The 65,153-nt window shown below is 43.9% G+C and overlaps 1 protein-coding gene across 1 annotated transcript; it reads left to right on the top strand.

The window, feature by feature from the left end:
* Positions 1-13,470: 13,470 nt before the first annotated feature.
* LOC122923109 (cytochrome P450 2G1-like) lies at positions 13,471-35,985 on the top strand (the record flags this gene model as incomplete). The annotated part of the gene is made up of 4 exons (XM_044273834.1): positions 13,471-13,711; positions 32,483-32,645; positions 32,745-32,894; positions 35,825-35,985. Coding segments are annotated over exons 1-4 (651 nt in total), but the record flags the coding sequence as incomplete, so codon positions are not given.
* Positions 35,986-65,153: the final 29,168 nt, after the last annotated feature.

Below are 65,153 nucleotides of genomic sequence, written 5' to 3'. Positions count from 1 at the left end.
CCTCTCCTAGAGCATGGCCCTTTACACCTTCTTCTGCCACTTCCCCTATTGGGCTGATTCGAGGGACAATTCCTATCCTGAGTTTGGTAATGGGCCTCTTTAGATCTTACCATTTCAAAACAACCTGCTGCATCTTTCTCTATTACCTTATTTTGGAATTGATCTTTATTAAGACTAGGCCATTCGGAAATCATTTGTTTAACAGTAAGCTGGAGATGTGTCTGTAGATTGGTACGGAAAGTCTGAATGAGCATAGAATGCATATTATCCTGAATACTCATTCCTGCCTCCAGAGTCCAAACTTCATTAAACCTCTTCCAAAAGTCTATAACAAACTCTCCTGATTTTCGTTTACAGGCTACAGCAGTCGGCAACGAGGACCTAGTCTGAAAACACCTCTCCATTTCACACTTAATTTCTTCCCACATTGTGTCTATGCCTGCCTCAGCATTTAATCTATAATTTCCAGCCAGCGTATTCGGGGGCTCTACAGAGGTTATAGAGGGGACCTTACTCCAATCCCAGGGGGAATTGTGCCCAACTATCCCATCTATTATAAAGTGCATATCCTCCTGAGTCAGACATCTCCCTTTACAAGCTCTCTTCAAATAATGAAATGTCCCAGATGAAGATGATGAGGGTTTAGGGCAGTGTTTAACAATCTTATTAATATCATCTACTTCAATAGGATTTCCCTACAGTCATAAAAGGAAACTGAGTATACAAAGCTATGGTGCCTCACTTTGTTTATAGTTATGGAGTTAATGCTACTAAGCCTAAAATGACTCACCCAGTCATAAAAAGGTAAAATGTAAAAGATAGAAAGGCTGAGCACTCTTCACCTGGGCCAGACAGAGACACGGACCAAAAGATAGGTAGTAGTGACAATATTTATTATACCTAGTGTAGATTCAACAATTTAAAATATGCAATACTGAAACAATAACAGCTAGTTAATTATAAAACAAATGTAAAGAGTGGGTACAACAAACCACCTCTGGGCCAAATCCTTTGAGTCGGATTTGAGGGTGGCAGCCCTCCACCCGATGTTGGCCCAGAGGTGGTTTGTTGTACCCACTCTGGTCCCCTTGGGTAGGGGGCTTCTACTCCTTCCCCTTCTCTCCAATGAAGTTAAGACTGGACAAGAATTCTTATTACCCATTTTTTTTTTTTAAATCTATTTAATATATCTTGTTTTAAATCATATTTTAAGGGTTACATTGTATGTAATTGATATAATTTATATATACAGAGGTAAGGGACAACAAAACGCACCTTCTCTGAAAAAAATTGCATCTGCGATTTAAAAACCACATCAATACCGCACACGAAAATTTATGCATAATAATGATAGAACCCAATGGCAAATGTTAAAAAATGACTATCGCCGAAAACTATTATACAAGTATATGCTCTGAAAGTGCTCTTTTCTCCACATAAGTTACCATTTAGATTATTCCATACCAGATTTTACATCTGATCGGATCCACTCCGCACTTTTGTTCCATCAGACCCTAAAGGAAGGGACAGATTCCCTTTGCGGGTCACCACTGAGGAAGGGGCCAGGAAAAGACCCCGAAACGCGTTTGGTTACTGCAAGACCCGCACATCAGCTGATGAAAACTTATGAGACCTCAACATCTTGGCATTTGGATTTCAACTCTGTCGAATTTTTGACTTTTCAACATAGAGTGAACACCTCGATATAAACAAACCAGGTCCTGACTCTTATACATCTCCCAGATCTGAAAAACTGGTGAAGACTATTTGGTGACCGTTCATATTGGGGACGACAGAACCACCCGAATCGCTCCAACTAATCAACTATAATCAGGTACCGCCGGATCTGACATTGTGAGCCACGTGGTACGCCACTATGAGCTCATGTCAGACGGCAATTGAACTGTATTAAGAGGTGTATTCCATTCAGTAAATATATGCCGAATATGTTCAAATAATCAAATTGAAATTATCGAATATGAACTTTGTCTAGACAATTATCCCCAAAAACATTGAGCACTTTATTGGCGAAGATTCTATCGATTTTTTCACCGATCTTTTATCATTTTTTTATCGATAATATTTATTCCTAAAGGTTTTTCTACCATTGTAGATATTTTAGTACTCATCATCTCTGAAAAGCACAGTTTATATTTATATTGATATTTATTCATATATACTAGATGTATTGATGTACTTTGCGAGTTATATATATATTTTTTACATTTGTTTATAATTAACTAGCTGTTATTGTTTCAGTATTGCATTTTTTAAATTGTTGAATCTACACTAGGTGTAATAAATATTGTCACTACTACCTATCTTTTGGTCCGTGTCTCTGTCTGGCCCAGGTGGAGAGTGCTCAGCCTTTCTATCTTTTACATAAAAGGGAACTGTTCCTCAAGGTCACTGTCCTCATCAGGATGAGGTATATGTTCAGTTTTGGGAAAATACTTTTGTGATCTAAGGCGCCTGGGAGATATGACATCCTCATCACCAACAGCACCAGCCGCTGGATCCTGACCACTCTGATCAGGCATAGGTTGGGGCAACTGCGGAGGTGGCTGCAGAGCTGGGGAGCTGTAGGTGGTTAAATGTTGGTAGCAGTATATCCAGCCAGTAAATCTAAGTCATCTTTTGAAAGAGATGGATATATCTGTGGGATATTTCCTAAATAGGGAGGAGGGGGCTTCTGAAGTGAACCCCTTGTCGATTATTTTTGTAACTCATGTTTCTTTTTAGATCCCTCCTGGTTCTCTGCCTTCTGTTTCTTAACCTTTTTTATTTTGTCTGTCATACCAATATGGTGCATAAGTAAGCAAATTTTCCCCTCCCAACTTCATATACTGCATGTCCCACTGGGGGTCTGGACCATAATATGGGTGAGCTTCAGTGTAACCAAAACATAACCCTTTTACCATGTCATTAGCACCTTCCTGAGGGAACAAATTTATACTCTTCATCCCCTCTGTCCTTCCTGCCATATTATCCACCCAGGGAGTAACTAAATAATAATCAGTCCCACAGACCTGGGCTACATAATCCTTACATGTTTCTCATACATACGGAGGGGGTGGAGAGACCTTTCCTTGCTTTGCACTAGTGATAAGTGGCAGGGGCAATATTCGAATTCGCGATATTTCACGAATATTTGGGCGAATATTCGCCATATATTCGCGAATTCGCGAATTCATGATCTCCAGGCATTATTTTCTTGATTGCGAAAATTCGCATAAATTCGCATGAACTGGTATTTTCACAAAAATCGAATATTCGCAATTACGAATATATTTTGCGATATTCTAAATATTCGCAAATTCTCGAAGTGCCGATATTCGCGATTAAAATTCGCAATTCGAATATTCGTGATCAACACTACTTTGCACCCATTTCTTATAACTTAAGAGACGGAGGCAGAGCAGAACTTTCCCCAGGACTGGCTGTACTGAACCGTAAATGCTCCAAAAATTCCTGTCAACTGGGTAGAGAGGACTTATGTCTATGCTCAACTTCCTTCTCAACTGTCTGTTAGTATTATCCCTTAAAAACGTCACTTGCTTTTACCAGTTTCTGGGTTAGCGGGTTTCCCCTCACTAGAGTGGTGGGGCATCTTACGGTTCTCCAGGACACACACAATAAAGTTAGTACAGTTTTGACAGTATCATTTGCTGCTTACCTTCAGCATAAAATAAAATAATTTCATGCTTCATAACATCATAACATAATAGAGGGCATAAGAAAGTGACAGATAAGAAGCGATAGAAATTGGCTGACAAGAGAAACCAGGGTGCAGACAATATTTGAATTCTTCCCAAAAGAATTCCTCTTTTAATACCTTCCCTAAAGAATTTATCTTTTAGAATTGGCCAGTAGTCTATTTATAGTCTATCTTGCCTAAAGATAGATACTATTCCTTTCAGTGTGTCTGAAGTGGATTCAAGATAGAAACAACAGAGTTTTCGGAAAGCATCGGAATCTCCCCAGTCCTAAAGGCAGGAATTTTCCGTACTTACCGAATTCCTGTGTGTTCTATCCCGGATGGAGCCCCCAGCTGAAAGGGTTCTGCTTCTGTATGCACCCTGATTCCTCCTCCATCCCCAATGACAGGCGCCTGGAGAGCTGTCAATGACACACACACAGGCAGTATGGTCTCTGAAACAGCTCTGATTTTATCTGGACAATTACGGCTTCTTATACATACATCCATATAGGAAACAGATGTGGTTCACATTTCAATGGTGCTGAGTAGAAACAATTCCTTATATGGAAATAAGGCTAATGTAAATACATTCACCCTCTAGTATGATGTCACCCAACATCCTGTCATTCATACAGATCATATAGCTTATTCTATTTAACCCTTCAACCCACTCCAGGAAAACTTCGGGATAATGCATCAGCTTTTCTATATTTTGCCCCCGGACGATAGGTGATAATAAAATTAAACCTGGTAAAAAAAGACCACCTAGCTTGTCTAGGGGTAAGACGTTTAGCAGACTCAAGGTATAACAGGTTTTTATGATCCGTAATCACCGTGACGGGATAAGCTGCCCCCTCCAAAAAGTGACGCCATTCCTCAAACACTAATTTAATAGCTAAAAGTTCCCTGTTGCCTATATCATAATTCTTCTCAGCTGCCGATAATTTCTTAGAAAAGAAAGCACAAGGAGGCCATTTACTTGGAGATGGACCCTGGGACAGTACAGCCCCCACCCCCACCTCTAAAGCATCAACCTCCAGAATAAAAGGTTGAGAAACAACAGGCTGGACCAGCATGGGTGCCGAGGTGAAACTCTCATTCAGAGAGGAAAAAGCCAGTTTAGCAGCGTCAGACCATTTAGAAAAATCAGTCCCCTTCTTTGTCATGTCCATAAGGGGTTTGACAATAGCAGAATCGTTCTGAATGAATTTCCTATAGAAATTGGCAAAACCCAAAAAACTCTCCAGAGCTTTTATGTTCTCAAGAAGATCCCATTCAAGGATTATGTGGACCTTCTCTGGATCCATACGGAACCCTGAAGCTGATAGCAGATACCCCAGGAATTGTACCACCTGTACGGCGAATACACATTTCTCTAATTTAGCATATAACTTATTGTCCGTAAAATCTGCAACACCTGCCTGATATCTACCTTATGTGTCTCCAGACTGGGTAAATAGATCAAAATATTGTCAAGATAGATCACCATAAATCTGCCGACAAGATGACAAAAGATATCATTGACATAGCTTAGTTGAAAGACAGCAGGAGCATTAGTCAGGCCAAATGGCTTGTCTTTCGGGGGCCAGAAAGATTATATAACTTGGTCTTAGGTAACTTTGCTCCAGGGAGCAGGTTAACCAGGCAATCATACGGATGATGGCACCCTCCTCCTGACACCCTTTTTCAGAGAAAACATCTTCAAAGTCGGACACAAATGCTGGTAAGGTTGCAATGGAGGTGGCTGAGCAACTGCTACTTAAGCAAATCCCTACATTGCTCACTCCAATCCAATATCTCCCTGGCCTGCCAATCAACAATAGGATTGTGCGCTACCAACCAGGGAAGACCTAATACCATAGTAGGAAGACCTTCAAAGACATAGCACGAAATAAACTCATTATGGAGGGCCCCCACCTGAAGATGTATGTTATGTAGAATGTGTGTCAGGTTCCCCTGAGTAAGAGGAGCATAGTCGATAGCGAATATGGGGATAGATCTAGGTGAAGGACTAAAAGAAAAACCCAGAGACCGAGTGAATCGTGTTTCCACCAAAATTACCCCACCCCACTATCTAAGAAAACATAAATCGACTCAGTTTTTTTACCTGAGACGTTCGTATGAAGGAGATGTATACAAACAGGTTGTCATCCTCCACACAACCTGGGGTCAGTAGTTCCGACATTTGTTTGTTTTTGGGTATGGATGGACAAGCTCTAATGAAATGACCCCTCCCACCACAGAATAAACAAACCCCAGACTTATGGCGTGCACCAGAAGGATCAACCTGATGAGTGGCTCCCCCTAGTTGCGTAGGTTCGTCTGAGTCAGAACAAACAGACTCCTGCCTGAGAAATGTCTCTGGAGGACAAGAACTTCTCAGTCTATTCCTAAGGTGTCTACCAATTCTTATCGATAGCGACATACGGTAGTGGCCTCAAGGGATATAGGAGTATCATACAGTGCAAGTGCATCTTTTATTTTTTCTGACAACCCCTAACAAAACTGGCTCTTGAGAGTATCCGTGGCCCACCTTCAAAACCCGGAACAATAAACCTCCGCTGACCGATCTCCCTGCTGAAGCCGCCATAATCTAGACTCAGTTAGGGAGATACGGTCAGGGTCATCGTACTGTATATGAATCCCAGGGCCTCAAAAAACAAAAAAACTCATCTACCGACCGGAGGACCTGTGTACCAGCTGGCAATGAAAATGCCCAGGATTGAGGATCCCCTTAAAAAAGGAAGATAACAATCCCCACCCTCTGTTCCTCATTACCAGAGGAATTTGGACGCAGCCTGAAATATAATTTACAGGCTTCTCGAAACACCACAAATTTGTCTCTCCCTCCAGAAAATCAGTCAGGGAGAGCAACTTTAGGTTCTGGATTGACCTGGTTACCCATAGCAACCACTGGGCTCGAGGTCTGCTGCAGCTGCTGCTGCTGAGGGACTGACACCCTCAATTCTGTCACTTCAAGAGACAGACCCTGCAACTGCTTTGCTAAAGCAGCAATAGGATACAAAGTGGATCTTAAAAAGAAATTAAAAAACATATATTTATGTATTTAATTATTAATTTTTTCAAAATAAGGGCCAGATATGATATCACATCTGATATGGCAGGTAACAGCCATACAGCACAGAGGGGAGGGAAGGGGTGTACCTTTTCACTAGGGAAAGGGAGTAGTAGTGACCCCTAGCTCACCTAGCACTGGCACCTGGCTGCCCTGACATTCCTAGATGGGCTGCTAACCCGTATGCCGATCACGTGCCTCGTCCCTGGCTTACCCTAAAATAAGCCCTAGGTAGTGTGTAGGGCGGTGGGAGCACTAGTCCTCACCACTGACACCTAGGGTAACAACATGGAAAGGACAAACAACACAAACACCACAAACAATCCCAGAAGGGAGACAACAAGCAGTAGAGAACCGAAGATCCGACAGCACCAGTTCCAACAGCTCCACAGCAACTCCAACTCCACCAGAGGTCAGAATAGAAGGTCTATTCTGGCAACAAGGAAAGCAGAAAGGGAGAATATATAGTAGCTGGTGGTGGCTGACAGAGAACAGCTGAAAGGAAAAGCTACCAATTCCTAAATGGAACAAAAAGGATCGCAAACCTAAGCAGGAAAACCTGGACCAGAATCCATTCCCACCACTAGGTCATGGAGCAATCTCTTGAAACCGAGAGAGTAGCCACCCGCTGCAACTTTCTGACCCCAGGCAAAACAGGGTCAGCGATAGGTTGTGATACCCTCGTGAAAATATTACTATGATCCTATTGAGCCCTATTGATTCCCTATGGAGCTGCAGCAGCCTCAGATCATTCAGGAGGACCAAGGCTGCCACACACAGCATTCAGCTGTTCACCTGATCCCCACTAGGCAGAGCAATTTCATGGCGGGGGGTACGCGCCTTGCTCACATTTGACCGTGGCCTCTGAGGGGTTAAATGTGAGCGATCAACGTTATCGCCGTTCGCATCTATTTCCCCGGGTGTCTGCTGTTTAAAACAGAAGGCAGTAGGCGACTTTGGCACCTGCTGCACTCGTCAGCGCGCACGTGCAATGTTTAAATAACTGAACCCCCGACTTATATTTACCGTACGTTGGTCAGTAACAAGTTAAAAGATCAATTACAGCAAACAAAGGACCTAGACCCCCCCACCCCCCAGAAATTAATTCTGCTTACAAAAATAATAATAATAAAATATTGGGCAGGTGCAAAATTAGTATATCGTAGAATAGGTAATTGATCACAATGCTCAGCATGCAGAAAAAGAATAATGATAGTAAATTTCCCATTCCATAAAGATTAAATGCATGTGCAAGAAAGGATACGTTTTGGATACCAAGCCTTTATCTGAAGGTAGCAATAATAAGTTATCCAGCCATATTTATAAGCCCACTGATCTAATTGGGGATACCCTGCTCTGTAGTGGCACACTCATCACGAGTCCCTTCCTGTTGGATTTTAGGCACTAGGGATGAGCGAATCCTAATTTTAAGATAAATGTGATTTGCCACTAAGCCGAATTTCCTCGTGCTTTGCGGTAGCGAATCGATTTAAGCTAAAATAGTTTAAAAACAATCAAAACTAAAAAAATACTTACCTGATCCATTTGACTGCTGCCATGTTGCTTGAAGATCTCTGGCGAAAACCAGTGCGCATTGATGTATGAAGTCACCACGCCAGCCGGCTTTTTGATGTTATCTCAGGCCGCGTGATATTTCACGCCAGACCTTCAAGCAAGATGGCGGCACCCGGCCTGCTGTTAGCAAATGAATAAGGAAAGTATTTGATTGTTTTTTTTTTTTTTTTTACTTTAACACTCCTTTTTTTTTACTTTTTTGTATATCAGATAGCATGATCATGTATGAACTTGGCATCTGAAGGGTACAATGAAAGGGGGAGCAGTGCAATCGCCGATTCCTGTCATTGCACCCACTACTTACAAAAAAATGCACTTCGTGACAAAGTAATTCATCACAAAGCAGATTTTTTAGTAAAATTTGGCGAAGCGTCCGAATCAAATTTTTCAAAACCTCACTTATCACTACCCTGCACCTAGAGACATCACAAACACATAGCGCAGTGACACGTGCATGACGCTTTTATAGGGCGGCAGGTCAGAGTTCGAAAACATGCACACAAAAGCAGGACATTTGAATATCATTCCTTCAAACCAATTATACGGTATGCAAATTATCTTTCTAAAGTTGGGTTCACATCAACATTATGGATTGCGATTTTGTTTTCTGTTATAACATGGTTATAATGTAAAAAAAAGGAATCCTTAAGACGGAAGTCAAAAAGGAAGCTTTTAAGAGGAATTCCGTTTTGATCCTTTGACACATCGCGGATCGGGTTTACAGATTACTGGGAGGGGCTGGAGAAGATCCAGCGGTCATGGTCCATATCGGAACCAATGACAAAGTTAGGGGTAGGTGGAGAGTCCTTAAAAATGATTTCAGGGATTTAGGTCAAAAGCTGAGGGCAAGGACCTCAAAGGTAGTATTTTCCGAAATACTACCTGTACCACGGGCCACACAAGAGAGGCAGCGGGAGATTAGGGAAATTAACAAGTGGCTCAAGAACTGGTGTAGGAAGGAGGGGTTTGGGTTCCTGGAGAACTGGGCCGACTTCTCTATCGGCTACAGGCTCTATCGTAGGGACGGGCTGCACCTCAATGGGGAAGGGGCAGCTGTGTTGGGGAAGAAGATGGCTAGAAGGTTGGAGAAGTGTTTAAACTAGGGACTGGGGGGGAGGGTAATTATGTTATAGAATGGGAAGATAGTGCAGATAGAGACCGGGGGCAAGGTAGTGAGACTGGGGGAGGAATGGAAGGAGGGACTAGAATAGTACAGAAGGAAAGGTGTAGAGTAAAAAATATACATAAACCTCTCAAATGTATGTATACTAATGCCAGAAGCCTGACTAATAAAACTGGTGAACTGGAATTAGTGATGTGTGAGGAGGACTATGACATAGTGGGAATAACTGAGACATGGCTGGATGATAGCTATGACTGGGCAGTTAATGTACAGGGTTTCAGTCTGTTTAGAAAGGATCGTCAAAACCGGAGAGGGGGAGGGGTCTGCCTTTATGTAAAATCCTGTCTAAAGCCCGCACTCCGTGAAGATATAAGTGAGGGACATGAACATGTGGAGTCACTGTGGGTAGAGATACATGGCGCTAAAACCAATAATAAATTACTAATAGGAGTTTACTATAAACCACCTAATACACCAGAGTCCACAGAAAATCTACTACTAAACGAGATAGACGAGGCGGCAAATCATAATGAGGTGGTTATTATGGGGGACTTCAACTACCCAGATATAGACTGGGAAACTGAAACTTGTATATCTCATAAAGGAAACAGGTTCTTGGCAATAACCAAGGGCAATTACCTCTCCCAACTGGTTCAGGACCCGACTAGAGGGACGGCCATACTGGACTTAGTATTAACCAATAGGCCTGACAGAACAACAGACGTGCAGGTTGGGGGACACCTGGGAAATAGTGACCACAAAGTAATAACCTTCCAATTATCATTCAAAAGAGCGTTTCTACAGGGAGGAACAAAAATACCAAACTTCAAAAAAGCTAAATTTAGCCAACTAAGAGAGGCCATAGGCCTAACTAAATGGGATAAAGTCCTCACAAATAAAAATACAGCCACAAAATGGGATATCTTTAAAAGCATCCTAAAATCTCATTGTGAGAGGTACATACCGTATGGGAATAAAAGGTTAAGGAACAAAAAGAAACCAATGTGGATAAACAGAACTGTAAAGAAAGCAATAAATGACAAAAAGAAAGCATATAAAACACTAAAACAGGAAGGTAGCACGGAAGCACTGAAAAACTATAAGGAAAAAAATAGAACATGTAAAAAACAAATAAAAGCGGCCAAACTAGAGACTGAGAGATTAATTGCCAAAGAGAGTAAAAATAACCCTAAAATGTTCTTCAATTATATAAATGTTAAAAAGTATAAATCTGAAGGTGTCGGCCCGTTAAAGGGTAATGAGGGGGGAGTCGCAGAGAGCGACGAGGAGAAAGCAAAGCTGTTAAATATTTTTTTTCTCCAATGTATTCACTGAGGAAAATAAACTGCCAGATGACATGCCGAATGTTGAAATAAATTCCCCATTAAAAGTATCCTGTCTGACCCAGGAAGAAGTGCAACAGCGACTTAAAAAGATTAAAATAGACAAATCGCCAGGACCGGATGGCATACACCCCCGTATGCTAAGGGAATTAAGTAATGTCATAACCAGGCCCTTATTTCTGATATGTGCAGATTCTAAATTGACAGAGAATGTCCCACAGGATTGGCGCATGGCAAATGTGGTGCCAATATTCAAAAAGGGTCCAAAAACAGAGCCTGGAAACTATAGGCCGGTAAGTTTAACATCTGTTGTGGGTAAACTGTTTGAAGGTTTTCTGAGAGATGCTATGTTAGAGCATCTTAACGGAAAAAAGCAAATAACGCCATATCAGCATGGCTTTGTGAGGGATCGATCATGTCAAACAAATTTAATCTGTTTCTATGAGGAGGTAAGTTCTAGACTTGACAGCGGCGAATCAATGGATGTCGTGTATCTGGACTTCTCCAAAGCATTTGACACTGTACCACATAAAAGGTTAGTATATAAAATGAGAATGCTCGGACTGGGAGAAAACGTCTGTAAGTGGGTAAGTAACTGGCTCAATGATAGAAAACAGAGGGTGGTTATTAATGGTAAATACTCAGATTGGGTCAGTGTCACTAGTGGAGTACCTCAGGGGTCAGTATTGGGCCCTATTCTCTTCAATATATTTATTAATGATCTTGTAGAAGGCTTGCATAGTAAAATATAAATTTTCGCAGATGACACTAAACTGTGTAAAGTAATTAACACTGAAGAGGACACTATACTACTACAGAGCGATCTGGATAGATTGGAGGCTTGGGCAGATAAGTGGCAGATGAGGTTTAACACTGACAAATGTAAAGTTATGCACATGGGAAGGAATAATGCAAGTCACCCGTACTTATTAAATGGTAAAACACTCGGTAACACTGACTTGGAAAAAGATCTAGGAATTTTAATAAACAGCAAACTAAGCTGCAAAATACAGTGTCAGGCAGCTGCTGCCAAGGCCAATAAGATAATGGGTTGCATCAAAAGGGGCATAGATGCCCGTGATGAGACAAATCATTAGTCAGACCACACATGGAGTACTGTGTACAGTTCTGGCCTCCAGTGAACAAAGCAGACATAGCAGAGCTGGAGAGGGTCCAGAGGAGGGCAACTAAAGTAATAACTGGAATGGGGCAACTACAGTACCCTGAAAGATTATCAAAATTAGGGTTATTCACTTTAGAAAAAAGACGACTGAGAGGAGATCTAATTAATATGTATAAATATATCAGGGGTCAGTACAGAGATCTATCCCATCATCTATTCATTCCCAGGACGGTGATTGTGACGAGGGGACATCCTCTGCGTCTGGAGGAAAGAAGGTTTGTACACAAACATAGAAGAGGATTCTTTACGGTAAGAGCAGTGAGACTATGGAACTCTCTGCCTGAGGAGGTGGTGATGGTGAGTGCAATAAAGGAATTCAAGAGGGGCCTGGATAATATTACAGGCTATAGCTACTAGAGAGAGATCGTTGATCCAGGGAGTTATTCTGATTGCCTGATTGGAGTCGGGAAGGAATTTTTATTCCCCTAAAGTGAGGAAAATTGGCTTCTACCTCACAGTTTTTTTTTTGCCTTCCTCTGGATCAACTTGCAGGATGACAGGCCGAACTGGATGGACAAATGTCTTTTTTCGGCCTTATGTACTATGTTACTATGTTACTATGTTACTATGGGCAGAATTTCAGATCCGTTCTGGTTTCCATTATGTAGGAGTCCAGTCCTGCATAAAGGAAACCAGGATGGATCCGTTGTGCTGCCCATAGACTTGCATTATGACGGAATGCAAAACGGAAGCCTTTAAAAGGCATTCCGTTTTGCTTTCTATCATAATAGAAGTCTATGGGAATCATAACGAAACCATCTGATTCCCGTTGTGCATAAAGCAAAAAAACTGTCCTGTCAACAGGACTTTGTTTTACGTCTTGCATAACAGGAACCAGACAGATCTGTTATGCTGCCCATAGACTTCTATTACAATGGATCAAAATGGAATGCCTCTTAAAGGCTTCCATTTTGACTTCCGTCTTATGGATTTCATTATAATCATGTTATAACAGAAAACAAAAATGGAATCAATAACACTGATGTGAGCCCACCCTAACAGAAGTAAGATAAGCTAATTTGCATTTAAATATTAATTTACATTTTTTTTTCCCCACAAACCCAAAGCAGAGTTGCCTGGCCTACAATACTTCTCATGCGTACTAGGCGCTCTCCATAATGAGAAGAAATACTAATCCCACAATGCACTCTCTCTCCTGTTTGCCTGTCTCTTTCTCTGTGTCTCTCCCTCTCTTTGTCTCTCTCTGTCTCTCTTTCTCCTCAACATTCTCTTTGAACAGTTTCAGTGTAGCTCTCGTCTTTCACCTACTATCCACCAATACAATAATAAAAGCAGCATAGACATAACTAAGTAAACTGCAATGTTTGGATGCGTTTTTTTAAATGAATCCATATTGACTGTTCTGAAAGAAGTGTAAGCACTTGCCAACCAATAGTCAGTTTGGAGAAAATGCTCTATTTTTTTTTTCAAACACAGAGGATGACCTCTGTTAACTATATAACCAGCAATCACTGTCTAACATAACACTGATGATCTAGTGGAGCAAGCATAATATACTTTGCTGCTATCAAAGATGACTCTTACCTTGGTTGAATACCTTCTTCTGACCCTGATTATTTCAGTACTCATCTACTCTACATGGAATTCCCTATACCGAAGACGTAACTTGCCTCCAGGACCAACACCATTACCCATTGTTGGAAATGTCTTCCACATTAAGAGAGGAGAGATGGTCAAATCATTGATGGAGGTTGGTATTGAAGAATAAGATCTAAAAAATAGATGGAATATGTAGTCTGTGACTACACCTAGACATTTTGCAGCACGTCCAATTGATTTTATCTATCGAGTAGCAGCAGCAGTCAAAAGTTATAAATTAATTTGTATGTAGAATCAATCAAATTTTCCATAGCTTTAAATAGTTAGTGGGCTGAAAAAGACCATCAAGTAAAACCTAGTATATTGGCAAACCCCAGTTCACCCATAGGAAGATGAACCTCGCTTAAATGGCATAGATCAATTTGTCAGACAAATATAAACCACCACAGGACTCTCTTATCTGGGGCAAATAATTGTTATTTTGAAAACTATTTTTCATAACTAAGATGTATCATAACTGCTGGTTCAATTGACTTTCATTGAACTTTTCTCCAGTTCTCTGATATCTTTTATGGACTGGATTGAATATTTGAGGAACGCTCACACCAAAGATTTATGAAGAGTTGTAAAATATATATATATTTTTTCTTTACAAGCCACGTACTTTTTAACATCAGCCTGATATTTTGTTAGCTTTTGATGCAGAAGACCGGCATTGGATACTGTAGTTCAGTTTTGTTAACTACAATCTTTTCTTTTTTAAGACTCACCCAATAGAAGTCCAACTTATAACCACAATCATTATTTCTTCTGGCAGTACATATAGTGGCCAGTTTATTCTGAGCTCCCACTTAATACTATGTTGGGGCATCTTTTACCCACGTCCATACATTATGTCCAGCATTTTATAGAACTTTGAGAACCTGGGACAGGACTTGATCCCTGATCTGTTGTGTATATTCTACGCCCGTTTACCTGTACAAGTCTAGAAACTCTATTCTCAGCCGCAGCATTTAATAACAAATTACTAGCACTGTTATTACATTCTGTCCCAGTCCTTGTCCACCTTCTTAAAACTTTAATAAAAGCTGCTCTTGAACAATTCACCAGTGCATCTTTCTAGCTCATAATCTCAAAAGTCATTTCTATGGAGATGGGCATGCTTCAATGTGATATATGTTGCCCATGGGATAGTATTTTTCCATGAAATTCCCCTAGCTGTCCTTCTCAGATAATGGAGAACACAAAATGAAACATAGTCATCATCCTTCTACTTTGCAGGGTCTGCAAGTATTCTTTAGATGTTGTTACCCCGCCAGTAGATTTAATAGACACAAGTCAAAAGTTTGTCTATGCCTTTCAACAGAAAAGTGCCTGCCACAGCTATACAATTAGAAGGGTTTTAACAAAAATGCTATTTATGAGACACCAGAAGACTGTGATGACAACTTTTTTTGATTAATGGAGGGGATGGCAAATATAACTATTTTTACTAGTTCCTCTACTTTTCATATAAGAAACATGGTGGTAAAGAATAGAATGTCCAACTAAAAATGACTCATCTTGACATGAAGTAATGTGCCAATGTTAATAAATCTTTACTCGCACAGAGTCAGAGCCAGATTAAGGGCTCAGGGTACAATAGTAGACAACACCATCTGCAGCAGAGCTATTTTACTGTTGGACTTAATCACTTCTTGCAGCAATAAAACAAATAACCTGTAAGTTCTTATCAGTTTTAGCACAGGATTTACTAAAGGAAAGGGCAAATCTTTATATCTTTAAAACATTGTGTATTTTTTTTTAAGGCAAGTTAAACTTTTAATTGCACAAACAGTATAAGTTAAATATAATTTGCAGTATTGAGCTAATCGAGGGCAACAAAGCAGAATTTTATCAAAATTTCAGGAAAAATTTGATTAGCCACAAAGTATTTCATGGTGCTTCCTGGTAACAAATCTATTTTTCCAGAAATAACGGTAAAAAAACTAACAAAAACATACTCACCTCAACCATTTGTTTGTGGAGAGGCCGTCGCCGCCATCTTCATTGATGAAAGCTAGCCAAATTTAGCATGCGTTGCCGTCAATACTTATCAAATGGATGTGGCGAGTTTGTATTTTTTTTTAACCCCTGTTTAACTCTAAAAGGCTTCAATGTGACTCTCAGATCAATCTGTGTTGAACAAAGTATCTTAGAGGTTCAATGACGGGGGGGGGGGGGGTAGGGGGGGGTGGCGGCACAATCACCATTCCTTATCATTACTCCCGTTACATACAATGAAATGCAATTTGTGACAAAATATTTCATAATAATTTTGAATTTCTTGAAAACTTCGATCATCACTAATAATGTGCAATTCGTTCACCCTAGCTTCAAAAATAAAAAAAAGGAAGGAGAAGTGCACTAGCAATAGTCTCCTAGCAGTACACTCAAGAGTAAAAGGACAGATCGGTATTGAACAAGATAGCTGGCTCCCAAAGCATGTGAAGACAATGTAAACAGAATCACCATGCAGTAGAAAGATACTCATATATAAGATAGAAAGAAATGTAAATAACATGAAAATAAATGCAAAGCAAACTCACAATACAGTAGGTTATGTGCAGGGAACAACACAGAATAAAATCAAATGTTAAAATACGGTAAGAAGGAGATACCATAGGCTGCTGAACCCTGGCCACAAATGCATAGATTCCATATGGTATTGTCCGTTAAGTGTTGTAGGTTTTATTTAGCCCTAAAATTAATTAAATGGACCCAGTTTAAATAACTGACAACCATTTTAGGAATAAAGTAGCTTTGTAATCATAGATGATAGTTCATAAATTGTATTGTATAAGCGATATGTGGCTTTGGAGGTAATCCATAGCTCACCCGCCAAAGTCAATGTCACTTGACAATATAAACTCACTGTTCACTAGAGAAGGCCTTGTGGTTCGCCCGGTAGTCGTTTCGCGGTGAACTTTGCTCATTCGCGGTTCACCAAACATGCAAACATATGGCGATGTCCGCCTGCGCCATATTCTTTTACATTGTGAAGAACTTTGACCCATGACACATCCATCAGGTGGTACAGGACAGCCAATTGAGGCGTTTCAGCACATGGACATACCCCCTACCTTATAAATAAACCCGATAGGGCCACAAAAGTCCTTTTAAGGACTGGTATAGGTGTGCTATCGATAGGTGTGACATACTGAGGGGTGTGATAAACGTATAATATACTTTCTAACATAGAAAGTATATTATAGTGCATTTGTATTGTGCAGCAGTTGTGTTCGTTTCTGCTGTAATACTGCAGCTATACAGAGGGGCAAACGCCCTTGGAACAAATAATTTCAACTGGTGTGATATACCAGTTGCCCCCCAAAAAACTGATTGAGGCAGGGGTGTGATATATCATTAATGTACTTTCTATATAGTGCATTTGGGTAGTGCAGCATTACTTTGCGGTTCTGCTGTGATACTGTAGCTATACAGAGGGGCAAACGCTCTTGGAACAAATAATTTCAACTGATGTGATATACCAGTTGCCCCCAAAAAACTGATTGAGGCAGGGGTGTGATATACCAATAATATACTTTCTTTATAGTGTATTTGGGTAGTGTAGCATTTGTTTGCAGTTCTCCTGCAATACTGCAGCTATACAAATTTATAATATACTTTCTAACATAGAAAGTATATTATAGTGCATTTGTATTGTGCAGCAGTTGTGTTCGCTTCTGCTGCAATACTGCAGCTATACAGAGGGGTAAATGCTCTTGGAACAAATAATTTCAAATGGTGTGATATACCAGTTACCCCCCCCCCCAAAAAAAAGTGATTTAGGCAGGGGTGTGATATACCTTCTTCCACAAATACTGCTCTTCTATAGGGACTTTTGTCACAGGGTCATTTTCAAAATAACAGGCAGAGGCAGGCTATTCCGCAGGCATGGTAGGGGTCGGGCAGGAGCACCAGGCCGGAGCCTAAGTAGCAAGTTGCAGAAGGTGCATGCGATAACGTCAAAGAAAGCACCAGAGTTGGTTGAGTGGCTCACTCAGCCTTCTGTTTCTGCACCCTCCTCATCCTCTCTATCTGCACCCTCTTTACTCTCTGCTGTGTGCACCTCCAAAGACACCACCACCAATACCATATCCCCTCCACTCGAGTCAGAGGAATTATTTTTTCATCCATTCCAAGAACTTACCGATGTGCAGCCATTCTTGGCATTGGATCAGGAAGTGGAGGTATCAATGGTCGCCACCCAGCAGTCTGACAACAGTACCCAGATCAGCCAAAGGAGGGTGGTACCTGCTGTTGCTGCCTACTCCGAGATCTCTAATGTCAGTGGTGGTGAAGGTGACGATGATGACATGTCGATGGACATCACATGGGTGCCCACTAGGGTTGAGCGAACCCGAACTGTTTATACCGAACTTTAGGATTTTTGGACCTCGGACCCGAACCTGAACATTTCAGTAAAAGTTCGGGTTTGGGTTCGGCGCTTTCTTGTCGCTTTTTGAAAGGCTGCAGAGCAGCCAATCAACAAGCGTTTTACTCTGTACCCTTAGAAGCCATCAAAGCCATGCCTACTAATGGCATGGCTGTGATTGGCCAGTGTAGCATGTGACCAAGCCTCTATATAAGCTGGAGTCACGTAGCGCTGCACGTCACTCTGCTGTGCTTAGTGTAGGAAGAGGATAGGAGAGAATCTTTGCTCAAAACGTGAATCTAACTCAGCGATCTACATACATTGTGTTGTGTGGGTGTAGGGCACAATTTTTTTTATCCTGCCCTGAGCCCAGTGACTGAAAAAAACAAAACCTTTATAACTCAGTTAGGTGGGCGGCGGCGGCCTTTTTTTGCAAGCTCACTGCATCAGCACTGCATCTGAGCTTTTGGAACATTGAAATCCAAGCTTTAAAAACAGCACAAATAATCTGTTTGTAAAAAAATCTAAAATTTTTGGGCAATTTACAACATCTGGTGCATTTGCAGGCTTAGTCAGTGTGCAATTTAAACTATAAAAAACAGCAATCATTTTCTGGGTTTTTAAAAACACAATTTTTTGCCAAAAAACACTATTTTCCAGATCTGCAAGTGTTAAATTCAAGTTTCATATATATACAGCTTTCATATTCTGTTACCAAAACCCCCCCACTTTTTTGGCAATATACAACATCTGGATTAGTGAGTGTGCAATTTAAGCTAGAAATACAGCCATTATTTTCAGGGTTTTTAAAAACACACTTTTTTGCCAAAAAAACACTATTTTCCTAATCTGCAAGTGTTAAATTCAAGTTTAATATATACAGCTTTCACATTCTGTTACCAAAAAAAACCCACTTTTTTGGCAATATACAACATCTGGATTAGTAAGTGTCCAATTTAAGCTAGAAATACTGCCATAATTTTCAGGGTTTTTAAAAACACACATTTTTGCCAAAAAACACTATTTTCCAGATCTGCAAGTGTTAAATTCAAGTTTAATATATACAGCTTTCATATTCTGTTACCAAAAAAACACTTTTTTGGCAATATATAACATCTGGATTAGTCAGTGTGCAATTTAAGCTAGAAATAAAGCCATCATTTTCTGGGTTTTTAAAAACAGATTTTTTTTTGCCAGATTCCACTATTTTTCTGGCCTTGCAGCATCAGCAGTTGTGAAATTCCAGGGTTATATACTGCTGTCAAATTCAGTTACTAAACAAACACCCGTTAGGGCGTTTAAAAAAAAGTTTAGTTGGCAGCCTTTGCTGCAGATGTCATTGTGAGATACACCCTTTAAATACAGGGGTTCTATTCAGATATTTGAAATACCGCCATTTGGAGCACAAATCTTTAATTGCGGTCTAGTGTGGGTCAGGCCGTGTGAGAAACACCCTGTATATACAGGGCTTATATGCTTCTATTAACCGCCTCCCGACCACCTAACGCAGGGATGCGTCCTGCGGGCGGTCGAGTTATTCCTCGTTGACGCATCGGCGCGTCATCTAGTGAGACGCGAGATTACGCGCCAAGCCGGACCGCACATGCGCAGTGCGGGCCGGGAAAAGTCGCAGCAGAAGTTCGTCACTAGCCTGCCAGCCAATGATCTGCGCTGGCAGGTTGGTGACTTTTAAAAAATCGAATCACAAGCCATTTATTAATATAATAAAGTTCGTACGAGGAGGTTAAGGTCCCTGATATCACCAGGCGTACCCGGCCCCGTGTTGCTAGACCACAGGTTGCGCAGGATCCGCTTCAACGGCAGCAGAGTGGGGCTGGCGCTGTCGGATTACGTGGTGAGGCATACACCAGCAGCGCAGCCCATCCTGGACCTAGTACCAGCACTGCTGTAGAACATGGTCAAGTGGCGAGCACCAGAAGGGCAGTTGAAGCTGGTATGGTGGCACGTGCAGTAGTTCCCCCGTCGCAGCCACCACACAGACAGGCCCATAGAGCCCCTAGAGTCCCTGAGGTGCTGGCAAACCCTGATTGGCAGCCCCCATCTTCAGCCACACAAGTAGTTCCCCCTTTCACTGCCCAGTCTGGAGTTCGGGTTGAGACAGCTCAGATCGGATTGGCACTGGGTTTTTTTCAGCTGTTCTTTACTGCGGAGCTCTTTGACTTAGTCGTGGCAGAAACAAACCGGTATGCCACTCAATTTATAGCCGCCAACTTAGGAAGCTTTTATGCCCAGTCTTTCCGGTGGAAACCCGTCCAAGTTTCCGAATTTAAAACTTTTCTGGGCCTTCTCCTCAACATGGGCCTGACAAAAAAGCATGAATTGCGGTCATATTGGTCCACAAATTCATCACATGCCCATGTTCTCTGCTGCCATGTCCAGGACACGATTTGAGACCATCCTGCGTTTCCTGCACTTTAGTGACAACAGCACCTCTCATCCCAGAGGCCACCCAGCTTTTGACCGGCTCCACAAAATTCGGCCCCTCATAGACCACTTTAACACCAAACTTGCAGATTTGTATACCCCTGAGCAAAACATCTGCATAGACGAGTCCCTGATACATTTTACTGGGCACCTTGGCTTTAAACAATACATCCCAAGCAAACGCGGTATGGGGTCAAATTGTATAAGCTCTGTAAGCTCTGTGAAAGGGCTACAGGCTAAACGCACAAATTTCATGTCGATGAGGGTAAAGATCAGACCCTGGAGCCGGTCGGTTGCCCTGACTACCTGGGGAGCAGTGGAAAGACAGTCTGGGACTTGGTGTCACCCTTATTTGGCAAGGGGTACTATCTTTATGTGGACAATTTCTACACAAGTGTGCTTCCTCTTCAGGCATATGATTGTATAAAAAAATGGGAAAAGTTGTCTTTACAAAGATATTTATCCCACCCAGCATGGGTATATGTAAAAATACACCCCAAAACACATTGCCCTACTTCTTCTGAGTACGGCAATACCACATGTGTGACACTTTTTGCAGCCTAGGTGCGCAAAGGGGCCTCTCCGAATGGTGAGGCCTGAACAAGTACAGGCGATAGTAAATTGGGTTGCTGACAGTGGCTCCAGTTCCTTCACATTGTGTCCCACCCAGTCTCATGCTGAAAGACCACAGTTGGCACCTGCAGCCGATGTCCATCAGTTTTTCACCTCACCCCCTTGCAAATCAGCCAAGCAGTCTGAGCCCCAAGTCATGCAGCAGTCTCTTCTGCTTTTTGATTAGTCTGTTAGCAGAGTTTCCCAGGGCCATCCACCTAGCCCTTCCCCAGAAGTGGAAGAGATTGAGTGCACCGATGCCCAACCACTTATCTTTAAAGAGGAGTACATGGGAGGACCATCGCAACACGTCTCGGATGATGACGAAACACAGGTGCCAACTGCTGGGGCTTTCGAAAGTGTGCAGACTGACAAGTCTGTTGCCTGTCCCTCAGTCACTGCCTAATCCATTCAACAATATGGGAGTCCAAGCCCAAAGACTGCAATTTATTGATAAGCCTTCTATGTGGGACAGTATCAAAAGCCTTACTAAAGTCTAGATAAGCAATGTCTACTGCTCCTCCTCCATCTATTATTTTAGTCACCCAATCAAAAAAATCAATAAGATTAGTTTGACATGATCTCCCTGAAGTAAACCCATGCTGTTTTTGATCTTTCAATCCATGGGATTTTAGATGTTCCACAATCCTCTCCTTAAGTATGGTTTCCATTAATTTCCCCACTATTGATGTCAGGCTTACTGGCCTATAGTTGCCCAATTCCTCCCTACTACCTTTCTTGTGAATGGGCACAACAATTGCTAATTTCCAATCTTCTGGGACATCTCCTGTTGCCAGTGATTGGTAAATAAATCTGTTAATGGTTTTGCTAGTTCATCGCTGAACTCTTTTATTTGCTTTGGGTGTATCCCATCAGGCCCCTGTGACTTATTTGTATTAATTTTAGACAGCTGACTTAGAACCTCTTCCTCTGTAAAGACACATGCATCAAAAGATTCATTAGTCTCTGGCTCCTCCTGCTTCCTCTTCTACTGCAGTCTCGGCCTCTTCATCCACCTCTGGAGTGACAGTACCACCTGCCACCCCGCAAATAGAGAATCTTCCAGCAACACCACCACCTGGGTCACCAAGCATCTCCACAATGTCCCACGTAAGCGTTCAGCTCTCCATCTCCCAAACGCTAAAGAGGAAGAGGAAGTATCCCCTACCCACCCGCGATCACTTGCCCTGAATGCCAGCATTTCAAAATGACTGGCCTTTGAAATGCTGTCATTCCGTCTGGTGGAGACGGATATTTTTAAAGGCCTTATGGTGGTGGCTGTCCCACAGTACGTCGTGCCCAGCCGCCACTACTTTTCCAGGCGAACCATCCCTTCCCTGCACAACCAAGTAGGGGACAAAATCAGGTGTGCACTGCGCAACGCCATCTGTGGCAAGGTGCAACTCACAATGGATATATGGACAAGTAAGCACGGTCATGGATGTTATATCTCCATAACAGCACACTAGGTAAATGCAGTGGCGGCTGGGCCTGAGGCGGATAGCAGTTTGGCGCATGTCCTACCACCACCGAGGATTGCAGGCGCTTCAGTTTGCCTCCTGTTGTTTCCTCCTCCTACTCTGCTTCCTCATCCTCTATCAGCTCCTTATCCGGTTAGCGTAACACCTTTACCACCAACTTCAGCACAGCCATGGGTAAACAACAGCAGGCAGTTTTAAAACGTATCTGTTTGGGGGAAAAAACCCACACCGCGCAGGAGCTGTGGACGGGCCTTGAACAACAGACCAATAAATGGTTGGTGCCAGTGAGCCTCAAGCCCGGCCTGGTAGTTTGCGATAATGGGCGAAATCTCATAGCAGCTCTGGGACTAGCCGGTTTGACAAACATCCCTTGACTGGCGCATGTGCTAAATTTGGTGGTGCAGAGATTCCTTAAAAATTACCCCGATATGTCAGAGCTGCTGCATAAAGTGCGGGCCGTCTGTGCACACTTTTGGCGTTCTCACCCTGCTGCTGCTCGCCTGTCAGAGCTGCAGCGTAACTTCGGCCTTCCTGCTCACCGCCTCATATGCGACGGGCCCACAAGGTGGAACTCCACCTTGCACATGCTGGCCAGACTGTGCGAGCAGCAGCAGGTGATAGTGGAGTTCAGCTGCAGCACGCACGGGTGAGTCTCTCGGCGGAACAGAACTACTTCACCACCAATGACTGGGCCTCCATGCAAGATCTGTGTTCCTTGTTGCGCTATTTTGAGTACTCCACCAACATGGCCATTGCCGATAATGGCGTTCTCAGCGTAACTATCCCACTTTTATGCCTCCTTGAAAAAACGCTGCTGGTGATGATGGAAGAGGATGTGGCACAGGAGGAGGAGGAGGAGGAGGAGGAAGAGGGATCATTTTGTAGGGTTTCCGGCCAGTCATTCCCAAGTGGCTCCAAGGGTGGGTTCCTGCATCCACAAACGCCAGGTACACAATTATCCAACCAGGGCACAGTTCTGGAGGATGACGAGGTGGAGGATGAGGAAGAGGGGATGGAGGAGGAGGAACCATGTTCACAGCAGGGTGGCACCCAGACCAACTCATGGCCATCACTGGTGCGTGGCTGGGGGGATACAGAGGACACAGACGATACACCCCCCACAGAGGACAGCTTTTCGTTGCCTCTGGGCAGCCTGGCACACATGAGCGATTACATGCTGCAGTGTCTCCGCAACGACCGATTACTGGGTGGCCACGGTACTGGATCCCCGTTACAAGGACAACGTACCATCCTTAATTCCTCACTGGAGCCTGATGGTAAAATGCGCGAGTACAAGCGCACGCTGGTAGACGCGCTGCTGGTGGCATTCCCACCTGACAGCAGGGGCACAATGGAAGCACAAGGCAAAGGCAGAGGACGAGGAAGAGGTCGCCAACGCAGCTGGGGCACCGCAAGCACCTCATAAGGCAGGGTTAGCATGGCCGAAATGTGGAAAAACGTTGTCAGCACGCCACAACAACCAGCACCACCAGCTGATATGGAACGTCTTATCGGGAGGCAGCATTTCACCAACATGGTGGAGCAGTATGTGTGCACACGCCTACACGTGCTGAATGATGGGCATGCCCCCTTCAACTTTTGGGTCTCCAAATTGGGCACATGGCCTGAGCTTGCCCTTTACGCCTTGGAGGTGCTGGCCTGCCCTGCAGCCAGTGTATTATCTGAACGTGTGTTTGGCACGACAGGGGGCATCATCACAGACAAGCGCAGCTGCCTGTCCACAGCCAATGGGGACCAGCTCATGTTCATTAAAATGAACCAGGCATGGATCCCACAGGACTTTTCCGTACCTTGTGCAGAATAGACATGTATACCGGCCTTAACCAGCCATTGTTATACTGCAGCGCAATTTGTAATTCTTGTATTTTGGATATTTCACACTCTTTTGGAGTGTACCCTAATTTAAAAAAAATTAAAAATGTAAAACAAAAACCAGTGTTGGCTACCTCGTCCTCCTCCACCGCTGCTTCCACCTACACCACTACGTCCACCGCCTCCTCAAACTCCTACTCCATATGGAACTCCACCTCATAATTCAAATTATTATTTTTTATTTGTACATATTTTATTTTATGTCATTTCACTACTTTGTCAGTTACATTTTCGGGTGAAATTCACCAATTTTTGGATGTGATGTACCACTGCTATACCTATTAGATCGAAAAAAAGAAAATTGTCAATTACATTTTCGGGTGACAGTAAAAAAAAAAAAAAAATTGTCTGTTACATTTTTTGGTGTAATATACCCCTCATCTACCTAGTTGACAGCTTAATAAATTTCAATAATTTTTCTGTTACATTCTTGGGTTGACATTATATAATTTTAGACGTGAATAAATCCCTGCTCTGAATAGGTGACAGGGAATACAATTTCAGAAATTCTTCTTTAATTGATGCGCGCCACCTCCTTTGATTCAATGCTTAAACTTTAACAAGTTGTACCACATTTGCGCATCAATAATTTGTCCCACATTTCTGCTTTACTCTTTTGGCCAAAATTTGCGCTTCAATACTTTGTCCCACATTTCCACTTTATTCTTTTTGCCCACATTTGGGCTTCTGTAATTTGTACCACATTTGCGCTTCAATACTTTGTCCCACATTTCCGCTTTACTCTTTTGGCCCGCATTTGGGCTTCTGTAATTTGTAAAAAATTTTAATCTCAATAATTTTTCCCATAATTCTGCTTTACACTTCTGGCCCACTTTTGGGCTTCTATAATTTGTCCCTCATTTGCAATTCAACAGCTTTTACCACATTTCCTCTCGATCCCCCCAAAAAATTATAAATTTATTTCCCTTAAATTTGGTCTCTTTTTCTCATTCTCCCTCTCCGGCGTGGAACCTTGATTCTCCGCTAATCGTGATCACCATGGTAGGCGCAGAAAAGCACATCAAAAGTTGATAGAGCAGATATTAAATTGGATCGTGAACATCACGGGGACGTGCGACATGGTGGGGCAGTAAGTTTGCACATGCCTACATGAACTGACTGACAGGGGTCCTCCCCTGCAACTTCTGGGTCGCCAAATTGGGCACATGGCCTGAGCTTGCCTTTTACCTGTTGGAGGTGCTGGCCTGCCCTGCAGCCAGTGTATTATCTGAACGTGTGTTTGGTATGACTGCAGGGGGTTATCACAGGTTGTATTTCCCAATGTTTTGGGGTGTACCCTAATTAAAAAAAATATAAATAAATTTAAAACCAAAAAGCAGTGTAAGCTACCTCCTCCTCCTCCACCGCCGCTTCCACCTACACCGCCACATCCACCGCCTCCTCAACCTCCTACTCCATATGGACCTCGTCCTCCTAGATCAAGGTTATTATTTTGTATTTTTACGTATTTTATGTTATTTAAAGTAATTTCCCTATCCACATTTGTTTGCAGAGCACTTGCCATGCTCTTAACCACATTTTGATGCCATTTGCAGCCATTTTAGGCTGCAAATGGCATGAGCTGGTCCCCATTGGCATGACATTTTTACAGCCATTTTAGTGCTCAAAAGTTCGGGTCCCCATTGACTTCAAGGACTTTGGGTCCCAAACTCAAACTTTTTTCCAAAGTTCGGCCGAACCTGTCGAACCTCAACATCCAGGTGTCCGCTCAACTCTAGTGCCCACAAGAGAGGAAGAGGAGGGGAGTTTAGAGGGAGAGATAGAGCAGTAGATAGGCAGGAGAAGGAGGAGAAGCAGCCAGAACACACAGTGCACAGGAGGCAAAAAGTAGACTGCTGATGTATCTGGAACAAGCCATCCACCATGCACGGTCACATCTTGCGCTCCCAGGTCGCCAGCACATGGCTCCACAGTGTGGTTTTATTTTTTAACGTGTCCGCTGCTGACAATAGTGTTGCCATCTGCAGCCTGTGCTGTCAAAGCACAAGTCACGGTAATCCCAACACTCACCTAGGGATGACCACCTGACCACCTTAAGAAGGCACCTGGCCTGCCATCTCCAAGCCCAGTGGGAGCAGTGCTGTTAGAACTCACAAAGCCACACTCCCGGCGCTCCATGTCCTGCCTTTTCTCCTTCTCCTCTTTCCTCACATGTGTCCTCCATTCCACCATCCACCGTGCCATCGTCACGTTAATCTGGCAAAGGGCAGGCCCAAATGTTCAAGCTTAAAAAGATCATGATGCCGGATAACTCTCTTGCCCTACGGCTGACTGACAGCTTGTCGGAACTGCTAGCCTGCCAACTACCGCCATATACAGTTGCAAGAAAAAGTATGTGAACCCTTTGGAATGATATGGATTTCTGCACAATTTGGTCATAAAATGTGATCTGATTTTCATCTAAGTCACAACAATAGACAATCACAGTCTGCTTAAACTAATAACACACAAAGAATTAAATGTTATGATGTTTTTATTGAACACACCATATAAACATTCACAGTGCAGGTGGAAAAAATATGTGAACCCCAAGACGAATGACATATCCAAGAGCTAATTGGAGTGAGGTGTCAGCCAACTGAAGTCCAATCAATGAGATGAGATTGGAGGTTACAGTTGCCCTGCCCTATAAAAAACACACACCAGTTCTGGGTTTGCTTTTCACAAGAAGCATTGCCTGATGTGAATGATGCCGCGCACTTCGCTCAATGAGGCTGATTCTAAATGTCTGCACGGGCGCATCAGGCACAGGCCTGTGCGCACGCGCGGGATCTTTGAAAAGGAGGAGGGGGCACTGAGCGAGAGCCGGAGGCGGATTTCTTTACATTCAGGCGGCGCTAAAAGGATCAGGGGAGGAGCTGGGCACCAACGGCGGCGGGCGGCAGCTTCAGACCTTCAGAAACGCCCTGGGCACCTTATCCACAAGATTGACAGGTTAGATAAAAGGTATTTTTATCAAAACGAGACGGCGAATTTATGTTATAACAACACCTTTGTAATCACAAGGGCGCCATGGAGAGAACAATAGTTTTAAAAGGGGGGTTTAGAAAGTGGTGACAGAGTCCCTTTAAACAGAAGAAAATACGCCTTCTGGAGTGGCCCAGTCAGAGTCCTGACCTCAACCCGATTAAGATGCTGTGGCATGACCTCAAGAAATCGATTCACACCAGACATCCCAAGAATATTGCTGAACTGAAACAGTTCAGTAAAGAGGAATGGTCAAGAATTACTCCTGACCGTTGTGCACGTCTGATCTGCAACTACAGGAAATGTTTGGTTGAAGTTATTGCTGCCAAAGGAGGTTCAACCAGTTATTAAATCCAAGGGTTCACAAACTTTTTCCACCTGCACTGTGAATGTTTACATTGTGTGTTCAATAAAAACATGGTAACATTTAATTATTTGTGTGTTATTAGTTTAAGCAGACCGTGATTGTCTATTGTTGTGACTTAGATTAAGATCAGATCACATTTTATGACCAATTTGTGCAGAATCCATATAATTCCAAAGGGTTCACATACTTTTCCTTGCAACTGTAAACTGGTGGACTCAGAGGCCTTTTAGAAAATTTGAGGCCATTCACACCACGCAATGGAAGGTCCCCTGAATGAAATATTTCTCCCAGAAGGGCATTTTGGAGCTATATGGCCACGTTCAGTGGCAAGTGAATGTATCTCTGGCACACAATGTCAGTGCCAAGATACACCTGACCACAGACACGTAGTCTAGCAAACACTGGCAGGGAAGGTACATAACTTTTAGTGCCCACTGGGTGAACCTTCTGACGGCTGTCAAGCATGCAACCCGTGGCACCCGTGTGGATTTAATGTTACTGCCATGGATTGCATGCAGGCCTTCCTCTTCTTCCCCTCCTCCGACTCCATCCTCCATCTCCTCCTCTGCTGACTCCTCCTTTTCCACTGCTACCGCCTCTTCCGCTGCACCCCCCAAGCTCCCCAGAACCTATTCGATGTGCCAGGTGAGACGTTGCCATGCTGTGCTGCGGCTATTGTGTCTGGAAGCCAAGAGCCACACCGGTCCTGCACTCCTTTCAGCTTTGCCGTCACGGTGCGATCAGTGGCTAACCCCGCTCAATTTCACAGTTTTTAAAGTGGTGTGCGACAACAGTGCTAATCTTCTGAGCGTGCTGAAACAGGGCAAAATGACACACATGCCATGCATGGCACACATCCTGAACTTAGTTGTGCAGCGATTCATTGCCAAAGTCCAGGACATCTTGCGGCAGGCCAGGAAAATCTCAGGCCATTTTATAAGATCTTACACGGCCATGGCTTGCCTTGCTGACATTCAGCGGCGACACCACCTGCCCGTCAGATGTCTGAATTGTGACTACCCGACGCGCTAAAACTCCACCTTGTATATGCTTAATAGGCTGTTTCAGCAAAAAAAAGTGCAGTTAACGACTACCTGTATGAACTCTGCAGCAGGACAGGTTCTGAGGAGCTTGTTTTTTTTTCACCGCGCCAGTGGCTGCTTATGCGCGACGCATGCAGATTTCTGTGGCTATTTGATGAGATCATCAAACTGGTCAGTCGCAGCCAGGGCGCCATCAGTAACATCGTACCTTACGCATTCATTCTGGAGCGTGCATTGCATCGTGTCATTGATCAAGCTGTCGAGGAGTAGGAGCAGGAAAATGAGGAAGTCGCAATGCTGGATGAATTCCCAGGGGGACACAGAGAACTGTCAGAATGCAGCCCTTCCAGGCCTTGCTTCGAGAAAAGATGCATTCGAGAAACAGTTGTGGGTACCAATCCAACAGCGCATGCAAGAAGAGGGCAGTTTGAAGATGTGCTAGTCACTTCGGATATGAGATCATTCTTGCAGCCAACCCATTGACAGCCACCCTCTGGGAACGCCTCAGGGAACGCCTAGACCGACAGGTGTCTGACTACATTGGGTTAACGGCCGATGTGGACGCTCTGAGAAGCGAGGAACCCCTTGACAACTGGGTGTGCAGGCTTGACCTGTGGCCAAAGCTGGCACGATTTGCCATGGAACTCTTGGCTTGCCCCTAGTCCAGTGTCCTTTCTGAAAGGACGTTCAGCACATCAGGGGGGATCGTGACCATTAAGCGCACTTGCCTAGCTCACGACTACCTCACATTTCTAAAAATAAATGAGGCATGGATCTCGGAGGAATTCAACACATGTGACGACCACGTTTAATTGAATTTCCTCATGACAGCCCACAAATATCCACCACCACCCAGAACAAATAATGTTCCCTGTCTTAGGTAAATACAGCGGCATAAAAGACATTTTCTGTCCGTTGAATGCCTAATGTTTTGGGCCTCAGAGGAATTCAACACCTGTGAAAACCACGTGTTTCAACTATTATCATTAGGTTTTTTTTCAAGAGGGGCGGATTTCGTTAGCCATGTTTTTGATCCAATTTTATATTTTTATAGTTCATTTAAACATATGCATTTGACCTATATTTGTACTTGCCTTCAGTAAAATTGATGTCCATTGACCGTCTAATAGTCCTCCAGCCACATAATCACTTGTAATCTACCTCCAACCACATACTTACTTGTTCTTTTCTGTACGGTAAATGCATAATTTTTGGGGCCTGTAGTCCACTGGCCCGCTGTAAAATTGATATCCAATGACTGTGTAATCTACCTCCAGCCACATACTTACTTGTTCTTTTCTGTATGGTGAATGAATAATTGTTGGGGCCTCGAAGGAATTCAACACCAGTGACGACCACGTGTTATCGAATTTCAACTAATATCATTTGTGGTTTTTGCAAGGGGGGGATTTCGTTAGCCATGTTTTTAATCCAATTTTATATTTTTAGTTCTTTTAAACATATGTATTTGACCTGTATTTGTACTGGCCTGCAGTAAAATTGATATCCATTGACCATGTAATATACCTCCGGCCACATAATCACTTGAACTTTTCTGTCCGGTGAATGCCTAATGTTTGGGGCCTGTAGTCCAGTGGCCTACAATAAAAATTTTATCTATTGACCGCATAATGTACCTCAAGCCACATAATCAGAATTTCTTTTATGTCAGGTGAATACCTAATTTTTAAGGCCCGTACTCCCGTGGCCTAAAATAAAAAATTTCTAGGCTCTGATAGGGCACATTTCAGAAAATTTCCCTTTAAAATGCATAAAAATGTCCCCTGATTAAGATACATATTTTTGGTTGGAATTTTTGTCATTGATCCCCCTCTAGTATGTCACTGTCCATGTTGTGGGACTATTTGTGCACTTCTACTAAGTAATTTGTGGCTGCAAATATGAGCTGAAGATTTTTCAGGTTCACCAGCTATTAAAGTGAATGGGGCCCGCTGCGAACTTGCGGTTCACAAACATTTGATCGCAATCGCTTTCGTGAACCGTCCCGGCCGATGTTCGTCCATCACTACTGTTCACATCAACAGTGTAGACACAGTTATACAGTATGTACTCACTGTTCACAGCAGCAGTGTAGGCACAGGTATATAGCATATACAAACTGTTCACAATGGTGTGGTGTAGAGCAAGCCATTTTGTATACAGGCACCAGTGTAAAACGTGCTCTAATGGTCTGCATGCCAACTAAAAACAATGCTTTGGTGAAAATACCACATGGAATCTACTAATTTACTGCAATGGTCCAGCAGCCCACATACTGTACATCAATTCTACAGATGTTTTGTATAAAAATTATTCCAGCTCCAAGAGGATATAGAATATGGTAATATTCTGTAATAGTTTAAAGACCTGTGGTGCTATGTGCAGCAAATAGTGACTTTTTTTTTTGGGGGGGGGGCACATTGTTTCATCTTCCTTTCACCACGTTATAAAACAACATCACAGATTTAGATACGTTTAACAAACCAAATTGGAAATTTGACACAAATTAAAAATGGAGCAGGCACAACATTTTTTGAGATGGCACCCGCTTGTTAGAGCAATGGGCGCCATAGCCACTAGGTTTCTGCTGTTTCAAACAGCAAAAGCTTGAGACTATTGTCTGCGATTCTCCTGCTCCAGTAACAGACTCCCCCCAGCTGAGACTGGGGAAGCTGTTACATAGCAGCCTGGAGCCTGATTAAGGCTCCAATACCTATCACTGGTATATTCCAATACAGAACAACTTCAAAAGAAACATTTATGGTTATCTCACCTTGGTCTCGTAGTCCCCAAACTAGATACCTGAGGGCAAGGAGACAATCCCGGACTGGAAACGGGCTATCTTTAGTTTTTGCTAACGCCATGACTAAGGAATAAACTTCCTGAGCCTGAAATATTTAGGCTACTGATTGCTATCGTGAAAGGTATTTTTTATCATAACTTAATAAAAAAGATATGTTTTACAGAAGTGCTGGAGAAGGGGATGTATTTTATTGAATAATTCTAATACAGGATAGCAGGTAGCAGCACTGCATTGGAATATACTGAATGCTGCACTCTATAAATATTTCAGAATACAAGTGGTAATCCAATGTTTGCTTGTTATAGTCACCTAGGGTCCCAAAACAAGGAGAACATTTTTTTTACAAAATAAAAAAGTTCAAATTACACCCTTTCCCTAAAATTAAAAGAAATATATATTTTTTTTTTTAAATTGGCATTGCCGCATCTGAAAATGTTCATACTATTAAAATATAAAAATATTTATCCCATACAGCGTTAATGGAAACAAATTCTAAATGGCCTACTCTCACAAAAAATTAATAAAAAGTGATCAAAAAGTCAGCCCAAAGTGGTATCAATGAAAAGTACAGATCTCCCCACAAAAAAGAGCCCTCCCACAGCTCCAGAGATGTAAATATAAAAAAAGTTAAGGGGAATAGCTTGAGAGCAGGCTACCTTTTTTAATACAAAGAAGATCTAATGGGTTGCCCTAGTAGAAAGTGGTTGGCTCCAAATGGGGCTTTCTTTGTTGATACTGTGATAGAATTGTCTGGTGGATGAAGGCAGGACTCTTGGTCTGACAATGGTATTCTAATGGTGAGAGATATCCTTATATAGCAATGTATAATGGATATTATGTTTTAATATTTTCACATTTTATACTTTCCTACAGTTAAAAGAGAAATATGGCTCAATATACACTGTGTATTTTGGACATTATCCTATAGTTGTCTTGTGTGGTTACGACACTGTCAAAGAAGCATTAATTGACCGTGCAGAAGAATTCGGGGGTCGGGGAAGACTTCCCACCATTGATCAATTTGTGAAAGGATATGGTAAAGTTGTCTATATTTTATACTATTACTTGTTTTACACTCAGTAAAATATATACACATTGGTTGTTTTTTTTTGTTTTCTGTTTGTATATTTTTCAGGGGTCGTTTTTAGCAATGGGAGTAGATGGAAGGATTTGCGCAGATTTTCCCTTACAACCCTAAGAAATTTTGGCATGGGAAAGAAATCCATTGAAGAAAGGATCCAAGAAGAAGCCCATTTTCTCATAGCAGAGATCAAATCACAAAAAGGTACTGTCTTTATATACCCACTATCCAACATGACAAAATCATAGTATAGTGCAATCATTATAGACTAGCAATGCTATATAAAAAGGTAAATACATGAAAGAGGTTATCCGACCTTGGAGCTGACAACCCATATGTTATGGACCTGTGCCCCTGAACATAAAAAGGAAGACTCACCTATCCGTGGCCCGGCCGCTGCTCTGTTCCTGGTCGCTTCCGGTCCCAACTGGACCAGGAAGCAGCTGGGTCTCGTGACCACTGCAGCTAATCACAGGCTTCAGTGGTCACAGCAGTAATTGTATTGTAACTATAGGCTTTTGATTAGCTGTATCTGTCTCTGGACTCAGATGCTTGCTTACTGGTCCAGTGGGGACTGTAAGCTGCTGGGAACGGAGCAGCAGCCAAAATGTGGGCAGGCAAGTCTTCTTTTTTATTTTACCTGGCACAAGTCCATAGCATAAGGGGTGTTAGCTCCAAAACTGGACAACCTCTTGAATTTTTTAAATTTTTTACTGAATATTATGTGATTCCAATCTTTTAATCAGTATCAGTCATTGCTTATATTGTGTTACTAGTAGCACTATGCATCAAGTAATGCATTTTGAGATATATCTACAGCGGTGCTTGAAAGTTTGTGAATCCCTCAGAAATCTTGAATTTAATCCAATAGAAAGGACCTGAAGTTTAAACTGTTTTGTACAGAAACGTTTAGTTGCAGTTCTTTCTGCACAAGGGGGTCACACCAGATACTGAAAGTAAAGGTTCACATACTTTTGCCAGTGACAGACATGTGATAATTTTCCTCAATAAGTAAATGACCAGGCTTATATTTTTGACGTATTTGTTTGACATGGTTATCTTTACCTACTTTTAGGACTTGTGTGAATATCTAAGGTCACATTTATGTAGAAATTTCTGAAAATTCTGAAGATTTCAAAAACTTTTAAGCGCCACTGTACATATACACTGACAAACCATAGCAAAAATCAAAATTGTTACTAATTATTGCCATGACTATTAGACTTATTTGAAGTATTTGGGGCTGTGTTTTAGCCTTTTGATGCTGTACAGTGTCATAGAAGATAAAAATACAGCATTTCATAATGTGCTAGTTCAAAGGTATGCTAATCTCAGTAGACTGGCACACTCATACACTGGCAGAATAAATATTGAAATATGGTGGATGATGAGACTGGAATTTACAATTAGAAAAATTGAACAATACATGTTATTTATTGATTACAGTAAATAAACCACCTAAAGAATATACAAAGCCATGATTAAAGAGGTTTTCAGGCTCTTAATATTGATGATGATGACCTATCATTAGGATAGGTCATCAATATCAGATCAGCTGGGGTCCAACACCCGGCACACCCGCCGATCAGCTGTATGAAGAGAAAACACATGATGTGCGGGCGTCCTGTCTCCTGTCTCTCCTGTCCTGAACCCTCAAGGTAAAAACACAAAATAAAAAAATATATAAAAAAATCCACATCCAGAAAAGAAGCTACAAACCAACAATAGGTGCAGCAATAGGGAGAGGCATGGTCAGCAGCCAGAGTTAGGTATAAAAGTGGGATTAGAAAGAAACATAGATAATGCTTAGCCAAGTTCAGTACACAGGCATCAGCAATGATTTTAGCACAGGATGAAAGCAGACCTAGACTAAGATAATTGTACAACAATCTAACAAGGAGAAAGTGTTATGGTCAAACTTTAATTAGAAGTCCAAGAAAACAAGGCCTAGAAACTCAAGGGGCAAGAAGTGTCCTAGACAATAGATTCAGTGAAAGAGAATAACCAGTAGTTTAGTGAGAAGAGTTATTTCCTAAGAGACAGGAGTCTTTGAGTTTGAATTCTGACTCAGGACCGCTTATCGTGCAGTTGCATGCTCACTTGCTTTGCATCCAAGTTTGTTTTTTTCGGTGTATGGCTCTCGTGTATGGACCTCTGTCCAAGGACACAAAGGTATACTTGTGCAGTACCCCAGACCTGGGGGTAACTACAAATATTTTGTTTATAGTTGTGAATTATAATTTTATGCATTTTATGTATTGGCTGAGCATCCCAGCAGGGAAGACATGGATGGCAAAGGTTGTCAGGAATAGGGCTAACCACCCTGTTCCTCCCCTCTTGGTCGGAGTGGGCTAGTCCTATTTCCTTCCAGGCGGGGGGAGTTCCTGAGTAGCCTTAGAAGGGAGAGGAAGCACACTGCGGAGCTCCTGCTCCTTGGAACAAGGCCCCAGGGAGACCAACTAATACTACCTCAAGAAAACACAGAGATAAAGCAGAAAAACCCTGAATTACAGGCACTGCTGCAAAGTGAAGAATCACAGCTCAGATACCCACCACCCAAAACTGCCACTAGGCCAGGTAAAGCTCAAGTCTGAACTTTACAGTGGACACTTATACCCGCAAATGCTAATTTGCAGCCATCAAACCTGCCTCCATATCTCCTAAATTGCAATTGGTGCCATAAACTGCACATTTTCTGCTGTTGGATATACCATAAGTTATATTTTGCACTTAGTAAAAAGAGACAGTTAATCGTTCACTTCTGGCCTCATTCTTCAAATTCCCTTTCCACTGCACCGATCCCCAAGGAACAGCCTTAGGGAGTACACCGTGCCACAACATCTCATCAGGGCTATTACCACTCCTACTGTATCTTCTACACTGGCTCCTCAGCGGCTGCTTTACTTGTAAGACTGTTAGCCCACTACCCACACTGGTATTAGTTTCATAGAAAGAAATTTGCTTTAAATTAAAGTGGAGGTTAACCTGAGGATGCATTAGAACTACCATTCCTCCCTCTCTCAATCTCCTCCTTCCTACCTTCATCCATTCCTTCTTTTCTTGTCTGCTTTATTATTATGTGGATAAAACAAACAACCCACTATTGTTATTATTTTTTTATGTTGTTTATACAGAACAATTTGTTGACCCGACCAGATTTCTAGGCCAGTGTGTCTCAAATGTAATTTGCTCCATTGTGTTTGGAAACCGCTTTGAATACAACAATTATAGCTTCCAGAAGCTCCTGGGCATGTTTAATGCTGTATTTCAGGATATGAGCGGTGTGTATGGACAGGTAAGTGCAACACTTTCAACATTATACACTAGACAACCACATGGTATTTAATCAGAAGCAAATCTACTCTTTGGACAAATATTTTTCTCTCGGCAACTGATTTAGTACCCTCTTATTAAGAGAAATGTACATGTAACTGTAGGGGGAAAAGAGCTTTCAGTAACACCTCAAAAAACATCTAAAAGGCACCAATAAACCCTTTGCTAAAATAGAGAACACTAATACTTTAAATAGCATGTGATATTTGGGTACTTTTGACAAATATAGATTTTTCATTAGGACCCAGAAGTAAAGATGAGCAAATTTCTTGAAATTAGTTTGGGTCCAATTCTAAAAAAATGGGTCAATTGGAAATTGGTGTATGACACACTGAGTTCTTGTAGCACTCATATTTTTCTCTTATATTTATGTCTTTCTTTTCCTTCCCCTTTCAAACTATTTAACGGAAAGACAGCAGAAGTAAATTATGTCGAAATGATGCTGACATATATGGCTATGGGTAAACAAAGTGTTTGAGAATATACTGCTTTGTTGGATTTGTCATGCATTTGATACACACGTGGTAGTACCTTAAAAAGCAACATCTTGTTCTGAACGAGTAATCCAAAAAATATGATTTAATGGGAGCAAATGCATTATCCCAGACCTAGGGTTATCTGCAATTGTTTTAAATGATGTAATGTTATTTATCTTTTATTAGTGTTGATCGAGCACCAAAGTGCTCGGGTGCTCGAGTAGAACACTTTGGGATGCTCAGGTGATCTACAGAGCACCAGAGCACAATGGAAGTCAATGGGAGAACCCGAGCATTAAACCAGGCACCCCCTGCTCTGAAGAGGGGAGGGTGTCTGGTTCACAGGAAAAGGTCAGAAATTGATAGAAACACCACTGAAATGGTTCGGGAACAGCATGGGGAGTATGTCTGGATGCATCTTGGACTCCCAGGTCGCTGCTGGGAGCGATGTTGTCCGAGTAGTACGCCAATTTTACAGACTGACAATAATACGCACAAAACCGAAGATAAAATCGATTTTAGAGGAAAAATTGTTAGGAAACATTGTTTCCTGTATATTTACTTGGATATAAAGTGCAAGTGCTACCAAAAATTACAAGTGTTTTTTTTTTTTACCTGTCTACTAGGTATAGCAGTGGTACATCATACCCACAAATTGGTGAATTTCACCCAAAAATGTAAGACAATTTATTTATTTTTTTAACCTGTCTACTAAGTATAGCAGTGGTACATCACACCCAAAAATTGGTGAATTTCACCCGAAAATATAATAGACAATTTCTTTTTTTAAACCTGTCTACTAGGTATAGCAGTGGTACATCACACCCAAAAATAGATAAATTTCACCAGAAAATGTAACAGACAATTTTTTTTTTTACCTGTCTACTAGGTATAACAGTGGTACATTACACCCAAAAATAGGTTAATTTCACCCGGAAATGTAATAGACAATTTTTTTTTTTTTTTACCTGACTACTAGGTATAGCAGTGGTACATCACACCCAAAAATTTGTGAATTTCACCCAAAAATGTAACAGACACATTTTTTATTTTTTTTAGCCTGTCTACTAGGTATAGCAGTGGTACATCACACCCAAAAATTGGTGAATTTCACCCGAGAATGTAACAGACAATTTTTTTTTTTAACCTGTCTACTAGGTATAGCAGTGGTACATCAGACCCAAAAGTTAGTGAATTTCAACCGAAAATATAATAGACAATTTTTTTTTTTTAAACCTGTCTACTAGGTATAGCAGTGGTACATCACACCCAAAAATTTGTGAATCTCACCCGAAAATGTTACAAAGTATTCAAATGACATAAAATAAAATACGTACAAAAAAAAAAAAAATTGATTTATGAGGTGGAGTTCCATATGGAGTAGGAGTTTGAGGAGGAGGTGAACGTAGCGGTGTAGGTGGAAGTTTTAATGAACGTGAGCTTGTCCACATTGGCTGTGGACAGGCGGCTGTGTTTGTCTGTGATGACGCCTCCTGCCGTGCTAAACACACGTTCAGATAATACACTGGCTGCAGGGCAGGCCAGCACCTCCAAGGCATAAAAGGCAAGCTCAGGCCATGTGCCCAATTTGGAGACCCAGAAGTTGAAGTGGGCAGACCCGTCATTCAGTTCATGTAGGCGTGTGCACACATACTGCTCCACCATGTTGGTGAAATGCTGCCTCCCGCTAAGACGTTCCATATCAGCTGGTGGTGCTGGTTGTTGTGGCGTACTGACAAAGCTTTTCCACATTTCGGCCATGCTAACCCTGCCTTCTGAGGTGCTGGCGGTGCCCCAGCTGCATTGGCGATCTCTTCCTCTGCCTTCGCCTTGTGCATCCACTGTGCCCCCGCTGTCAGGTGGGAATGCCACCAGCAGCGCGTTTAACAGCATTCGCTTGTACTCGCGCATCTTACGATCACGCTCCAGTGAGGGATTTAAGGACGGTACGTTGTCCTTGTAATGGGGATCCAGAAGCGTGGCCACCCAGTAATCAGCACAAGTTAGAATGTGGGCAACTCGGAGGTCGTTCGGGGACACTGCAGCATGTAATCGCTCAGGCTGCCCAGAGGCAACGAAAAGCTGTCCTCTGTGGGAGGTGTATCGTCTGTGTCCTCTGTATCCCCCCAGCCATGCACCAGTGATGGCCATGAGCTGGTCTGGGTGCCACCCTGCTGTGAACAAGGTTCCTCCTCCTCCTCCATCTCATCCTCCACCTCGTCATCCTCCAGAACTGTGCCCTGGCTGGACAATTGTGTACCTGCCGTTTGTGGTGCAGGAACCCACCCTCAGAGCCACTTGTGAATGACTGGCCGGAAACCCTACAAAATGATCCCTCTTCCTCCTCCTCCTCCTCCTGTGCCACATCCTCTTCCATCATCGCCACCAGCGTTTTTTCAAGGAGGCATAGAGGTGGGATAGTAACGCTGAGAACGGCATTATCGGCATTGGCCATGTTGGTGGAGTACTCGAAACAGCGCAACAAGGAACACAGTTCTCGCATGGAGGCCCAGTCATTGGTGGTGAAGTGGTGCTGTTCCGCAGAGCGACTCACCCGTGCATGCTGCAGCTGAAACTCCACTGTCGCCTCCTGTTGCTCGCACAGTCTGGCCAGCATGTGCAAGGTGGAGTTCCATCTTGTGGCCACATCGCACATGAGGCGGTGAGCGGAAAGGCCGAATTTACGCTGCAGCGCTGACAGGCTACCGATGTAACATGGTTAGCACTCCTTTTTTCTGAGATTTCTGAGTTTGGTTATCTAATCTAAGCAAACACCTTCAATTGCTTTTCAATGGCTTTTGTCTCAAGATAATGAAATGAGTTAAGAAATTTGAGTTAACAGCGGGAGTGCTAACCATGGTACATCTGTAGCAGCAGCAGGGTGAGAACGCTGAAAGCACGCGCAGACGACCCGCACTTTATGCAGCAGCTCTGACATATCGGGGTAATTTTTAAGGAATCTCTGCACCACCAAATTCAGCACATGCGCCAGGCAAGGGATGTGCATCAAACCGGCTAGTCCCAGAGCTGCTACGTGATTTCGCCCATTATCGCACACTACCAGGCCGGGCTTGAGGCTCACTGGCAACAACCACTCATCGGTCTGTTGTTCAAGGCCCGTCCACAGCTCCTGCACGGTATAGGGTTTGTCCCCCAAACAGATAAGTTTTAAAGCTGCCTGCTATCGTTTATCACTGGCTGTGCTGAAGATGGTGGTGAAGGTGTAACGCTGACCGGCTGAGGAGGCGGTAGAGGATAAGTTAGCGGAGTAGGAGGAGGAAGCAACAGGAGGCAAACTGAAGCGCCCTGCAATCCTCGGTGGTGGAAGGACATGCGCCAAACTGCTATCCGCCTTAGGCCCAGCTGCCACTGCATTTACCCAGTGTGCTGTTATGGAGATATAACGTTACTGACCGTGCTTACTGGTCCACGTATCCGTAGTGAGGTGCACCTTGCCACAGATGATGTTACGCAGTGCACACCAGATTTTGTCCCCCGCTTGGTTGTGCAGCGAAGGGATGGCACGCCTGTAAAAACAGTGGCAGCTGGGCATTATGTACTGTGGGACAGCCACTGTCATAAGGCCTTTAAAACTCTCCATCTCCACCAGACGGAATGACAGCATTTCAAAGGCCAGTAATTTTGAAATGCTGGCATTCAGGGCTAGAGATTGCGGGTGGGTATGGAGGTACTTCCTCTTCCTCTCCAGTGTTTGGGAGATGGAGAGCTGAATGCTTCCATGGGACATTGTGGAGATGCTTTGTGACCCAGGTGGTGGTGTTGCTTTCAGATCCACTGTGGCACTGTCACTCCAGAGGTGGATGAAGAGGCCAAGACTGCAGCAGAAGAGGAGGCAGGAGGAGCCAGAGACCTTTCTTGGTTTTTGAGGTGTCTACTCCACTGCAGCTCGTGCTTTGCACTTAAATGCCTGGTCATGCATGTTGTGCTCAGGTTGAGAATGTTTATGCTTTGCTTCAGGCTCTGATTGCACAACGTGCAAACCACTCGTGTCTTGTCTGAAGAACTGCCACACCAGGGAACTCCTTGGAGTTGGCTTTGGTGTGCTCGGTCCTTTGCTGCGGTAGGCAGTAGCAGGCATACTGTCTAGCGGACGGCCGCTCCGCTTTTGCACCCTGCTCCCTCTTCTGGTGTGCTGGTGGCTCTGTGCGACCACCGCCTCTTCCTCCGAACTACATAGGTCACTCGCATGACCTTGATTCCATGTGGGATCGAGGACCTCATCGTCCTCCACATCATCTTCCACCCAGTCTTCACCCCTGCCCTCCTTGTCAGTCTGCACACATTCGAAAGCCCCAGCAGTTGTCACCTGTATTTCGTCATCATCCGAGATGAGCTGCGATAGTCCTCCCATGTACTCATCTTGAAACATAAGTGGTTGGGCATCGGTGCACTCAATCTCTTCCACTTCTGGGGCAGGGATAGGTGGATGGCCCTGGGAAACCCTGCTAACAGAGTCATCAAAAAGCAGAAGAGACTGCTGCATGACTTGGGGCTCAGACTGCTTGGCTAATTTGCAAGGGAGTGAGGTGAAAGACTGATGGAAATGGGCTGCAGGTGCCAACTCTGATCTTTCAGCAGGAGACTGGGTGGGAGACAATGTGAAGGAACAGGAGGCACTGTCAGCAACCCAATCTACTATCGCCTGTACTTGTTCTGGCCTCACCATTCGTAGAGCCGCATTAGGCCCGACCAAATACCTCTGCAGGTTCTGTCGCCTACTTGCACCTGAGGAAGGGCTTTCACTTGTGCGTGTAGCTGGCACAGATCGACCACATCCTCTTCTTGCAACAGGAGCTCCACCAGCAGCACCACGACCTGGGCCACGTCCCTTATTTGATGCTCTCCTCATATTTCTCAAGTTTAGGATCTTGCCATAAATGGGTGTTTAATTAATAGCAGAATAGAACAACAGTATATAAAGGTTCCATCTCACACGTACAGATGCAGACTTGGCCGCAATTAAAGTTTTTTGCCCAAAATGGGTTTTTGTTTAATAACTGAATAGAACCCCAGTATGTAAAGGGTGTATCTCACACGTCCTGATACAGACTAGGCCGAAATTATTATTTTTCGGCCAAAATGGCTGTTTTTCAAATAACTGAATAGAACCACAGTATCTAAAGGGTGTATCTCACACGTCCTGATCCAGACTAGGCCGGAATTTAAGTTTCTTGCACAAAATGGCTGTTTTTCAAATATCTGACTAGAACCACAGTATCTAAAGGGTGTATCTCACACGTACAGATGGAGACTAGGCTGGAATTTAAGATTTTTGACCAAAATGGCTGTTTTTCAAATAACTGAATAGAACCACAGTATGTAAAGGGTGTATCTCACACGTACAAATGCAGACTAGTCTGCAATTAAAGTTTTTTGCCCAAAACTGGTGTTTGTTTAATAACTGAATATGACAGCAGTATATAACCCTTGAATTTCACACGTGCTGATGCAGCAAGGGCTGAAAAATTGTGTATTTTGCCCAAAAAAGGGTGTTTTAATAATAGAAGAATATAACCACAGTATCTAAAGAGTCTATCTCACACCAACTGATACAGACTAGGCCGCAATCAAAGTTTTGTGCACAAAATGGCTGTTTTTCAAATAACGGAATAGAACCACAGTATCTAAAGGGTGTATCTCACACGTACAGATGCAGACTAGGCTGCAAAATTTACTTTTTTGCCCACAACGGGTGTTTGTTTAATAACTGAATATAACAGCAGTATATAACCCTTGAATTTCACACGTGCTGATGCAGCAAGGGCTGAAAAATTGTGTATTTTGCCCAAAAAAGGGTGTTTTATTAATAGAAGAATATAACCACAGTATCTAAAGGGTATATCTCACACCAACTGATACAGACTAGGCCGCAATTAAAGTTTTGTGCACAAAATGGCTGTTTTTCAAATAATGGAATAGAACCACAGTATGTAAAGGGTGTATCTCACATGTACAGATGCAGACTAGGCTGCAAAATTAACTTTTTTGCCCAAAACTGGTTTTTTGTTTAATAACTGAATATGACAGCAGGATATAACCCTTGAATTTCACACGTGCTGATGCAGCAAGGGCTGAAAAATTTAGTATTTTGCCCAAAAAAGGGTGTTTTATTAATAGAAGAATATAACCACAGTATCTAAAGGGTGTATCTCACACCGACTGGTCCAGACTAGGCCGCAATTAAATTTGTTTGCCCAAAATGGCTGTTTTTCAAATAACTGAATAGAACCACAGTACCTAAAGGGTGTATCTCACACGTCCTGATACAGACTAGGCCGCAATGAAAGTTTTGTGCACAAAATGGCTGTTTTTCAAATAACTGAATATAACCACAGTATCTAAAGTGTGTATCTCACAATGACATATGCAGCAAAGGCTGCAAAATTAACTTTTTTGCCCAAAACGGGTGTTTGCTTAATAACTGAATATGATAGCAGTAAATAACCCTTGAATTTCACACGTGCTGATGCAGCAAGGGCAGAAAAATTGTGTATTTTGCCCAAAAATTTTGTTTTATTAATAGAAAATTATAACCACAGAATCTAAAGTGTGTATCTCACACATACTGATACAGACTAGGCCGCAATTAAAATTTTTTGCCCGAAACGGGTGTTTGTTTAATAACTGAATATGACAGCAGTATATAACCCTTGAATTTCACACATGCAGATGCTGCAAGGGCTGTAAAATTGTGTATTTTGCCTAAAAAGTGTGTTTTTAAAAGCCCCGAAAATTATGGCTGTATTTCTAGCTTAAATTTCACACTTAATAATCCAGATGTTGGATAATGCCAAAAATTTTTGTTTTTTTAAAGCCAGAAAATTATTTAAATTTTTAAAACTTGTTTTTAACAATCACAGATGCAGCAAGGGCTGCAATATTAAGTATTTTGAAAAAATTTATTTTTATTTTATAACAGAATATGAAAGCTGCATAAAACGATTGAATTTCACACGTGCAGATGCAGCTTGGGCTGTAAAATAGTGTATTTTGCACAAAAAGGGTGTTTTTTAAAACCCTGAAAATTATGGCTGTATTTCTAGCTTAAATTGCACACTGACTAATCCAGATGTTGGATATTGCCAAAAAAGTGTGTTTTTTTAGTAAAAGAATATAAAAGCTGTATATAACGCTTGGATTTCACATGTGCAGATCTGTAAAATAGTGTATTTTGCTAAAAAAGGTTGTTTGTAAAAACCCTGAAAATTATGGCTGTATTTATAGCTTAAATTGCACACTGACTAATCCTGCAAATGCACCAGATGTTGTAGATTGCCAAAAAAGGGTGTTTTTTTAAAACCAGATAATTAGTGCAGTATTTCAAGCTTGGATTTGAATGTCACAAAAGCTCAGATGCAGTGCTGGTGCACTGAGCTTGCGTAAAATGGCCACCGTCGCCCACCTAACCAACAGACGGATTAAAGTTAGTTTTTTCTCTCACTGGGCTCGAGGCAGGGTAAAAAGATTGTGCACTGCACCCACACAACTAACTGTATGCAGATCGCTGAGTCAGATTTGAGTTCTGATCACAGATTCTGTCCTATTCCCTCCCTGAAATCACCAGCAGCATCCTCTCCCTACACTAGTAACAACAGAGTGACGTGCAGCGCTACGTGACTCCAGCTTATATAGAGGCTGGGTCACATGCTGCACTGGCCAATCACAGCCATGCCATTACCATTAGTAGGCATGGCTGTGATGGCTTCTAAGGTCAGACAGTTAATTGCTTGCTGATTGGCTGCTCTGCAGCCTTGCAAAAAGCGCAGAGAAATCGCGGAACACCGAACCCAAACTTTTACTGAAATATTCGGGTTCGGGGTCCAAAAATCCTAAAGTTTGGTACGAACCCGAACTTTACAGTTCGGGTTCGCTCAACCCTAGTCAGGGGCAATCCAGGCCTTGTTCATTTTGATAAGAGTCAACCTGTCAGCATTTTCAGTTGACAGGCGGATGCGCTTATCAGTTATTATGTCCCCAGCAGGCAGCACTAAATACCCGCTCTGACAAAACGCTTGTGGCAGGGCAGGCCAGCACCTCCAAGGCATAGAGCGCCAGTTCATGTCACGTTTCCAGCTTGGACACCCAATAGCGTAGTTGTAAGGTACAGAGGGATCACTGAGGACGCTGACACGTTTTGCTTTGTACTCCTCTACCATCTTCCAAAACTTTTCCCTCCTTGTGACACTAGGCTGTGCATCAGGGTGAGGGTGCTGGCGGGGTGTCAAGAAACTGTCCCAGGCTTTGGAGAGTGTTGCCCTGCCTCTCCTGGAACTGCTGTGTGTTCCCCTCGTCTCCCCTCCTCGGTTGCCCAAGGAACTACGTACTGTGCAGCCAGCTTTGTCAGTTGGAAATTTTTGGAGCAATTATTCCACAAGGACCATCTGGTATTGCACCATTTTGCTAGTCCTCTCCACCACAGAAATGACAGATGAGAAGTCCTCTCAACCACAGGAATGAGAGATGAGAAGTTCTCTATGTAGCGGGGGTCGAGAAGGGTGAACAACCAGTAATCGGTGTTGGCCAATATGCGTATAACGCGAGGGTCACAGGAAAGGCAGCATAACATAAAGTCAGCCATGTGTGCCAGAGTCCCAACAGACAAGACTTTGCTATCCTCATCAGGAGGATAACTCTCAATCTCCTCATACTCTTCCTCCTCTTTGGCCCATCCACGCTGAACAAATGGAATAAACCTCCTATGGGTACTACCCTCTGTAGCGGAGGCAACCGTCTCCTGCTCCTCCTCATCATCATCACAATCCAATTCGCGCTGAGAAGACGAACGGAGGGTGGTCTGGCTAACACCCTGTGTACTGTCTTCCCCCATTTCCACCTCTTCCACATGTAAAGCGTCGGCCTTAATTGTGAGCAGCGAGCATTTCAGTAGACACAGAAGTGGGATGGTTACACTGATAATAGCGGCATCGCCGCTCATCATCTGTGTTGATTACTCAAAGTTGCGTAAAACCTCACAGAGGTCAGACATCCATGCCCACTCTTCGCTCCTGACTGGAAAGGCGACGACCATGTTCCAGCTGGTATTCCACTACTGCCCTCTGCTGCTCACAAAGCCTGGCCAACATGTGAAACGTGGAGTTCCAGCGTGTGATCACTTCGCACAACAGTCTGTGAGCTGGCAATTGCAAGTGCTGCTGCAGCGTTGCCAGACCAGCGGCAGCTGTAGATGATTTGCGGAAATGTGCACACACCCGGCGCACCTTCACCATCAGGCAAATTGAGGTAGGTTTTGAGAAACCGCTGAACCACTAAGTTGAACACATAGGCTAGACATAGTAGGTGTGTGAGCTTGCCGAGCTTCAAAGCCGCCACCAAGTTATGGACATTATCAGACACAACCATGCCTTGTTCTAGGTTAATTGGCTAGAGCCACAGCTCAGTCTGGTCCCTTATACCCTGCCTACAGCTCTGCGGCGGTGTGCTGCTTGTCATCTAAACAAATTAGTTTAGCACAGCCTGTTGCCGCTTCCCCACTGCAGTGCTACACTGCTTCCAGGTACTGACTGATGGCTCACTGGTGCTGCAAGATGATAATTCAGAGGTGTAAGTGGAGGAGGAGGTGGAGCATGAGAAGGGGGGGTTGCAGCTACTAATGTAGGTGGTGGCGGAAATCCTGATGGAAGTAGGGCCCGCAATCCTTGGCATTGTTGGCACCTGTGCCATCCCAGGGTACGACTCGCTCCCGCCCTCCACAACATTCACACAGTGTGCGGTTAGGGAAATGTAGCATCCCTGGCCAAAAGCACTTGTCCATGTGTCAGTCGTTAAGTGGACCTTCACAAGAACTGCTTTGGTCAGGGCACTGGTGATGTTACAGGACACATGCTGGTGCAAGGCGGGGACGGCAAACTGGGAAAAGTTGTGGCGGCTGAGGACTGAGTAACCAGGGACGGCCTCCGCCATCAGGCTGCGGAAAGCCTCAGTGTCCACAAGCCTAAATGGCAACATTTCCAGGGCCAGCAATTTGTAAAGGTGCACATTTAGTGCTATGGCCTGTGGGTGGGTGGCTAGGTATTTGCTCTTTCGTTCAAAGGCCTGGGGTATGGACATGTGTATGCTGCACTAGGACACAGAAGTAGATATGCTAGCAGATGGTGCTTGCGAAGGTCCAGGTGCAGCGCAGGAGGCTTCCACGCCTGCGTCTTAGACAAGGGATTGGCCAGCACTTAACACAGAGGAAGAGGAGGCAGTGGTGTGACCCGCAGACACTGATTGTGGACCCAGGCGTTCGGCCCACCTATTAGGGTGCTTTGATTCCATGTGGCGGATTATGCTGGTGGTGGTAAGGTTGCTAGTGTTCATCCCCCTGCTCATTTTGGTATGGCATTTTCCTAAAAAAAGCGCCAGACTGCAGAACACCTACCCCTTGATTGTTGCAAGAGGATGCTCTGTGGAACAGTTGCGGGCCTGTTTGGTGTGGACCGCCTACTCCGCCTGTTGCGGTGCTGCAGATCCCTCCCCCTCTGTATTGCTGTCCTCGCTCAGCTTGCCACCTTCCCAGGTTGGGTCAGTGACTTCATCTTCCACCACCTCCTCTTCCACTTATTCACTCTGGTCATCCTCCTTACTTGTTGACTTAACAAGAACCTCACTTATTGACAACTGTGTCTCATCCTCATCATCAACCTCTTGAGACACTAATTGCCGTTGACTTATTGGCAACTGTGTCTCATCATTATCACCCACCTCGTGAAACACTAATTGCCATTCCCCACCGTCATCTTCTGGTGACTGTGGATGCTCAATAGTTTGGGCATCAGTGCACACACATGTCCCTCTTCAAGCGGGCTTGGCGAGAGGCTCAAATCAAGGAATGGTGATGAAAAGAGCTCCTCAGAATATTCGAGTGTGGGATCACTTGTTTGGCAAGGCTCTCCATGGTGGGAGGAAGGATGATCAGGGTGACCAGACTCTTGGCTACTGAGACTGGACTTTGTGGAAGACAGGGTGGTGCTTAACCGACTGGAAGCAGTGGCCTGACTTCGAGAGTGGTGTCCTGCTCCGCCCTGCAAGCTGGGACATGAAGCTAGGTATCGTAGATGAGTGTGTTTCTTGTGCTCTGGCAGCAGGCACAGTTTCCCTCTGCGTGCACCATCAGCAGAACGTCCACTTTCCCGTCCCTTACTGCTCGCCTTGAGCATATTAAATGGTATATATGCTTGCAAGTATGTCCCACGTACAGTAGCACAGGTTTTGTAAGTGTATGCGCAAATAAATTACACTGAATGCCACAGATATTTAGGATGCACAAATGTTATACAGGAGATGTAGCACAGGTAATGTTGCTGTCACCAGTGGGGAAAAAAATTTAACTGAATGTCATAGATATTTAGGATGTGCAAATGTTATACAGGAGATGTAGTGCAAGTAAGGTCACTGTCACCAGCGGGGGAAAAAATTTGACTGAGTGTCACAGATATTTAGGATGCGCAAACGTTATACAGGAGATGTAGCGCAGGTAATGTCGCTGTCACCAGCGGGGAAAAAATTCTATTGAATGTCACAGATATTTAGGATGTGCAAACGTTATACAGGAGATGTAGCGCAGGTAATTTCGCTGTCACCAGTGGGGAAAAAATTTGATGGAATGTCACATATATTTAGGATGCGCAAACGTTATACAGGAGATGTAGCGCAGGTAATGTCGCTGTTACCAGCGGCCAAACAATTGCGCTGAATGTCACAGATATTTTGGATTTGCTAATGTAACACAACAGATGTAGCAGAGGTTGTGTCACTGTCAGCAGCGGCCAAATGATTACACGCAATTTAGCTAATAATATATATAGCAGCCAGATAAAACAATAGTCCTTAAAAGGACTTTTGGGTCTCTAACACCTTTCAACACAAAACAATTCCTGTCCCTATACTATCTGTCCCTTCTGCTGCAGCTCTCCCTGACTAAGACTGAGCCAAAACACGTGTCATTGGGTGCTATATAGCACCCGATGACGCGTTCCGGCCAGCCAATCACTGTAATGCCAGTAACCAACATGGCTACAGCATTACAGTGAGTGGCAGTACTTTCCCGCACATTTATTGGCAGCGTAGCAGCCAATAAACGTGTGTGGAGGAAACTCGAGCCGAACACCGCGATTTGACGAGCATCGTGATGCTCGAGTGAAAATGGAGTTCGGCCGAGCATGCTCGCCCAACACTAGCTTTTATAATATAATGTTATGTACATAAGCAATGATAAGGTATGGTTTGTATTAGAAATGAAACTTACCATCCCATTCCTCCTCTATTGTTGGCAGAGGGCTGGTCTGACTTTTTGCTAGGAAAAGGAGCTCTAGAGAGTTCAAGGGAGAGCTACTGTAGCTCGGCTAGTGAGGAGTGAGGAAGCATGGAAGCACAGGAGGCTGAGTAAAGTGAGGTAGCTAGCTGGGTAACAGTTAGAAAGCGGGGTAGAGGGAAGAGTGCCAGGGAGGTTAGCCCTGATCTGACACACCCCAACAAGTTTGCACGTTTGGCAGAAGAGGGGGATGTCAGTCCAGGGATGGCACTGCCGCAGCCAGACACTTCCTCTGCCAGCTCCGCTAAGCAGGGGACCAGGAGAGCAGGGCAGGCCAGACAGGTGCTGGTAGTGGGAGACTCCATTATTAGGGGAACAGATAGGGAAATCTGTCACAAAGACCGTGATCGCCGAACAGTGTGCTGTCTTCCTGGCGCTAGAGTTCGACACATCGCGGATCGGGTTGACAGATTACTGGAAGGGGCTGGAGAAGATCCAGCGGTCATGGTCCATATCGGAACCAATGACAAAGTTAGGGGTAGGTGGAGAGTCCTTAAAAATGATTTCAGGGATTTAGGTCAAAAGCTGAGGGCAAGGACCTCAAAGGTAGTATTTTCCGAAATACTACCTGTACCACGGGCCACACAAGAGAGGCAGCGGGAGATTAGGGAAATTAACAAGTGGCTCAAGAACTGGTGTAGGAAGGAGGGGTTTGGGTTCCTGGAGAACTGGGCCGACTTCTCTATCGGCTACAGGCTCTATCGTAGAGACGGGCTGCACCTCAATGGGAAAGGGGCAGCTGTGTTGGGGAAGAAGATGGCTAGAAGGTTGGAGGAGTGTTTAAACTAGGGACTGGGGGGGGGGGAGGGTAATTATGTTATAGAATGGGAAGATAGTGCAGATAGAGACCAGGGGAAAGGTAGTGAGACTGGGGGAGGAATGGAAGGAGGGACTAGAACAGTTCAGAAGGAAAGGTGTAGAGTAAAAAATATACATAAACCTCTCAAATGTATGTATACTAATGCCAGAAGCCTGACTAATAAAACTGGTGAACTGGAATTAGTGATGTGTGAGGAGGACTATGACATAGTGGGAATAACTGAGACATGACTGGATGATAGCTATGACTGGGCAGTTAATGTACAGGGTTACAGCCTGTTTAGAAAGGATCGTCAAAACCGGAGAGGGGGAGGGGGTCTGCCTTTATGTAAAGTCCTGTCTAAAGCCCACACTCCGGGAAGATATAAGTGAGGGACATGAACATGTGGAGTCACTGTGGGTAGAGATACATGGCGCTAAAAACAATAATAAATTACTAATAGGAGTTTACTATAAACCACCTAATATACCAGAGTCCACAGAAAATCTACTACTAAACGAGATAGACGAGGTTATTATGGGGGACTTCAACTACCCAGATATAGACTGGGAAACTGAAACTTGTATATCTCATAAAGGAAACAGGTTCTTGGCAATAACCAAAGACAATTACCTCTCCCAACTGGTTCAGGACCCGACTAGAGGGACGGCCATACTGGATTTAGTATTAACCAATAGGCCTGACAGAACAACAGACGTGCAGGTTGGGGGACACCTGGGAAATAGTGACCACAAAGTAATAACCTTCCAATTATCATTCAAAAGAGCGTTTCTACAGGGAGGAACAAAAATACCAAACTTCAAAAAAGCTAAATTTAGCCAACTAAGAGAGGCCATAGGCCTAACTAAATGGGATAAAGTCCTCATAAATAAAAATACAGCCACAAAATGGGATATCTTTAAAAGCATCCTAAAATCTCATTGTGAGAGGTACATACCGTATGGGAATAAAAGGTTAAGGAACAAAAAGAAACCAATGTGGATAAACAGAACTGTAAAGAAAGCAATAAATGACAAAAAGAAAGCATATAAAACACTAAAACAGGAAGGTAGCACGGAAGCACTGAAAAACTATAAGGAAAAAAATAGAAAATGTAAAAAACAAATAAAAGCGGCCAAACTAGAGACCGAGAGATTAATTGCCAAAGAGAGTAAAACTAACCCTAAAATGTTCTTCAATTATATAAATGTTAAAAAGTATAAATCTGAAGGTGTCGGCCCGTTAAATAGTAATGAGGGGGGAGTCGCAGAGAGTGACAAGGAGAAAGCAAAGCTGTTAAATATTTTTTTCTCCAATGTATTCACTGAGGAAAATAAACTGTCAGATGACATGCCGAATGTTGAAATAAATTCACCATTAAAAGTGTCCTGTCTGACCCAGGAAGAAGTGCAACAGCGACTTAAAAAGATTAAAATAGACAAATCGTCAGGACCGGGTGGCATACACCCCGGTATCCTAAGGGACTTAAGTAATGTCATAGCCAGACCCTTATTTCTGATATTTGCAGATTCTATGTTGACAGGGAAAGTCCCACAGGAATGGCGCATGGCAAATGTGGTGCCAATATTCAAAAAGGGTCCAAAAACAGAGCCTGGAAACTATAGGCCGGTAAGTTTAACATCTGTTGTAGGTAAACTGTTTGAAGGTTTTCTGAGAGATGCTATGTTAGAGCATCTTAACGGAAATAAGCAAATAACGCCATATCAGCATGGCTTCGTGAGGGATCGATCATGTCAAACAAATTTAATCAGTTTCTATGAGGAGGTGAGTTCTAGACTTGACAGCGGCGAATCAATGGATGTCGTGTATCTGGACTTCTCCAAAGCATTTGACACTGTACCACATAAAAGGTTAGTAAATAAAATGAGAATGCTCAGACTGGGAGAAAACGTCTGTAAGTGGGTAAGTAACTGGCTCAATGATAGAAAACAGAGGGTGGTTATTAATGGTACATACTCAGATTGGGTCACTGTCACTAGTGGAGTACCTCAGGGATCAGTATTGGGCCCTATTCTCTTCAATATATTTATTAATGATCTTGTAGAAGGCTTGCACAGTAAAATATCAATTTTCGCAGATGACACTAAACTGTGTAAAGTAATTAACACTGATGAGGACAGTATACTACTACAGAGGGATCTGGATAGATTGGAGGCTTGGGCAGATAAGTGGCAGATGAGGTTTAACACTGACAAATGTAAAGTTATGCACATGGGAAGGAATAATGCAAGTCACCCGTACTTATTAAATGGTAAAACACTCGGTAACACTGACATGGAAAAAGATCTAGGAATTTTAATAAACAGCAAACTAAGCTGCAAAAACCAGTGTCAGGCAGCTGCTGCCAAGGCCAATAAGATAATGGGTTGCATCAAAAGGGGCATAGATGCCCGTGATGAGAACATAGTCCTACCACTTTACAAATCATTAGTCAGACCACACATGGAGTACTGTGTACATTTCTGGGCTCCTGTGAACAAAGCAGACATAGCAGAGCTGGAGAGGGTCCAGAGGAGGGCAACTAAAGTAATAACTGGAATGGGGCAACTACAGTACCCTGAAAGATTATCAAAATTAGGGTTATTCACTTTAGAAAAAAGACGACTGAGGGGAGATCTAATTAATATGTATAAATATATCAGGGGTCAGTACAGAGATCTATCCCATCATCTATTCATTAGCAGGACTGTGACTGTGACGAGGGGACATCCTCTGCGTCTGGAGGAAAGAAGGTTTGTACACAAACATAGAAGAGGATTCTTTACGGTAAGAGCAGTGAGACTATGGAACTCTCTGCCTGAGGAGGTGGTGATGGTGAGTACAGTAAAGGAATTCAAGAGGGGCCTGGATGTATTTCTGGAGCGTAATAATATTACAGGCTATAGCTACTAGAGAGGGGTCGTTGATCCAGGGAGTTATTCTGATTGCCTGATTGGAGTCGGGAAGGAATTTTTATTCCCCTAAAGTGGGGAAAATTGGCTTCTACCTCACAGTTTTTTTTTGCCTTCCTCTGGATCAACTTGCAGGATGACAGGCAGAACTGGATGGACAAATGTCTTTTTTCGGCCTTATGTACTATGTTACTATGTTACTATCTGCTCCCTGTCTAAGGGTCTTTAGGGCCACAGGTTCGCTTAACTGTGAGGAATGCTGCTCTATGGAAGGTCTAAGACTGTGGATATTCTTTAGAACTACGCTGTTACAGTCTGCTAGATGACCAGCAACTAAAGCTTCACAGATCCTGCTGCAAGTGGGGGAGAACAAGTTTGGAACCTGACAGACAAGTCAGGAGATGTGCGTCTGTGTAAAGGTTTCACTAGTGGCAAGACAGTACATGTGAGGCTGTGTAGAGGTCGTAGTGGTGGCAGTAGAGTAGTAGCAGCTGCAGTAGCTTCAGCAATATAGTATGGAACGTGATGGACAGGCAGACAGAAGCAGTGGCATGATGGGGCTATCGATAAATTGCCAAGGGCAGCAATGACAGACCTATTCACTGCCATTAGCCAGCCTTGTGTAAAAATCCTCCCAGAACCATACCTGATTCATTTTCACAAATGTTATGCGTTCTGCACTTGTGGATAACAATTTTGTCCACTTCAGTGTCATGATGCCACCTACCATGCTGAATACATCCTCTTAAGGTACACTGGAGGCTGCAGAAGACAGAACACACATAGAAAACATAGAAAGTCATGGCCACTGTTCCAATCTGCCTAACCAAAAGTCTATGAATCAGGCAAGCAAGATGTGGAAGCTGTTCTTCCATCATCTCTTGTTGCATTAGCTTGAGTGTTTTCTTTAAATATCAGGTGGATGATAGCTAATGTTACTGTGATCCCTACTGACAAATCTGGTGACCTCTTTAAAGAGCCTGAGTATGCGACATGTATCCCTGATGAGCTGCCACTGCCTGAGCTCTAAATAACACGTTTCCTCTGTGGTGGTTTCATGCATGATGTTATCATTGACCGATTTATGCTGCTTGTACAGATAGTCCAGCAAATGCAAGGTGGAATTCTAGCAAGTTGAAACATTATGAATCAAGCAGTGCAAAGGCAGACTGTTCTGGCAGGGAGACATCCTGTGGAAATTGTTCCTTTTGATGAACATTAGCAATTGATCCACTGTGTGGCTTCTTGTCAATTAGATCTAAGACAGCATGGCAACATTTCCGTTTACACATATGAAAGGAGGAAGGTGGAGGGGAAACAAAGCAAGGACTTGGAGGGGGATGGCTAAGCATCTGGTGTGAAAACTAGACTGGCCAAATATGATGTCAATACAACTTGATCTTGTTGCTGTGGTGCACCATTGCCACGCAAAACTTTGACCTAGAAGTCCATGAATGACATGTATTGGCCATAAAAGCTGCCCTGAGTGTCAATTCTCGTGTGCACCTTGCTGCACAGCAACAGTTTCAAGGAGCAGCCCACATTCGACACCACGTTAGAGTACAAGAAAAGAATGTCAATGACAATTTGAACAACTTTTTTTGTAACCAAGAAGCCAATTTTTATCAATTCTTTGAAGTCGAGACAATTAATATCAGTTTTTTTAGAAAAAAAAAGTTGCAGTTGGACAAAATCAGGTACATGACTGATAAATGGACTTTTTTTGTATATGGACAATGCAGATATTGCAAACTGTCGATGGTGTGGTGTTTGCAGCCACATGGGAAAAAATGGATTTCTTGGGAAACAAGACAATTTTAATCCATTTTGGAAAAGACAGGAAAATCAAAAAAGGCAATTTTCACAAATGCTTTAGAAAAAAAAAATTCAGTTGGACAAAGTTGAGCTTGCAGACAGCAATGGTTTGATATATGCAAGCACTGTGGAGTTTTTTCAATTTTTTCGAGACGAACATTTTCAACTATTTTTGGAAACAAAAATTCTCAATTGGGCAAAGTTTACAACAATAAATGTTTGGTCAGATATGCAACAATTTTCATAAATATTTGTTACCACCGGCTGCCTTTCATTTACCCACAGACATATATGTCACTGTCACTTAGCATTAAAGAGCTTGAGATGGGTTGGATACAGTCCTAGGATCTCCCAGAGTGTGGTATATCACTTTACAGAGCGATCAGGGTATTTTCATTTGGAATGAAATCAATACATTTATTCAGCCTGATTCCAATCAGACAGCGGATTCAATTGAATTGGGCCCAGAATAAATTTTGGGAAATTTACTCATCTTTATTACACATAAATAGAGTTGAGCGAACACCTGGATGTTCGGGTTCGAGAAGTTCAGCCGAACTTCCCGAAAATGTTCGGGTTCGGGATCCGAACCTGATCCGAACTTCGTCCCGAACCCCATTGAAGTCAATGGGGACCCGAACTTTTCGGCACTAAAAAGGCTGTAAAACAGCCCAGGAAAGGGCTAGAGGGCTGCAAAAGGCAGCAACATGTAGGTAAATCCCCTGCAAACAAATGTGGATAGGGAAATGAATTAAAATAAAAATTAAATAAATATAAATTAACCAAAATCAATTGGAGAGAGGTCCCATAGCAGAGAATCTGGCTTCCCGTCACCCACCACTGGAACAGTCCATTCTCAGATATTTAGGCCCCGGAACCCAGGCAGAGGAGAGAGGTCCCGTAACAGAGAATCTGGCTTCATGTCAGCAGAGAATTAGTCTGCATGTCATAGCAGAGAATGAGGCTTCACGTCAGCCACCACTGCAACAGTCCATTGGCATATATTTAGGCCCAGCACCCAGGCAGAGGAGAGAGGTCCCGTAACAGACAATCTGGCTTCATGTCAGCAGAGAATCAGTCTGCATGTCATAGCAGAGAATCAGGCTTCACGTCACCCACCACTGCAACAGTCCATTGTCATAAATTTAGGCCCAGCACCCAGGCAGAGGAGAGAGGTCCTGTAACAGACAATCTGGCTTCATGTCAGCAGAGAATTAGTCTGCATGTCATAGCAGAGAATAAGGCTTCACGTCACCCACCACTGTAAGAGTCCATTTTCATAAGTTTAGGCCCAGCACCCAGGCAGAGGAGAGAGGTCCCGTAACAGAGAATCTGGCTTCATGTCAGCAGAGAATTAGACTGCATGCCATAGCAGAGAATGAGGCTTCACGTCACCCACCACTGTAAGAGTCCATTTTCATAAGTTTAGGCCCAGCACCCAGGCAGAGGAGAGAGGTCCCGTAACAGACAATCTGGCTTCATGTCAGCAGAGAATCAGTCTTCATATCATAGCAGAGAATCAGGCTTCACGTCACCCACCACTGTAAGAGTCCATTTTCATAAATTTAGGCCCAGCACCCAGGCAGAGGAGAGAGGTCCCGTAACAGAGGATCTGGCTTCATGTCAGCAGAGAATTAGTCTGCATGTCATAGCAGAGAATGAGGCTTCACGTCAGCCACCACTGCAACAGTCCATTGGCATATATTTAAGCCCAGCACCCAGGCAGAGGAGAGAGGTCCCGTAACAGACAATCTGGCTTCATGTCAGCAGAGAATCAGTCTTCATATCATAGCAGAGAATCAGGCTTCACGTCACCCACCACTGTAAGAGTCCATTTTCATAAATTTAGGCCCAGCACCCAGGCAGAGGAGAGAGGTCCCGTAACAGAGGATCTGGCTTCATGTCAGCAGAGAATCAGTCTGCATGTCATAGCAGAGAATCAGGCTTCACGTCACCCAACATTGGAACAGTCCATTGGCATATATTTAGGCCCCGGCACCCAGACAGAGGAGAGGTTCATTCAACTTTGGGTAGCCTCGCAATATAATGGTAAAATGAAAATAAAAATAGGATTGAATGAGGAAGTGCCCTGGAGTCCAATAATATATGGTTAAGGGGAGGTATTTAATGTCTAATCTGGACAAGGGACGGACAGATCCTGTGGGATCCATGCCTGGTTCATTTTTATGAACGTCAGCTTGTCCACATTGGCTGTAGACAGGCGGCTGCGTTTGTCTGTAATGACGCCCCCTGCCGTGCTGAATACACGTTCAGACAAAACGCTGGCCGCCGGGCAGGCCAGCACCTCCAAGGCATAAAAGGCTAGCTCTGGCCACATGGACAATTTAGAGACCCAGAAGTTGAATGGGGCCGAACCATCAGTCAGTACGTGGAGGGGTGTGCACATGTACTGTTCCACCATGTTAGTGAAATGTTGCCTCCTGCTAACACGTTGCGTATCAGGTGGTGTGTTGACAAAACTTTTCCACATCTCTGCCATGCTAACCCTGCCCTCAGAGGAGCTGGCATTGACACAGCTGCCTTGGCGACCTCTTGCTCCTCCTCTGCCTTGGCCTTGGGCTTCCACTTGTTCCCCTGTGACATTTGGGAATGCTCTCAGTAGCGCGTCTACCAACGTGCGCTTGCACTCGCCATCTTCCTATCACGCTCCAGTGCAGGAAGTAAGGTTTGCACATTGTCTTTGTAGCGTGGATCCAGCAGGGTGGCAACCCAGTAGTCCGCACAGGTTAAAATGTGGGCAACTCTGCTGTCGTTGCGCAGGCACTGCAGCATGTAGTCGCTCATGTGTGCCAGGCTGCCCAGGGGTAAGGACAAGCTGTCCTCTGTGGGAGGCGTATCGTCATCGTCCTGCCTTTCCCCCCCAGCCACGCACCAGTGTTGGACCCGAGCTGCGTTGGGTGCCACCCCGCTGTGACCATGCTTCATCCTCATCCTCCTCCACCTCCTCCTCATCCTCGTCCTCCTCGTCCTCCAGTAGTGGGCCCTGGCTGGCCACATTTGTACCTGGCCTCTGCTGTTGCCAAAGACCTCCCTTTGAGTCACTTCGAAGAGACTGGCCTGAAAGTGCTAAAAATGACCCCTCTTCCTCCTCCTCCTCCTCCTCCTCCTCCTCCTGGGCCACCTCCTCTTCCATCATCGCCCTAAGTGTTTTCTCAAGGAGACATAGAAGTGGTATTGTAACGCTGATAACGGCGTCATCGCCACTGGCCATGTTGGTGGAGTACTCGAAACAGCGCAACAGGGCACACAGGTCTCGAATGGAGGCCCAGTCATTGGTGGTGAAGTGGTGCTGTTCTGTAGTGCGACTGACCCGTGCGTGCTGCAGCTGAAACTCCACTATGGCCTGCTGCTGCTCGCACAGTCTGTCCAGCATGTGCAAGGTGGAGTTCCACCTGGTGGGCACGTCGCATATGAGGCGGTGAGCGGGAAGGCCGAAGTTACGCTGTAGCGCAGACAGGCGAGCAGCAGCAGGATGTGAACGCCGGAAGCGCGAACAGACGGCCCGCACTTTATGCAGCAGCTCTGACATGTCGGGGTAGTCGTGAATGAACTTCTGCACCACCAAATTCAGCACATGCGCCAAGCAAGGGATGTGCGTCAAATTGGCTAGTCCCAGAGCTGCAACGAGATTTCGCCCATTATCACACACCACCAGGCCGGGCTTGAGGCTCACCGGCAGCAACCACTCGTCGGTCTGTTGTTCTATACCCCGCCACAACTCCTGTGCGGTGTGGGGCCTGTCCCCCAAACATATGAGTTTCAGAATGGCCTGCTGACGTTTACCCCGGGCTGTGCTGAAGTTGGTGGTGAAGGTGTGTGGCTGACTGGATGAGCAGGTGGAAGAAGAGGAGGATGAAGCCGAGAAGGAGGAGGTGGCAACAGGAGGCAAAGAATGTTGCCCTGCGATCCTTGGCGGCGGAAGGACGTGCGCCAAACAGCTCTCCGCCTGGGGCCCAGCTGCCACTACATTTACCCAGTGTGCAGTTAGGGAGATATAGCGTCCCTGGCCGTGCTTACTGGTCCACGTATCTGTGGTTAGGTGGACCTTGCTACAGATGGCGTTGCGCAGTGCACACTTGATTTTATTGGATACTTGGTTGTGCAGGGAAGGCACGGCTCTCTTGGAGAAGTAGTGGCGGCTGGGAACAACATACTGTGGGACAGCAAGCGACATGAGCTGTTTGAAGCTGTCTGTGTCCACCAGCCTAAATGACAGCATTTCATAGGCCAGTAGTTTAGAAATGCTGGCATTCAGGGCCAGGGATCGAGGGTGGCTAGGTGGGAATTTACGCTTTCTCTCAAATGTTTGTGAGATGGAGAGCTGAACGCTGCCGTGTGACATGGTTGAGACGCTTGGTGACGGAGGTGGTGGTGGTGGTGTTGGTGGTACATCCCCTGTTTGCTGGGCGGCAGGTGCCAACGTTCCTCCAGAGGCGGAGGAAGAGGCCGAGGCGGCAGCAGCAGAAGAGGCCGAGGCGGCAGCAGCAGAAGAGGTAGCAGGGGGAGCCTGAGTGACTTCCTTGGTTTTAAGGTGTTTACTCCACTGCAGTTCATGCTTTGCATGCAGGTGCCTGGTCATGCAGGTTGTGCTCAGGTTCAGAACGTTAATGCCTCGCTTCAGGCTCTGATGGCACAGCGTGCAAACCACTCGGGTCTTGTCGTCAGCACATTGTTTGAAGAAGTGCCATGCCAGGGAACTCCTTGAAGCTGCCTTTGGGGTGCTCGGTCCCAGATGGCGGTGGGCAGTAGCAGGCGGAGTCTCTTGGCGGCGGGTGTTCTGCTTTTGCCCACTGCTCCCTCTTTTGCTACGCTGTTGGCTCGGTCTCACCACTGCCTCTTCCTCCGAACTGTGAAAGTCAGTGGCACGACCTTCATTCCATGTGGGGTCTAGGACCTCATCGTCCCCTGCATCGTCTTCCACCCAGTCTTGATCCCTGACCTCCTGTTCAGTCTGCACACTGCAGAAAGACGCAGCAGTTGGCACCTGTGTTTCGTCATCATCAGAGACATGCTGAGGTGGTATTCCCATGTCCTCATCATCAGGAAACATAAGTGGTTGTGCGTCAGTGCATTCTATGTCTTTCACCGCTGGGGAAGGGCTAGGTGGATGCCCTTGGGAAACCCTGCCAGCGGAGTCTTCAAACAGCATAAGAGACTGCTGCATAACTTGAGGCTGAGACAGTTTCCCTGGTATGCATGGGGGTGATGTGACAGACTGATGGGGTTGGTTTTTTTAGGCGCCATCTGTGCGCTTTCTGCAGAAGACTGGGTGGGAGATAATGTGAACATGCTGGATCCACTGTCGGCCACCCAATTGACTAATGCCTGTACCTGCTCAGGCCTTACCATCCTTAGAACGGCATTAGGCCCCACCATATATCGCTGTAAATTCTGGCGGCTACTGGGACCTGAGATAGTTGTTACACTAGGACGTGTGGATGTGGCAGAACGGCCACGTCCTCTCCCAGCACCAGAGGGTCCACTAACACCACCACGACCATGTCCACGTCCGCGTCCCTTACTAGATGTTTTCCTCATTGTTTTGGTTCACCACAACAACAAAAATATTATTTGGCCCAATGTATTGTATTCAAATTCAGCAGGATATAAATTTGAGGCCTAGTATTTAGGCGCTGGGTGACCGGTATGGATTTACTAACAGAATTGGACTTGGAAATGCACAGTAGCGTGTGTGTGAAGTTATTCTGAATGACCCTATGTGCACCTTGAATATTATATACCCTTTTAGGGATAGATTTCAAATAGCTCTGATATAGCAGAAACCACAAAATTATGAAATTGCTAAATTGGGAATTGTATTTCAACCCAGAACAAAAAATGTGCTTTGACGGACGCTAAATAACTTTCCCAGCCACAACAGGACAGCGGTAACGAGAGATTTAGCGGGATATAAATTTGAGGCCTAGTATTTAGGCGCTGGGTGACCGGTATGGATTTACTAACAGAATTAGACTTGGAAATGCACAGTAGCGTGTGTGTGAAGTTATTCTGAATGACCCTATGTGCACCTTGAATATTATATACCCTTTTAGGGATAGATTTCAAATAGCTCTGATATAGCAGAAACCACTAAATTATGAAATTGCTAAATTGGGAATTGTATTTCAACCCAGAACAAAAAATGTGCTTTGACGGACACTAAATAACTTTCCCAGCCACAACAGGACAGCGGTAACGAGAGATTTAGCGGGATATAAATTTGAGGCCTAGTATTTAGGCGCTGGGTGACCGGTATGGATTTACTAACAGAATTGGACTTGGAAATGCACAGTAGCGTGTGTGTGAAGTTATTCTGAATGACCCTATGTGCACCTTGAATATTATATACCCTTTTAGGGATAGATTTCAAATAGCTCTGATATAGCAGAAACCACTAAATTATGAAATTGCTAAATTGGGAATTGTATTTCAACCCTGAACAAAAAATGTGCTTTGACGGACACTAAATAACTTGCCCAGCCACAACAGTACAGCGGTAATGACAGATTTAGCGGGATATAAATTTGAGGCCTAGTATTTAGGCGCTGGGTGACCGGTATGGATTTAGTGACAGAATTAGACTGGGATATGGCCAAAAAATAACCACACTATTGCTGGTTAAATGCACTTGGTGACGGGCGCAGCTTGCCCCTGATGTAGTATATGGCCAAAAAATGAACAGACTATTGCTGGCTAAATGCACTTGGTGTCACAGCTTGACGAACCACACTACTGAGGGTTAAATGCACTTGGTGACGGGCGCAGCTTGCCCCTGATGTAGTATATGGCCAAAAAATGAACAGACTATTGCTGGTTAAATGCACTTGGTGACGGGCGCAGCTTGCCCCTGATTTAGTATATGGCCAAAAAATTAACAGACTATTGCTGGTTAAATGCACTTGGTGTGATAGCTTGACCAACCACACTACTGAGGGTTAAATGCACTTGGTGATGGGCGCAGCTTGCCCCTGATGTAGTATATGGCCAAAAAATGAACAGACTATTGCTGGTTAAATGCACTTGGTGTCACAGCTTGACCAACCACACTACTGAGGGTTAAATACACTTGGTGACGGGCGCAGCTTGCCCCTGATGTAGTATATGGCCAGAAAATGAACAGACTATTGCTGGTTAAATGCACTTGGTGACGGGCGCAGCTTGCCCCTGATTTAGTATATGGCCAAAAAATGAACAGACTATTGCTGGTTAAATGCACTTGGTGTGATAGCTTGACCAACCACACTACTGAGGGTTAAATGCACTTGGTGACGGGCGCAGCTTGCCCCTGATGTAGTATATGGCCAAAAAATGAACAGACTATTGCTGGTTAAATGCACTTGGTGACGGGCGCAGCTTGCCCCTGATTTAGTATATAGCCAAAAAATGAACAGACTATTGCTGGTTAAATGCACTTGGTGTGACAGCTTGACCAACCACACTACTGAGGGTTAAATGCACTTGGTGACGGGCGCAGCTTGCCCCTGATGTAGTATATGGCCAAAAAATGAACAGACTATTGCTGGTTAAATGCACTTGGTGTCACAGCTTGATCAACCACACTACTGAGGGTTAAATGCACTTGGTGACGGGCGCAGCTTGCCCCTGATGTAGTATATGGCCAAAAAATGAATAGACTATTGCTGGTTAAATGCACTTGGTGTGATAGCTTCACCCTGATGTAGGCTTTAGCCAAAAAACAACCACACCATTGAGGGTTAAATGCACTTGGTGACAGGCGCAGCTTGCCCCTGATGTAGTATATGGCCAAAAAATGAATAGACTATTGCTGGTTAAATGCACTTGGTGTGACAGCTTCACCCTGATGTAGGCTTTAGCCAAAAAACAACCACACCATTGAGGGTTAAATGCACTTGGTCGCAGCTTGTGCTGGCGCACTACAAGACACAAAATGGCCGCCCATCACCCCAGAAAAAAGTGACTGACAAACGGTCTGGGCAGCCTAAAAACAGTGAGCAATTGAGTATCAGCAGCTCAATGACCCACAGCTGCAGATCGATCAATAATCAAGTCCTTTGGAGGAGTTAATCTGCCTAATCTCGCCCTACTGTCGCAGCCGCAACCTCTCCCTACGCTAATCAGAGCAGAGTAATGGGCGGCGCTATGTGACTCCAGCTTAAATAGAGGCTGGGTCACATGGTGCTCTGGCCAATCACAGCCATGCCAATAGTAGGCATGGCTGTGACGGCCTCTTGGGGCAAGTAGTATGACGCTTGTTGATTGGCTGCTTTGCAGCCTTTCAAAAAGCGCCAAGAAAGCGTCACAAAAGCGCCAAGAAAGCGACGAACACCGAACCCGAACCCGGACTTTTACGAAAATGTCCGGGTTCGGGTCCGTGTCACGGACACCCCAAAATTCGGTACGAACCCGAACTATACAGTTCGAGTTCGCTCATCCCTACACATAAACACATTAATAGTGATGAGCGGCAGGGGCAATATTCGAATTTGCGATATTTCACTAATATTTGGTAGAATATTCATCATATATTCGTGAATTCACGAATTTGAGATTATTTTCTTGATCGCGAAAAATCGGCAATTTAATATTCAAGTAACATAGTAACATAGTAGATAAGGCCGAAAAAGACATTTGTCCATCCAGTTCGGCCTGTTATCCTGCAAGTTGATCCAGAGGAAGGCAAAAAAAAAAAAAAACTGTGAGGTAGAAGCCAATTTTCCCCACTTAAGGGGGAAAAAAATTCCTTCCCGTTTCCAATCAGACAATCAGAATAACTCCCTGGATCAACGACCCCTCTCTAGTAGCTATAGCCTGTAATATTATTACACTCTAGAAATTCATCCAAGTCCCTCTTGAATTCCTTTATTGTACTCACCATCACCACCTCCTCAGGCAGAGAGTTCCATAGTCTCACTGCTCTTACCGTAAAGAATCCTCTTCTATGTTTGTGTACAAACCTTCTTTCCTCCAGATGCAGAGGATGTCCCCTCGTCACAGTCACAGTCCTGGGGATAAATAGATGATGGGATAGATCTCTGTACTGACCCCTGATATATTTATACATAGTAATTAGATCTCCCCTCAGTTGTCTTTTTTCACAAGTGAATAACCCTAATGTTGATAATCTTTCAGGGTACTGTAGTTGCCCTATTCCAGTTATTACTTTAGTTGCCCTCCTCTGGACCCTCTCCAGCTCTGCTATGTCTGCCTTGTTTACAGGAGCCCAGAACTGTACACAGTACTCCATGTGTGGTCTGACTAATGATTTGTAAAGTGGTAGGACTATGTTCTCATCACGGGCATCTATGCCCCTTTTGATGCAACCCATTATCTTATTGGCCTTGGCAGCAGCTGCCTGACACTGTTTTTTGCAGCTTAGTTTGCTGTTTATTAAAATTACTAGGTCCTTTTCCATGTCAGTGTTACCGAGTGTTTTACTATTTAGTATGTACGGGTGATTTGCATTATTCCTTCCCATGTGCATAACCTTACATTTGTCAGTGTTAAACCTCATCTGCCACTTATCTGCCCAAGCCTCTAATCTATCCAGATCGCTCTGTAGTAGTATACTGTCCTCATCAGTGTTAATTACTTTACACAGTTTTAGTGTCATCTGCAAAAATGTATATTTTACTGTGCAAGCCTTCTACAAAATCATTAATTGACCCCTTAGGTACTCCACTAGTGACAGTGACCCAATCTGAGTATTTAATATTAATAACCACCCTCTGTTTTCTATCATTGAGCCAGTTACTTACCCACATACAGACGTTTTCTCCCAGTCCAAGCATTCTCATTTTATATACTAACCTTTTATGTGATACAGTGTCAAATGCTTTGGAGAAGTTCAGATACACGACATCCATTGATTCACCGCAGTCAAGTCTAGATCTTACCTCCTCATAGAAACTGATTAAATTAGTTTGGCATGACCGATCCCTCATGAAGCCATGCTGATATGGCGTTATTTGCTTATTTTCATTGAGGTACTCCAAGATAGCATCTCTTAGAAAACCTTCAAACAGTTTACCCACAAAAGATGTTAAACTTAACGGCCTATAGTTTCCGGGGCTCTGTTTTTGGACCCTTTTTAAGTATTGGCACCACATTTGCCATGCGCCAATCCTGTGGGACATTCCCTGTCAGTATAGAGTCCGCAAATATCAGAAATAAGGGTCTGGCTATGACATTACTTCATTCTCTTAGGATATGGGGGTGTATGCCATCTGCGCGCGTAATACAGGTGTGGGTCGCTATAGCTACATTTTTTAAGCTGCTAGAAGTTTCCGGAGACTGGAGAAAATGGTTGGCACGGCAGAACATTACAATAGCTTTCTATGCTCCATGATAGAGTGCTCCAATATATTTGCAATTGCGAAATCGGCACTAATGATGCAAATATTTTGCCGCAATACGTGCAACTTCACATTTTAACAGGTCTGAGTACTTATTAGTGATTGGTGCACTAAGTATTGTTGTGAACTTGTGACATCACAGCACTATGTCTGTAGCATGTATGTATGGACAGCAGAATCTATCACACTACCTAACACCCTGCACTGCAACCTATCAGCTACACTATATCACTATCTAACCTACACTGACTATCTCCCACTAACTATCTGTATTATATATATGAGCTAAGTAACTATGTAATGTAATGACACAGGAAAGAGGAGAGAGCACAGCAATAACACTGCGGTCTCTCTCAGATCTGCAAAATACTGCATACAATGGCTGCTGGGGAAGTTCTTATATAGTAAGTGGTAGGCAACTTTCCTATTGGTTGCTAGG

This window comes from Bufo gargarizans, unplaced genomic scaffold, assembly GCF_014858855.1.
Source record: "Bufo gargarizans isolate SCDJY-AF-19 unplaced genomic scaffold, ASM1485885v1 original_scaffold_1203_pilon, whole genome shotgun sequence".
NCBI classification, from domain to species: Eukaryota; Metazoa; Chordata; class Amphibia; order Anura; family Bufonidae; genus Bufo; species Bufo gargarizans.
Note: the sequence above shows the minus strand (reverse complement) of the source record. Positions and strands in the feature narration are given on the sequence as shown.